Below are 72,089 nucleotides of genomic sequence, written 5' to 3'. Positions count from 1 at the left end.
TCAGACCATTTCTACACAGCAGCTGAGACCAGTAATCGAATCTGTCTGGATGATCAGGATATGACTGAACCTCCTCCACGTGTGTTACCTTCCTGTTGTTGTCAGACAGTTGGAGCTCTGTGTTCACTGTGTTTGTGTTGATTGTGAGTTGACAGGAATCTGGTGGAGAGAACAAACACAATCCAGCTGCAGTTATTGATCCATCATCTGTTAATTGATTGACACTTTGATGATGACTCCTGACATGATGAAGATGGTTGAATGTGTGCTGCTTTGTTTTCATGAATCCCATTAAAAACACACTTACACTTCCTCAGACCTGGTCTCAACCATCGTACTCCAGCAGGCTCCACCCTGAAAGGAGGAGGGGGGTCAGAGCAGCACAGTCAGCATGCACACATGGACATTACATGGCTCTCATACACACACTGTTACACACTGAGGATGGCTCAAAGCTCGGCTCCACTGTTTTATTCAAAGAAATCTACATTTATTTATCAGCACATTTAAAAACAGGTTGAGCCAAAGTGCTGCACATAGTAGAGATAGAATAGGAAACATACACAGTAATTCCTATGAAAGACTCGTCAGAATTAAAAGCTACAGAATACAAATGTGTTTCCAACCGGGTTTTAAAAATGTCGAGTGTTGGTGAAGACCTGATGTGAAGGGCAACTGTTCCAGAGTTTGGCTGCAGCGATCGATAAAGCTCACCTCTGTGTCTAGTTCTGGTCAGAAGCTACAGTACTTATCTGCAGACCTGAGGACTCTACTTGGATTATTTTTGTTAAAGAGAGATAAGATGGAGCTAATCCATTCACAGATTCAGAGGAAACCAGCGGATAAACAACAGCAGCACGTTTAAGCTTGATCAGCTGTTGAATGTATTTAATATTAATTTCTAGTATCAACTGATGTTTGTTGGAGCCACAGCTGTAAAAGCTGCTGGTCATGATGTCGGTTTGGTTATCTGCTGAGAGGGAAACATGAAGATGAAACGAGGAGATGTCCTTACTGAATCATCAGAGCTGAACAGGTGATGGAGAAACAGGTTTACCTTTTAGGTGACATGAATGAGTTGAAGGGAAGTTATGAACTGTTTCTGAGAGACAAATAACACCAGGATCCTTTCTGTGTAGCTGACAGCTGGTAACTGTGCAGATCTAGCAAAGGTTACCTGGGGGCAGGTAGGGCATTAACAGGGAAAGGGGGGCACAAAGAAATACTTTCTTATTCTCATTTAAAATGTCTAGCTTTTAATAATTATCTGAATCTTACAACCAAAGTTTTTATCTGATATAAAATGTATAGAAATCTTACATATACAAACAACACACTGTTCATCACTGTCACAACAGCGTTTTCATTCAAAGGCTTTATGGCTTTTCCAATAATACCTGGTGGGCTGATTTTTTTGTCCCAGTCAAACCAGAAAGCTTTAATGAGCAGCTGGATTTGTCTCGCCTTAACTGGCTGGACACAGAGGAGCTTGATGGAGCTGCATTTTCACCTGCTGGACATCACTACCTGACAAGTTTAACTGTCTTCAGAACATTGCAGAGGCCTTATTGACAGTTTTTAGTTCTACATATCTGTGTGAGCAGATTTTCTCTCACGTGAAGAGTGTCCTCAGGTAGCCGTTTGAATGCTCGACACTGAGACCTGTGTCTCTGAGTGGGAGACCAGAGATCACATTAACATGTGTATATCTGTATTAACAAACATGCCATATTGGCCCAGTTTATTTTTCTTATCATTGTAGATAGCATTTGCATTTTCTGTTGTACGGTTCATTTGCTGTTATGGATAAAAAGTGTCTTTTTTTTGCTGTGGATGATTAGCAGCAAAACATATTTTGTCCAACAACAATCACTCTCAGTTTAACTCTAGGCTTTATTTGAAGTATTGTCAGGGCTACAGTTACTGTGGAACAGCTCTGTGAGGCCGTAGCAGTGTTAACTGCTCTGATTAGCGTAGTTTGCAGCTATTACTAATTTTATGTGAATTAGCAGTATCTGCTAATGCTAACAACGTTTACCCTTCTTCTTTAACTATGTGAATAGCTAACGCTTATAACCTTTTCCCTTGCATTATGTGAGGATTTAATGCTAAGGCATTAACTTAGCCAATGCTAATAATGATACTTGCTCATATTGCTTTATCACCAAATGTAGTTAATGCTGATACTCTTTTCCATTGTGTTACAATGATGGGTGAGGAGTTGACGATAAGTAGGCTGCCATTAGCGGCAAATTCTCATTAGGGATGAATAAATACTGTTTTCCCTTTCCTTATAACAAAGTGAGCAGCTAGTGCCAAGTAGGCTGTTACTAGCAGCTAATGCTAATTTGATGTGAATTAGCATTATATTAATGAGGAGTTAAAGCTAAGCAGACTTCCATTAGTCGCTAATGCTAATTCTTAGGCGAATAGGCATTGGCAGCAAATGCTAATTTGATGTGAATTAGAATTATCTGCTAATGCTAAAAATGTTTTCCCTTCCTTTTTAACAATATCAGTAGCTAATGCTAACACTCTTTTCCCTTGCAATATAACGATGTGAGGAGTTAATGCTAAGTAGGCTGCCAAGAGCGGCTAATTCTAATTAGGGGTGAATGCTTGTTAATAGCTAATGCTAATACTGTTTTCCCTTTCCTTATAACAATGTGAGCAGCTAGTGCCAAGTAGGCTAATGTTAGCAGCTAATGCTAATACCCTTTTCTCCTGTGTTATAATGATGTGAGGAGCTAATTCTAAGTAGGCTGCCCTTATTAGCTAATGCTAATTTGATGTAAATAAGCATCAGTAGCTAACGCTAATACCCTTTTCTCTTGCGTTATAATGATGTGAGAAGTTAATCATAAATAGGCTGCCAGTATTGACTAACACTAATTTTAGGTGAATAAGCATTATCCGCTAATGCTAAAAATGTTTTCCCTTCCTTTTTAACAATATCAGTAGCTAATGCTAGCACTCTTTTCCCTTACATTATAACGATGTGAGGAGTTAATGCTAAGTAGGCTGCCAAGAGCGGCTAATTCTCTTTTTTTTTTTTTCTTTCCTTTTTTTGTGTCCCGTTTGGATCTTTAGCCATCAGAATTGTTGTCTTAAGGCCAAGAAAGATGCCAAGCGGATTTATTTTACCAAGTGGATCATCATGGCCTTGTCATATTGGTCCATTTGATTGACCTTTATTATAATTATGAATTTATTTTATTTTCAGTTGCTACAAATGGAACAGACATGACTGGGGGATAGGACAGGGAGAAAGAATGAAAGAAAGAGAGGGAGAGAAAGAAAACCAAAGGGGAGAAGAGACGGTGAGAAGGGGGGGAAGAAAGAAAAAAACAAAAAAGAAAAACAAAAAAAACACCTGGATCACCTGTATGGAGAAAAAAAACAGAAGAGAAAGCAAACAACAAAGAGCAACATAATAAAAAAAACAGCACCATCACAATAAACTAGCTAGCAGTAGATAACAGTAGATACTAAATAATAAACGCTATTGTGCAGCACGCAAGATCGACAGCGCACAATGTGCTTTGAGGCAGCAGCCAAGAAAGGTGTAGTCCGCGTCTGTGAACACCCGTGTGTACACCTGTGTGCATACCTGTGTGGATCAGCATGCTTGTATTCCAAAGGTTTCTCCATGTAACGATCTGCTCTGTCCTGGTCGTTGTGTCCTTGGGCAAGACACTTTACCCTACTTGCCTACTGGTGTTGGCCAGAGGGGCCGATGGCGCGATATGGCAGCCTCGCTTCTGTCAGTCTGCCCCAGGGCAGCTGTGGCTACAACTGTAGCTGCCTCCACCAGTGTATGAATGTGAGAGTGAATGAATAGTGGTATTGTAAAGCGCTTTGGGTGTCTTGAAAAGCGCTATATAAATCCAATCCATTATTATTAATGCTAAATAGGCTGCCAATATTGGCTAATGCTAATTTTATGTGAATAAGCACTGGCAGCTAATGCTAATACCATATTTTCTTGCTTTATAACAATGTGAGCAGCTAATGCTAAGTAGGCTGCTGTTATTAGATAATGCTAATTTGACGTGAATTAGCATTATCTGCTAATGCTAACAATGTTTTTCCTTACTTTTTAACAATATGAACAATATAATGCTAATTTGAGGTGAATAAGCATTAGTAGCTAATGCTAATACCCTTTTCTCTTGTGTTATAACGATGGGAGAAGTTAATGAAGTTAAATAGCGGGTAGCAGCTAATGCTAATAGTGTTTTCCATTGCTTTCTACAAAGTGAGCAGTTTAGCTAAGTAGGCCACTTTGCTCTGCTCAGGATTTATGTGACCATGATGTATTCTGACTAGGGCTGCCACAAACGATTATTTTGATAGTTGACTAGTCACCAAGTATTTTTGCTATTAGTCGACTAATCAGGTCATGCGTCCATTGGACATAAAATGTACAGCTTTTTACACCAGCATGCATCTGTTCTTATATAACTATCATTAGCTTACAGCTTTAGGTATCTAAGGTATGTGCTAACTAAAAAATAAAGACAAGATGATAGTTTATTAAAATTTAATTTAACTTGCATATTGTTTTGGTGGAGTTTAATAAACGTAGCTGTCTGCTCCTTGCTATCTAAAATATAACAGGACAGCGGTGTATATTCTCGAGCATCTCACACTTCTGTTAATCAGTTGTCTGCTTGACGTTTATTTAGCTGTGTAAAAATTATAACTTTAATCTCAGCCAAACCGATTTACTCGGGAATAAATAAAATACTGAAAAAAGCCAAACAATAACATTTTTAAGTTATCTAAGTGACTTACATATCATGTTTAACCTCAGTAGCGAAAGACAGCGGTGGGTATAATAAGAGTAATAAGATTAATAAGAGTAATATTAAAACTAACTAGCTGCCGCCATTGTTGAAAACTGAGCAGGGACGTGCTATGAACTCTGGGATAGATTGGGCCACAAAGCGACCCATCCTTCAAATCTGTGGAAATGAAGAACGAGTCTTTGAATATGGAAAGTCTTCGTTGTGTCGCTGTAACGTAATCATCCTACAAATGCGGGCACAGGAGGATGCGGTTCCTGAATTTGGACACAGGTATGATACCGGACCAGTGTTGCCAACTCCTCAATAAGGAAAATCGCTACTGGCTGTCCTAAAAGTCGCTAGAAGTCGCTGAATGACGTCATCCAGAATGCATTTCGTCCAAAACTCAAACGCGGCAATGGCGGACGAGTGCGGCTAAAAACTTTTAAATATTACTCTTTCTGGGTCACAAAATAAACTTTTAAGTTATTTTCAAGCGAGAATGTAGCTGTGTAAGCTTCAAATATCTGCTCGATTTATAAAGATATATGTTTCCAAATGTGCTACGACGTTTTCGGAAAAGTCGGTTACCCACCAGCTCCATAGCAGACCGGGAGGTAGAGTATCAGCGAGAACAGCAGACTCCCGGCACATCGTTTTCAACCCCCCCGGGGTCTTTATGCTACTAAGGTTAAACATGATATACGAGTAACTTACACCGTAACCTTCCACGTGACCTGACATGCACCTCCTGACAAACTTAACTACGCGTTGGGTGGAGACACAGTGACTTGAAGGCATGGAAGGTTGCGGTGTTGGGTTCAGATTTCCTGCAGAAGTTTCATCAAGCTTCACTCAGGGCTCTGCCTAAACCTGACCACTCAGAAGTCCTGCTCACCGCTGACATCATTAAATAAATAAATGGTGGAGTATGCACACAGCTCTGTGAGCTCTTCAGCCACTGGACTCTCCCCCTTTGAATCTTCACTCTGTTATTAACCTCCACTCTGCCCCACAGCTGAAGGTGAGCGCTCAGTTCCCTCCATGCACCATCGTCTTCATCGTTACCTCCCTCTCTGAAGCTCCACCCAAGAGACTCTGTTAAAGACATGAGAACAAATGGCCGACTGATTGCCATCAGACCCCTGCACTATCATAACGCTCAGGTCAGAGTATCTGATCATCTGGTAGGAATATACCATTGCCCTCTGAGTGTGAGTCTGAAGAAACCTGCTCCCAGTTTCATTGGTCTGTTTGAGATAAATATCATGATTAATCCTGTCTGCTGGCTTAAAGTAGCCTCAGAACATCAGAGTTCATCATGTGTTTCACGTTTCCCAGCTGAAACCAAGAGCTGCTGACTTCATTTGCTGTAATGTTTTTGTCAATGTGTTTGTCTGTGCCATTGACTGTACAAAAGATGGACGACGTGGCACCGCCTCCTACCATTGTGCAAAAATGAAGCCAAAATACCCCGCTTGTGGAGGCTGCCATCTTGCAAGTATCTTGTCAAAAGGGTCATAAAGGCAGGAAGTTTACTAAGCAAGAAAACAGAACCTTCACATAGGATGTCTCATAATAAAACACTACAGCCTCCCCCACCAACAAACTGGCTGGGGAGATGGTCAGAAACAAAGGAATGTCTTTGATCATACAGTTTGAACTAAGACTTACAAATTTAAGTAACACAAATACAACATTTAATAATTTGACTCCAACAGACACCCATTGTCGTACAGGGTGTTTGTTATGGACAAACTTTCATTTGGTGCATAAGCACAGACAACAGTCAGGGCCCCTTCCCTGACCCAAAGGCACAGAGCCCCGCCTCTCTACAGGAGACTGGTTCCAGAGCCCAAACCTTGCATAAAGGTATGTCCATATCTAGCTGGTACCTGTCAACCCTGTTAGGTGCGGCTGTGTGCAGACAGGAAAAGGACCCAAGGTGCAGACTCCAGAGACAGATGTAAACTCAAAAACCGTTTTAATGTTAAACTCAAATATAACATAACTGGAAACGATCAAAAAAATAAACTAATACCGGAGGACTGACAGAACACACAGCTTGGTAAACGGTAGATCGCGACACAAACACAGAGAAACACTGGGCTAAAATACACAGAGGGAGCAATCAGGAAATGAGTAACAGGAGGGAAACACAGCTGGGGCAAATCAGGCCTAACGAGACAAGAGGAAGCAAAACCAGACACCTTAACATCAGACATGGACTTTCAAAGTAAAACAGGAAACACATAACACAGACTGAACAAAGACACAGACTCATATGCAGGCACTACAAAGGGAACAGAGACGTGGGAACAGGGCAGACACAAACACTGACTGAACACAGGGACATAGGAACTTAGGATACACATAGACGCGAACTAGACAAGGGGATGCAGGTGATAGGGGAGACAGAGCAACTAAAGAAGACAGAGACCTAAGCCATAAGACAGAACTTAAAGAAACCAAAAACTAGACAGTATAAATAATATCGTAAACTCAAAAACCCTGGGTCGACAACCCAGGCATCCTAACAGTACCCCCCCCTTAAGGGCTGGCTTCCAGACAGCCCAAACCAAAACATCAAAATCAAAAAAACAAAAACAACCCAACCAGGGTGGGCGGCGGGGGAAACAGGATGGAGGGCTCGAAACAAATGAAACACATTGGCCAGAAACAAAAAAAAGTGCAAACACTGGAGCCCGGAAAGCAACAGAACAAAAAACAGGCTCATGACAGACGCAGGCAGCCAGGAAAAACAGTTCACAAAAAGTTCAGGGGGCCGGCCCGGAGGCTGACAGCACAATAGTCCAAACCCGGGCAGTTCAGGGGGGCGGCCTGGAGGCTGACGGCCCAAGAGCCCAGAAAACAGTTCAGGAGGCCGGCCAGGCGGGAGGCACCGGTGGCGACGGAGCAGATCAGGAGGCCGGCCGGGCGGGAGGCACCGACGGCGACGTAGTTCAGGAGGCCGGCCGGGCGGGAGGCACCGACGGCGACGTAGTTCAGGGGGCCGTCCGTGACAGCAATGACGTCCAGTCATCGGCCGGAGAGGACGTGCAGGACGAGCAGGCCGAACGGGACGAGCAGGACGTGCAGGACGAGCAGGCCGGACGGGACGAGCAGGACGTGCAGGACGAGCAGGCCGGACAGGACGAGCAGGAACAGACAGCATGGAAACCTCAGGAGCAGACGAAGCTGAACACTCGGAGGCCGGACCAGGCGGAGCTGCAGAGGCCGGACCAGGCGGAGCTGCAGAGGCCGGACCAGGCGGAGCTGCAGAGGCCGGACCAGGCGGAGCTGCAGAGGCCGGACCAGGCGGAGCAGCAGAGGCCGGACCAGGCGGTGGAGCCGGTGGTGGCTGAACGGCCCCCTCGGACCCTCCAGCGGAGACAGGAGGCTGAAGCGGTTCCTCGGACCCTCCAGCGGAGACAGGTGGCTGAACGGGCTCCTCGGGCCCTCCAGCGGAGACAGGTGGCTGAACGGGCCCCTCGGGCCCTCCAGCGGAGACAGGTGGCTGAACGGGCCCCTCGGGCCCTCCAGCGGAGACAGGTGGCTGAACGGGCCCCTCGGGCCCTCCAGTGGAAACAGGTGGCTGAACGGGCCCCTCGGACCCTCCAGCGGAAACAGGTGGCTGAACGGGCCCCTCGGATCCTCCAGCGGAAACAGGTGGCTGAACGGGCCCCTCGGATCCTCCAGCGGAGACAGGAGGCTGAACGGGCCCCTCGGATCCTCCAGCGGAGACAGGAGGCTGAACGGGCCCCTCGGATCCTCCAGCGGAAACAGGTGGCTGAACGGGCCCCTCGGATCCTCCAGCGGGAACAGACGGCTGAAGCAGTCCCTCGGACCCTCCAGCGGAGGCAGATTGCTGGACGGATGACAGAGGAGAGGAGTGACGATGGCGTCGCTTCCTTCTAGATGAGGGAACTGAAACTGGCGGAGATACGGAGACCTCCTCCTCATCCGACCACATGGCCGCCAGGAAAAAGGCAGGCGAATGGGCAGGCGAACAAGGTCCTGGCTGGTGTGAGGAAGGAGAGGCAGTCTGAGGTAGCGACGAGGCAGGTGGTGAGTGTGTGTTGTCCTGGGGCGGCGGTGAAGAAGTGGAAGTGAAGGTAGAGAGAGCAAGCTCGCCAGCCCTGACTTGCTCCCTACAGGCAGCTATGGAGCTGCCCAGCACAGTGTCCATAGAAAACTGAGTAAGCAGAGGGTTGCTCCGAATGATGGCATCCACAGCACTTAGCCCAACTGCCATGGTCCTCAAATCATTGGCCTGAGCAATGCGGTCAAGGAGCCTCATCATCCGCTCCATCTCAGCATCGAATCCAAAAACTAAAGAGTCTGCAGGGTCCATGTTCTGGTCGCGATCTTCTGTTAGGTGCGGCTGTGTGCAGACAGGAAAAGGACCCAAGGTGCAGACTCCAGAGACAGATGTAAACTCAAAAACCGTTTTAATGTTAAACTCAAATATAACATAACTGGAAACGATCAAAAAAAATAAACTAATACCGGAGGACTGACAGAACACACAGCTTGGTAAACGGTAGATCGCGACACAAACACAGAGAAACACTGGGCTAAAATACACAGAGGGAGCAATCAGGAAATGAGTAACAGGAGGGAAACACAGCTGGGGCAAATCAGGCCTAACGAGACAAGAGGAAGCAAAACCAGACACCTTAACATCAGACATGGACTTTCAAAGTAAAACAGGAAACACATAACACAGACTGAACAAAGACACAGACTCATATGCAGGCACTACAAAGGGAACAGAGACGTGGGAACAGGGCAGACACAAACACTGACTGAACACGGGGACATAGGAACTTAGGATACACATAGACGCGAACTAGACAAGGGGATGCAGGTGATAGGGGAGACAGAGCAACTAAAGAAGACAGAGACCTAAGCCATAAGACAGAACTTAAAGAAACCAAAAACTAGACAGTATAAATAATATCGTAAACTCAAAAACCCTGGGTCGACGACCCAGGCATCCTAACAAACCCCATGCACTAGCTCAGGCTCCATCACCAGAGAGGTGACATTCGATGTCTCCATCACCAGCCTTGGTAGCAGGGGATCAGTCTGCCTGGGTTTCTACCCTTGGCTTTCACTTGACACACAATGCACCCAACTCTTACAGCACCTTCTGCAGGTGCTGGGCACACAGGACGGTTTCCTTTCTTCATGCTGTGCCTGACCTCCAAACAGTGAAAAGTCAGTTGATTCATCCAAGCAGGATTCTTCTCTAAGTGCAAAGAGCTACCCACGAAACTGAAACTGTAGCAGTGTATGCAAAGCAGACATGCTGCAGTTATTGAATTTAATTCAAACCCGTGAAATGAAATGCTTTGCTCAGATTATGTTTTTTCTCACAAATGACTTATGTATAAAAATAATGGTGTTCATTTTACATTTTTACATTTCTGAATAATCATTATAACCATTGTTCTTCTAGCCCATTCCAGCCTTGTACTGATCTACAGTCTTGTCCCTTGTCCCTGTCTTTTTGGCCTTGCCCACTGTGGTGAAAAGGTTAGAATGGAAGAAATTGATTCTCTGTCTGTGCTTTAAACAAGTTGAGATCAGGAATATCTGTAAATGACTGATTATAAACTGTGTGTCAAATCATATCATAACAAAACTCTGTTCCACCCAAGGCAACAGCTGAAGTTCAGTGTGAAGTTCGCCATGAAACTGGATATAGACTAAACCTACATATTCACAATATCAGCAGACTTCAATTATGTTTCCCTCTTATTACAAATCCTGTCTGCCGAGACATTCTGATACTAAAGTTACAGAGGCTCTAAAGCCACGTTCACACTGCAGGTCATAAAGCTCAATTCCGATTTTTTGATCAAATCCAATTTTTTTGTCTGCTTGTTCACACTACAAATAAAATGCGACAGCAAACGCGCTCTAGTGTGATCACTCAAAGTGGCCGCATGCACAAAAGAAGACATCACACACAACACGTTCTGTTTAGACCCAGAGCAAACAGTATTGTTTGACTGATGGCCCTTAGTATAAAGACTTCAGACTTTACGTTTCCCAATTTTTGCTTTAAGTTATTTTGTTATTTACATAATAATGTAAATAACCTAATAATCCTTATTGCTGTTTTAGAGAAGCGGTGCTTCAAAGGATAGACTAACATCTACACTGGATGGCCAGGAAGCATTCACGATGTCTTCTCCGGCGCTGATAATTGGCGTCTGTCTTGTGTCAGTGACGTAAAAGACGGATTTAATGCGACATGACCGTTCGAACAGCAGTCGCTTTCTAAAACATCAGATATGTATCGGATTCAGTACCACATACAAGAGTGACCCAGATCGGATTTGAAAATATCGGATTTGTGCCGTTCACACTGTCATACCATGATCGGATATGGGTCAACAAAATCGGATTTGATGCGCTTTCGCCTGCAGTGTGAACTTAGAGACTGATTTGATTGAGCCGACTGGAATGTGCTGCTGGAAACAGGGGAGAACAGTATGGACACTGACAGACAGGTTGACCTGTCAGACTGTTTTACTGAGTACATGAACTTCTGTAGAGACGCAGTCATACCTACAAAGACTGTATGCTTTTTGCACAACCAGAAATTGTGACCCTAAACACAACTGAGACCACAGAGTGTTCTTGTTATGTTTCTTTTTCTTTTATTGCGCTTGCACAATGTTTTCGGTTTGGCACCAATGTTCCTTTGGACTGTTCAGTTTTCCACCTGACTTCACTCTCCTGTCACTAGCTCCTGGCATCACTGAAAAGGGAGAGACCTGATGACCACAAATAAGCTGCAGCTGCTCATCAGCCTCCCTGGTACTGCCCCTCGACTCTGCTGCACCACACCTCTCCCTGCAGTGGGCCATTTGGAGACCCAAAAGTACAATGTGCAATGCTAAAATCTTTTTTTTTTACAAAATACAAATGTAATGGTTTTTACAAACAAGACGTTAATACTACACTTACTGGCCACTTCATTAGGACCCCCTTTTTCCTTCAAGTGCCTTAATTCTTTGCATTATAGTTTTAACAAGAAAACATTCCTCAGAGAATTTCACCATATTGACATAATAGTATTACATAATTGCTGGAGACTTGTCACCTCCACATCCATGATGCAAATATCTAATTCCACCACATTCAAAGGGTGCTCTATTGGATCAAGACTTGGATGCCATTTGAATACAGTGAACTTATTTTCATGTTTTAAGAATCAGTTTGCGATTATTTAAGATTCTAGATTTGGCAATCCACACCAACAAGGTATTTTCACACAGAGAACTGCTGCTCACTGGATAGCTTCTCTTTTTTTGGACCATTCATAGTAACCCTAAAGGAGACTGTGGTAAAATCCAAGTATATCAGCACAACCATGCCCTGATCAGAGTCATTTAAATGTTCTTTCTTACAAGGGATACACATGCAAGTGATATGAAACTGCAATAATTTTAGAAGCTGCATTACAAAATTAATGTAAAAACTAGACTTAAAGGGGGAAAAAAGAAACAAAAAAATAAAAATAGTAATAATAATTTAAAAAAAAAAACTAGACTTATATCTAACACTGTAAGTTTTTTACGGCTTTGTTTCCTTAATGCCATAGCTTTAATGATCTATGGTAACTGTGTCCCCATTAAAAATGAAAAAGTGTAGACATGTCATTTGCACATAATATTTTAAAAGACAGTAAGATAGAACTGTAACTTCATAATACAGTTTTTTTTAAATGAATTTGACCTTCTCTATACATCACATTGAAGTGTTCTTTCTTGTCATGAAGCCATGACTTGACATCACATGTTGCACTTCCAGCTTCTCAACACACTCTTTACATGTCAGTACGTATATAACTCTATCTGTTATAATAGTAAATGGCCTGTATTTGTAAAGCGCTTTTCTAGTCCCTAAGGACCCCAAAGCACTTTGCACATCCAGTCATCCACCCATCACACCCTGGTGATGGCAGCTACATTGCAGCCACAGCCACCCTGGGGGGCACTGACAGAGCCGAGGCTGCCGGACACTGGTGCCACCAATAGGCAACAGGTGAAGTGTCTTGCCCAAGGACACAACGACCGAGACTGTCCAAGCCGGGGCTCAAACCGGCAACCTTCCGATTACAAGGCGAACTCCCAATTCTTGAGCCACGATCGCCCCCATAATAGTGACCTGTAAATCCTTTGCAGCTCTCTTTTTAGCCAGTTGCCTAGATTTCATGCCTAATTGCAATGCAGGCTACAGTGTTGGCTGGATTTGGTGCAGGAAATCCTTTCTTAGTGTCCTTTGATATAAAATACCTGGATGTTAGGCAAGGATAAGGCACTCCATAATATGGCCCGCGCCCTGGAAAGTACAGGGTACTTAAGATGTAAGATGGAAAATATTGTTTGATTTTCTGGAAATTTACCATGAAATAACCCAGTACATAAAACTACTGTTGCTGTACTTAATTTTACTTACAGTGCAATTATTCTATTGTTTGGTGTACAAAAGCAACTACCTGTAATTACAGGTACCTGTGGTCTTACAGTGTAATTATTTTATTGCTTCCTTCAAAAACCTCAATTGTTACACAAAATTACATGGAATTTACAGGCTACTTTTGTCTTAGTTGTGGGTCCAACAGTGTAGTTGTTTCATTGTTTCACAGATCTTGCATAATACGCCTCGCATTCCAGAAAGTACGTTGTACTTGTTGAGCCTTAATGGTGGGTCTTACAGTGTGATTGTTTCATTGTCTCCTGCAAAAACCTGACTCGCTGCCTGCAGAATGTGCGTAAGAACTGTTGCCTTATTTGCAGGTCATGTTATAAAGTGTTACTGGAATCTGTATTAATGCATGCTGTATCCTCCTCTCTGCAGCTCTGCAGCTTTTTGTGAAAACAGTCTTTAAGGGCATTTGTAGTTCCATTTGCTATTATGACATTGATATCAGGTGTCAGGAGGCAAGTTAGGCTGATCCATAATCTGCCTCTCTGCTTATCTGCTGGGTGTTCTAAGATGAGAGTTTTATCAACATACTACTCTAGGCACGTTTATAAAGTGAGAACAGTGGCACCCTGCAAGAAATTCTTATGAACTCAGGCACATTTGATGTTTTTGTGTTTATATCTACACAGCCAGTAATCCTGCTCCGTATTCAAATAATAAATAATATTACTAAATAATATTATTGTTGCGCTGGGCATTTGTGTTTCTTGGGATAAGACTGAAAAAAAGCAAATAGGTTATGATGTGTTGTATGTATATGTATGTGTATATATATATATATATATATATATATATATATATATATATATATATATAAAGATGGTCATTGTGTTTGCAGTTTTCTGACGTGATGTACATTCTGTTTGAAATGTTACATTAAACCACCAATGATCCGTGCATCACTTATAGGAATCTATTTTGAAAGTAAAGTAGATATCATAGATATTTAGTATTAAACAAATCTTTTCTGCCCTAGTCCATGTGCTTGGGGTCTTGGCTTATGCACCTTCTCAAAGGTCACATTGACAGTACAAGCTTTTTCCTTCTCCTTGTGTTTGAAGTACCAATATTGACACTGATAAAACAGCAAAAGAAACCTCACAAGATAGCTTGATTGTTCTGTAAATGTCTGCTGAGATCAGATATGGACCTTTTCAGAGTTTATCTTCTGTGGACAGCATTAGAGGATATTTTCTGGGGCAGTGGTAATCCTGTGTTAAGGACAAAGAAGGGTTAAAATCTAAAATTACATAATCCAACACATATGGGATCCTTAACATGGCAGAAGAGTGTTTAAATAGATTTCCTGGCATGTCAATATTTATTTATAGTTTCTTTATCATTTTAAGGGGTAGAATATCACTTTGGTGGCTACTTTTGGACTGTGTGCAACCGATGTCCCAGTATCATACTTTGGGCTTTTGCCACCAAGTTAGTGTATGATGAAATGGCTTATATGAGCACAGGTTAGTTTTCTGATACTTCAGTGCAAAAAAGTATGCAGATGTAATTGTAGCAAATGTTTTATAGAAGACTGAAATCTATATATCTGCCAGAACAGCCTCATTAGATTCATCATTTGTCTGAAGTTTGGCTCCATCTAGTGTTTATGTCAGTCTAACAAGACATCTTAGTGTTAGAGACCTGCTGCAAACTCCAAATCAGCACACAGTAGACACATGTGTCTAATCAGGAGCTACTTAAGATCAGGTGTTCATCCCCACTTCTATTTCATTTGTGTTTGCTCTGTCAGTTAACCATTCAGGTCCTTGACAAGGTAAAATTGATAAATATATATTTTATTATATATTTTTTAAAATGTATCAAAGCAGGATTTTGAATGGTGCTAGTATCACAATGACTGATGAGCTTTTTCCATCTGCTGGTTTCAAGGTTCAGTCCTTTTGGTTTTCTGTTTCTGACTCATTTATTCTCTTAATTAGGCTTGGATAGAAAATGCTGTTTATCTTTGCAAATGTGTTCCATTTCATTGATCATCCCATGGTGGGTCCTAAATCTTACACTATAGCCCACTTTTTTTTTTTCTTTTCAAGAAATCAGCTGATGTATGAACACTACTGTCAAGCCAACTTAATGTATTTCTTGAACTGTTAACCTTCTGAACACTTAAACCTGATGCTGCTCCTTGCAGAAATGTTAAATTGACAATGGTGTACAGGTTTTTTGAGTTACAAACACACAGCTTCAAACTAAATGAAAATTTGGTGCCATAGTAAGGATTTGGGCTGTATCAAATCTGTCATAGATCCCACTGGGTTGAGAGATGATGGCTGAAGACCACAGCGCAGGTTTCTCTCTTTCCAAACCAGGTCATTTACTCTCTCCTTGTATGTGGTCATGTTTCTGTATGGCATATGCTGAATGAAGAATAATGACCTTCATTCCCTGTGTGTAATGTCTCTAAGATTTGTCTTACAGGTAGTAAATGTCTTTTCCTTTAAATTTTTTTTTTAAACTGTTCCTATTAATACAACATAGATTCATAACTGACACCCCTTCCATGTAGGTTGACTGAACATGGCAGCAGCGGTTAACACGCCTCCTCTGGCTCCTGAAGGGCCAAGTGGAGCGAACCCACACGTTCAAGTTAACGCTGACGTTGCAAACTCTGCACAGCAAGATCCAGGACTACACAGCACCAGCCAAGATCCTGGACCATCTCATCCTCAACACCCTGTCTTTCCTAGACCTCTCTTTTATGTTCATGCTCCACCGCTACCCCCATTCCTCCAATACCAGTGGCCCATGCCCTTGCCTTATAATCCCTTTCCAGGCTTCCTAGGCATGGGTAAGTTGAGAATTTTCATTAGTTTATAAATATGTTAAATTGGTGCTGTGCCTATGGACTCAAATTGTGGTCATAAATCATTTGTACTTGTAAATCAAATGCGTATTTGTGAACTGGGTTTTGTAACCTTGTAAACCAAAATATCTGCATTTTATGTTTGCGTATCTGTAGATGAGAGTGTGTGTGTGTGTGTGGGGGGGGGTCTGGTTGCACATGCAAAGCAAAAAAACTACGTGTAAAACTCTGCGCTAAAGTCCCTTCACTTGCGTGCTAGTTTAAAGTTACAAGAACAAATCTTGTTCTTCATTTTGAACCTGGAGGATGTCTTTGTAAATATCCCATAGGGGTCATACAAGCCTTTCAGTAGCTGTTGAAAGGGTAAAGTTTTGTTATATCAGTGGCTAGAAATACCATTTGTACTTTAGGATTAGTCTAACACAAAGTCAGGGCTGACCCGGGACCACTGCTGTGAGTCAGTGTGCGCAGCATGAAGGTCCTTTCACAGCGGATGCAGCATGTCCTGCTAATGCTAAACAAGCGCCAAGTATCCAGAATTTGTTTATCGCTAATTCATAACGAAGAAAGCTTTGTAACTATCCCCACTAGTGAAGACTCTTTTTCCACAAAACTGAAAATGCTGGGTTGGCATGTAAAAGGTAGTGGTGTGCGGATCGATACTGAAACATCGATTCTTCTGATACCAGTAATTTGTTCTAGAATCGATTCTCATATTAAAATATCGATATTTTAGTACTTTGGGATAAATTTGCAGTTTTTCATTAACAGGAACACAGTGGAAAGAAACGATCATTCGGATCGTCCAAATTGGAAGGAACTACTTCCTTTTCTGCCTTTCATAGTCATATGCAAAATACGGCTGTAGAAATGTGTCGCAGCCCCTGGCCTTAGTGGCCAAGTATAGTATATTATTCTTATTACTGAATCGAGTTTGAATGAGTCGCTCACCAAAATGAATCGGGTTTGAGTCACTGAGTCAGTTGCCCAGAGAGTGCAAAAAATGTACATTTTCACTCAAACTTAATGTTTCTCTTTTCATGTAAATCCTACTGCTAAGATGAGTGATTGAAAAACAACTATTTTTATAGAGCAAAAAAAATTTAAGATTTCTAAAGGGAACATTTATTTTACTTTTATTTTATTAGTATTTTCCACAAATGTGTCATATTAATATATATATATATATATATATATATATATATATATATATATATATATATATATATATATATATATATATATATATATATATATATATATATATATATTTATATTTCTTTCATCTAAATGTCCACTGAGCTGTGAGCCAGGGGGCGGTATTGAACGATTGGGTCATGATTGGCACATCACTACCTGGCGTGCGCACTCACAACAATGGCTGAGCGTAAACGGAGTCATATGTGGACGTATTTTACCTCCACAAACAGCCAAGACACGGTTTGCGATACATGTGGCAAGACAGTGAGGTGTTGTGACAACACCACTAACCTCGTCAAACACCTCACGGTAAATCATATCACAGAATGATTATGTTGAGGAGGAGCGGGACAGGTGCTACTAGAGACAGACTTCTCTCGCGGAGTCCTTTAGTCCTGCAGGCAGGCAACATGCTCAAATAGCGCACAAGTTCAGATTTTTTTTTTCTATATGATAATTCTGCATTATTAAGCAATAAGAACAAGTAGTCTGATGTCCTGTAATCATTATGAAGCTATATTATTACAATTTCATAATACAATTACATATTGTATCATGAAATACCATGAAACATTAAGTTTTTGTACAGTGTATCGGATCAGTATCATCGATACCACCCTGAATTTTACTTGGGATCGGAAAGGAAATCGGTGGTATCGCACATTAGTAGTAAAAGGGCATTTATTCTTGCAGGACCTGAAGCTCAGTAAAGCACCTCTCCAACAGCCAAACCCATCTGTTCTCTGATTGGCTTGTTAAATTTGGTCAATGTCATGTCAATCGCAATCAGCTGAAAGGAATCTGGTCAAGTTTTGTATGTGTAAGCTGAGTAACAAACAGCCAGGGAATCTGAGCGCAGAGTTTTACATGTATTTTTCTTTTTGCTTTGTGTGTGCAACTAGACCTTAACGAAAAAATTTAACTTATGTAAATATTTTTACACACACAAATATTCTCATCTACAGATGCACAAACATAAAATTTTCAGATATTTTGGTTTACAAGGTTACAAAACTCAGTTCACAAATGCGCATTTGATTTAAAAGTACAAATTATTTATGACCACAATTGGAGCCCATACTGTACCCCTTGCCCGCTCTACATGTATGCATGCAAGATTCAGTCTTTCTAACATGTGTGAAATGGCTCTGCAGCTCCTATCATCACATACAGAGCAGTAACATGTTTATATCTTGTAGAGTAATTAAACTGTAAGGTGGTACTGTCTGTATATTATTCCAAAATGATCACCTTCACTCATTTTTTCTTTTTCTTTTTAAGGATATGGTATGGTCATGCCCCCACTTCCCCCGCCCTCTTACCTGGAGTCTCCAGCTTACATTGTACCACACCCTCAGGTACAACCAGTCGACTATAGACGCCTGCTTCATCCCCAAGTCCACAGTCATGCTCCTTGTGGATCGTTTCAAAATTTAAACCAGACTCGCAGAATTCGCCTGCCTCATACTACCCCTGTTAGAGAAACTGTGAATTCTGAGGTCCAGACGGAACCCATACACAGAGGTGGAGGTGGCTATGATGAGGGGTGCCCAATTCTCAGCTCAGACTCTGGACGTGCAACTGCCTCAAATTCTCCTTCATCCTTAAGCTCTGGTTCCCAAAAACAAGGCTCAGCTGAGGTCGAGACCTATATGTTGGCCAGTACTGAGGCAAAAGAACAGGTCAAAGGGGCTGGCACAAACAGAGTCATACAGGACTGTCACATGGTGCATCCTACAGGGATGACTGTTCAGTCATCTAGAAGGGCAACTCAAGAAATGCAGGGATGTAAGGATGGTGCTGTTCAGGAGTCCTCTCTTATCCCTCCTTGCAGAAATGCACATTGCAACATGTGGTCAGTGAGTTCTCAGGATAGCATGGGGCCAGTATGTAGCTTTTCTCAAAAAGAGGATGAAGTCAAAGAGAGGCGCGTCTCTGTTCCTGACATTCTAAGCTGGGGAGGTGATGCATCACAGAAAACGATGACAATGGCAGCTGAGACACTCCTTCAAAATAATCTTGAGGTTCCATGTTATGAAAATGAAGTGGAGCATGAAAAGGCTTTTTATCAAAGTCCAAGTAAGCCAAAGAATTATGCAGTGGTGGTTAGCAGTGCTGATGATGTCGATACCGAAGTTATTTCAAGTTCTAAGGACAGTGAAATGATCTTTAAGATCCTCAAACTTCCTTCTCTTTTAGAACCCTTTTCACTGTCAACAAGAGATGCAGATTCTGTGGAACTACTTGTTAGACCTTGCCTGTCTAATGGAGATGAAATTCTGCAGGCACTAAATGCACTCCGCGAGGGGACAGAAAATGGCAGTGAGACGCATGAAGAGTCTACAGAGACCACTCCAAAGCACACATTTTTAAGTAGATGTCAGATGAATAGAAATATTAATGAATCAGTTTGGTCTGTAGAGTCTCTAGCTCCTTTCATTCCTACTAAGGAGTGGCTACAGCAGAATGGTGTATTTGAACCTGAAGTCATTGTAGAGATGGAGAGGGCTGACAATGGTAAATGGTTAACCAAAAAAGATGACCTAATTGGTACATTTGCTAAAGAAAGAAGGCAATCTTCAAGATTTTCTTCTCCGGACTCTGTTCTGGTGTCAGAAAGTGTTCTTACTTTTAGTACCCCAGCTAAGAAGCAAAGTCCTCCAACGACCCCAGACATGGTGTGTGAAACTGAAGTCTCTGAAACAAAAGGAACTGAAGAAAACCAAAGCACAGTTCCTTCAGAAAAGTATCCTTTAACTTCACTTACTACCCCGCAGGGTACAATTTTAACTGCCTCCAGTGATGAAGAGATGAATGACCATGGGTCTTCAAATCCTGAGGCTAACCAAAGCCCAAACCAGGGAACTCTTATATATGAGCAAGAGGAGAAAAGCTCAGTTGAGAGAAAGGAAACCTGCCCCATTAACTCTGCAGCAGAGGACAAAGTCTCATCCACTTCCCAAATGACTCTCCAAAATGACACACAAATGGAGGTGGCGACTGGCGCACAAAAAGTAGATGGTCAAATGAGAAATGTGGAACTGGGCGTGCCAACAACTGACCAGAAGACGGCTCAAGTGACACCATCAAAGGGAAATTTAGTAGACTGTGCAATCCAGTGTACTGAACTACAGGGTCTAAAGTGTTTATGTGAGGAGTTAAAGGGAGGCGTGGGATCAAACAGAAAACCTCATAAATATCCAGGTGGTCTGATTTATTTAGTTTTTTAATTGTTTTTTCCTTTCATGCGGGTATAGTGCTCTAATTGTAATTTATCTCCATAGACTGGAAAAAGGCAAATGATGGAAAAGCTGAAGTATTCTGCAATCAGAAAAATTCAAAGAGGAATGGTCAGTGGCGAAACAGAGGTCCAGGTAATGAGATGCAAGCGTCACATTAAAATAATCATGGGTCATCTGAAGGCCTGCCCAAAAAAAGACTCGCTGTATCTTTGCTGTCACATTTTTCTAGTGCAAACTTGTTCAGTCCTACAGTGACTTGCGTAGCTTCATGCCCATGGTGAGCAAGTTTGCTGCACACGTGCAAGGCTAACTTTATTCTCAGATGGCCTTAGCTTCAAGTCTTTGATTTATATATTTGACGGCCAGATGAGACTCCTTAATTTGGGAATGCACTGTTGTATACTGTACCTAGAACTGACGCACTGTACTTTAATAACCTGATGAAAAATTGCAGCCGAATGCATCTGGGCCATTGAATGAAAGAGTGGCCATGTAAGACCAGTCATTCGTATTAAGTTAGAGACAACACTACTTCTTTGTTGACAGAAAAGCATAACGGCCAGCAGGAAGACTGCAATGGATACGGAAGCAGACCTGGGAAGTTGAAAGGTGAGTCACTAAATGATCCTGGCTTGTCATTGGATGGAAAATTGTGCTCACATGGGGCAGATCTGATTTTAAAATTGAGTACCAATTGGTCATTTTGGTTTGTTTAGCTGATCAAGTAACATTATCAATAATTATGCAGTAACTCCACAACTCAAACTGAGGTAAATATGTGTATAAAATAACGTTTCACTACAGTTCTATATCACAAGATCATTAACTGGATATCCTTAATGGTGGGCTGATGGCATCTGATCTTGGAAGCTAACAAAGGTTGGACCTGGTTAGTAGACCAGGTCGGGAAGTTGATGGTTTGATCCCCAGATCCTCTGGTCTGCATGTCCAAGTATCCTCGGCATGGTTGTGAATGTTGGAAAGTATTTAGGCATAGATAAAAGTACTTTATGAAATTGTGAAGGTTAAGTCTTTAGAAAAAGAAAGGGGTGCTTGAATGAAAACAAAGCATCTTTGCATAAGAAAAGAAGTAGAAAAGTGTTTTGTGTCAGTTTACCACAATTTCACATCTTACTGAAGTTTGCATTGGTTATTCCTCCTTCAGGTGGGAGTGGAAGGTACCCACGGTACTGACAGTGACCACACTTCACCACAAGTCAACACTTGGTTTTTGTTTTTAATTTAAATTGAGTCATTAAAAAGTTTCTTACTTTTCAATAAAAGCCTTGTATTAAACATGATTTAAGTGTTTTGTTTTTTGTTTTACGCCATCTTGCTTGTCAGACATTACTTTGGATGCACAGGTTTCTGACTGGTATAGCAAACTTAACCAGTTCTTCAGGTAAATGACAATGGTTACTTAACAACATTCACCCCAAGTCGGTGATAATTTCACAGCGGTGAAATTGGGTGCTTAGAAAGGTGAGAACTCCCCCCCCCCCCCCCCCCCCCCCTCCAGAATTGGAATTCACACTTGATGCAATCATTAAATGTTAGGGTTAATTGGAAATTACTTTTAACACCAATTTATTAACTGGCACTATAAACTTAACCAAAACCTAGTTACCCTCATTTACTTTCACAAATTTTCCCACTTCTCAGTGGGGCCAAGCAAGGATGTCCTCCTCTTTGCTTCGTTCATGGAGCCGCTAGCAACAGTAAGAGGAAAATATATAAAGTATTTAAACAGTCACTACAGAAAACAAAACTATAGACCTTTGTATAAAGATCTCCTTTATACAGTGTTTTATTCAAGATCCATCATATCTATAGTTGTTTAATACGTTAAATCTTAATCCAGTTAAATCGCAATCATTCATTGGCTTGTGGAATTAAAAGGTATGATAAAGTCATCTGGATCAGAACCAAAAGAGAGCGTCCCCCCCCCCCAACTAGAACCACAGCAGCCTCTAGAGAAGCCTTTGACAACATCACCAGTCCTACAGAGGATTTGAGAAAGAAATGCGGTGTCTATCTTAGTTTCCAAGTGTTCTGGCAGTAAACTAAAATCTATGAATTAGACAGTCCAAAAATTACTTTGTGGAGTTGCTCTGGAGCTGATATGGTGTCAAGGTTAAAGACTGACCCAAATCTTTTGATAATTTGATCACCAAATTCAAAAGTGTTTAAGGGCATGAACCCTGATCTGGCTGTTCATAGACATTTTACGTCGAAACAAGGTTACAGGAGTGTAGCAGACTTTTAAGTAGATTTTTTTGATACTCTTTAAAGACACCTTGCACTCCTCTGGTTCTTGGTCACCCCTGGTTAAGCCTCCATAACCCAAACACAGACTTGAGCAAAAACAGTAACCTTGGCTGGATTATCTGGTGTCATCACCATTGTTTGAAATCAGCCTCCCCTTCTGTTAACTTGGACTCTCCCTCCATGTCTTTAGATCTTCCTCTGGGCCTTTCTTAATAATTTTCTTTGTTTATTTGGATGACATCCTGATTTTCTCAAAGTCTATCCATGAAAATTTGTCCCATGTCAGGCAACTCCTACACCCTTTTTTTTTTTCTTTTCTTCTTCTGTCCCATTTGGTTCTTTAGCCATCAGAATTGTCTGAAGACCAACAAGGATACCCAATGGATTTACTTTGCCAAATGGATCATCACGGTCTTGCCATATTGGTCCATTTGATCAACCTTTGTTGTTATTGTTTATTTTATTTTCAGTTGTTACAGATGGGACAGACATGACTGAGGGATAGGAAACATAGAAAGACAGATGAAGGTAAAGAAAAACAGGAGTGAAGAGGGACAGTGAGAAAGGAAACTTAAAAAGAGAGGGAAAAAATCTCCTGGATCAGCTGTTGAGAGAAAAAGAGAAAACCAGCAAAACAAACAAAGCAACATACTAAACACGACACCATCACGTTAATCTAGCTAAGTGTAAACAGCAGTAAATACTAAACATTCAATGTTGTTGTGCAGCAAGGAGGACCGACAGCGCACAATGTGCTTGGAAATAGCAGCCAATAAAGGTGTAGTTTATGTCTATGAACAGTGAACACCTGTGTGCACCTGTGTGGATCAGCGCGCTTGTATTCAAAAGGTTTCCCCATGTAATGGTCTGCTAGAGGGTGTAGAGAGGCATAGCCCCGTCTCCCAGGGCATGAAGCAGGCATGGAGGAGATCCAGGCCCCAGACATCCAGAGGCCCCAGAGTGCGAGAGCCCAAGGAGGACCACCGGAGGGGCATCGTGCCACCCTCATGGGAAGAGCTGAGGAGAGCCCCAGATGAGGGGTCACCCAGTAGCCACGCAGCAGAAGCCAGAGGGGGCGCCCGCCGGCTCTGCCGGCAGCCAGCTGTGCCAGAGTGAACCGAGCTGCTGGCCCGGAGGCCCGAGGGCCCCTTTGCCCCGGAACAGGCCTGACCGAGCAACAGGCACCCGCCAAGTAGTCACCGGAAGTGAGGTGGTACATCCCCTACACCTTCTTGAGAACAAGCTCTATGGCAGGGGTAGGCAACCTTTCTGATGGCGAGTGCCATTTAAAATTTCCTCAGAAGTCAGTGTGCCATATGATTGCACTAGCAAAGGCTAGCGAGGCTACAAATACACACAGCCGCTCTATCACGTGACACGTACTGCTGCAACGTGCTACGGTTATGAGCCGAGGTACGCCATGTTGCAAGTTTTGTGAGGTGCTTTTTTGATATTTAATGGATCGGATTACATTTTTTTATTTTTCTCCGATATCCGATCCAGAAATTTACGTCAGTATCAGACCGATACTGATACGTAATATCGGATCGGTCCATCTTAAAATCAAAAGGGCTGTATCGCGACTGATTGCGCCCAGACGCCAAGAGACGGTACTTGGAAAAAATAGCGTGCATCGGTAATGTGGACCCGTGTGAAAAAAGGCAGTGGAGTGGAAACCCAGACGGCGGTAGTTGTCCTATCCCGATATCTTCATGTACCTTGTCTGTGGAGTCAGCGCATACACGGCGAATCATTTTCGAAATTATAAATTCCTGGAGGCGCACATCTAATTCACAAACTGTTGGGTACAAGATTTGGCCGTTTTTAAGCCTCCACGTTGTATGTTGACCATATGACCAAGATACAGCCAGAGGTTGCCAGCTGTGCGTTGCCATGTAAATAGTTTGCATTTCATGTGTATGCACTTGCTAAGTACATGTGAATAGATCTTGAATAAAAAAAGATAAACATACTTTTCTTTTCTGTTTCATATTTCATATGCTGGTTTGCCTGCAATAATGCCAAATAATAAGCTACTCTGTCAACATGACGTGGTTCTGCAGCATCGCACATTAGGATGTTTTATCTAATGATCTATGACCTCAGTGCATTCAAAATAACACTAAAACCCTATTAAGCGAGATATGAATTTATTTAGAACTCACCGGAAAGAAAATGCTGCGAGCAAACCAACAAAAAAATGGGGATGGCAGAGAACTCGATATCTGCTCGTAGGACCGCTGCGATCCAAGCCTGACGTTTAGTAATATCGGATACATGAGATCCCTCCCGTTGCCTCCAGGAGGGGAAACAATGAAAAGAGAGCCCATTTTCCAGCTTCTTGCCTTCCCTATCGTGTGATCTAACGTTGCAACCGACAACACAGCATGTACGAACCATAGCTGACGCTTCCGTGTGCTTTGTTTGGCCTACTGTCATGGCGGGAGGGGGCGCGACACCACGCTCCAAAGCCCTATTGTAAGACCAGGAAAGATGCCTTTCCTGGTCCCCGTATTGAGGAGTCTTTAGATATTCTTACAGGCGCATGTTGGTCTTCCACATTGGATTTGGCTAGTGGTTACAACCAGGTTCCAGTTGCTGAGGTAGATCATCCAAAAACTGTTTTTTGTCTCTTTGAATGGACACGCATGCCTTTTGGCCTTAGTGATGCTCCTGATGCAGCAGACCTGTCTGTGTCAGTCACTGCTCCTATATCTGGATGACATTGTGGTCTTCTCTTCTACAGTTGAGCATGTGGTGGAAGATTTCTTTTCTGATATATTGATCACATATTTTAACCATATCACTTTAGTAATTGTAGACTCATATTGTCACCAGTTGTATGTAGAATAGCACCACAAATTGGTCTTATACTCTATCACTCACATACACATAAACAGTCGGGCCATTGTAAGTTCATGGGAGATGTTAAGCAGGTAGTGGGACTCCTTCTGCTTATCAGGGATGTAAATTTCTAGGTGACAGCTAAGCAGAAAACAAGGTCATAGTTCTCTGTCTCTGAAGAGAAGGTTTCCAGGATGAGCTGAGCTGAAGGTATAGACTCACGTGATGTGTTGTGGAATTTTCTTTGTTTGAAAGTGTCTGTGTGTGTATAGAAGATGTGAGGGAGGCGGCCATCATCAGAGAGCACCCTGGAGTTTGGCTACAGTGTTTCTCTCCACGTTGCAATGTGTTTATTAAATTCACTTCACTTTGCTCACGAGGTGTGTGTGCCGGTTATTTTAAAACATCCATGATAAGCAGCACATGGAAAGGTTGGAGGTAGTGCTGGGGAGGCTGCATAAAGAGGGTCTCAAGGTAAAGCAGGCCAAGTGTGCCTTCTTCCAGCAGGAGGTGTGTTACCTAGGACATGTATTTCATGCATCAGTAGTCATGCTATTTAAACCAGTGAAGTATTGATCTGGGGGACCCCAGCACCCCTGCACAGGAAGTGTGGATCAGCTCTCTGTCTAACTAATCTGAATCTTTGATCATGTGGGTCTTACCAATAGCCAATACAGGGCTTAGATGGAGTTGATGGGTGAAGGGATTCACCCAGTACTAACTGCCTCAAAGCCCCCAGGTGTCCACCCTGCCTTCCCTGGTATATATAACTATATATATATATATATATATATTTATATAAAAAAAACAACAACACAGGAACTTTCATTAGACTTGCAGGCCTGGTCCTACCAGCCACACTCGTTAACAGCAGGTCCCCAACTAGTAGGTCAGTGCTCTTGAACTATAACTGGGCTTAGCTTAGCGGCTTGCTAAACTAAGCTCCAAGGGTCTGTTACTTTTAAAGGCTGGGGTAATGTGTAAGAGCTATTTGTACTAATGTAGATTAATACTCAGATTTCTACCTTTCCTTTTTCACAAAGGGCGAAAAAGGGAATGTCCACAATTGAGACTTTTTAATTGCATGTTTTATTAAATGAATTTAGCAGGAGCAAAGGAAAGCAGAATCAAATAATGATAAAAAGAGAATCAAATCACTTATGTTTATTCAATTAACCTACTCTGATCTAATGCTCGCTTTGTTCTGATCTTTGTGAGGAGAAAGGTTGGAGAGAGAACACCAAGCCTGAGGATGTGCTTATCTAGTGCTCCATGCTTAGTGGAAATCCTCTTGATTTTATAATCTAACAACACAAAAGTAAGCATAGAAAAACCGGAGCAATACAAAACCAATTTAAAAGTTGGGGCAGTGGTACATCCCTCTCATATCTCTGTTGGGTTATCCAACTGTGAATTTCTGAGATCCAATCTTCTGTACTGCTCATCCCACAGAAGACAAAGGGAAGAACAACTTATCTCTTCTGCACAACACTTTTATACCCGGTCATCCTTTCTCCTCCCTTTCTTACTGTATGTTGCATCTTATGAGATGACATCTGGTCTCACCCACGGTGACATCCAATCACCATTGTTAACATTTAATCACCCAACGTCCAGCCACACCTTATCATCCTCTCTCTAACGTTAACACATACTTGATTTAACACAGTTAAAGTTTGAAATCTTTAACTTTAAAATCAATTTATTACATTTTCTTATTTTCTGTGTTATTCTTAACATAGAAAGCTGCACTACATATGAACACTCAGTCACATATGAATATGCTTCATGTTACATTAATTATGCAATCTTACTTAATTTATCGTTAGCTCATTCTCACATGAACATTCATTTAAACATAACTGCTTTTAATTCACATATATAGGAAAACATTTTCTCTTCAAACGCTGTTTGTCAATCACAAAATAATGCAATTTCTTTTAATAAGACATGCCGTTCATAGCCAGACGTTCTTTTGCTGCTCAGTGCTTCTCACTTACTCACTCCTCCCATCCTTCTTGTCCACACACACACACAGTTACAACACTTAATACCCTTTCTCTTTTTCAGAATTATGTATAATGATGGGCTGGCAACACAGACACACACAGAGACTAATCTGTCTGTTGAAACCGGATCACATCTATGCATACAAAATCCACAAATTAGAAACGTTTTCATTACTCAACTCATTAATGGTAAATGGACTGGTTCTTATATAACGCTTTTCTACACGCTTCATACAACTAATTCATTCACCCAATCACACAAGCACTTCTTCTAAGCTCTTAAGTGCTCTATCTAACATTCATATGCATTCACACTCCGATGGATGCATCAGAAAACAACAAGGGGTTAGTATCTTGCCCAAGGATATTTGGCATGCAAACTGGAACCTGGGATCGAACCACCAACCTTCTGGTTAGTGGCTGACCTGCTCTGCCACCTGAGTTACAGCCACCCCGGATTTATCAGACTTATATTTTAATTCATGTCTTTGATTAAGAATAAAGATGATTTATTTAAGATAACAAAACCACATGTAGATAGACTATTCTTATGCACTCCGTATAATTTTTAATATAAATGTCAAGTCCTGAATGTTGTCCTTTTACGCTGTCTCAGATGTAATGAGAGGTAAGCCAGGGGACTGCCTCTCTCGACAGAACACATCTTCCACTATTGTTTCTTACACATCATAACAATACATAAAAAATGTTGAGAACAATGAAGATCATTTGATCATTTGGTTATTTCAGATGGTTTCTGAAAGTTAAAGGGCCTGTTGATTAGACAAAAAAATCCATAGTAGAAAATGACAATAACAGTCAATACTGAATTATTAAATCTGTGGAAAGCTGGAATATAAATCAAGAAAGTTTCCTTAAGCTTCTACACTATCATCAGGCTTTACTTCAATGCATATTATGTAGGCTAATGGAAAACTAAAATTACTTTATGCTTGTATAAATATCAAAAACCTGTTAACTTAAACATTTTAAAGGTCAGCACCCAGCTGGCAAATCTCATCCAGCAGAAAGTCGATGTCCTCTTGTTGAGTGGCAGGATTGGAAAACACACACCTGAAGAAATTGACTTTGGTTCCCAACGGTTGATAGCCAATCAGAACAGAGCCCTTTTCCATCATCCTGCCTTTGATCCGAGGAGCAACCTGCAGAGAAATATATTAAAGATCATCATTGGTAGTATGAACACATGAAGAAACTGAGACAGAAGAGGTCCCAGATGCAGACTAAAAAGACAAATCGTTATCAAAATAACACAGGAAGTAACATGACACAAATATCTAACACAAAGACGACAACCGCCTAATCATAACAGTCACTAATAATAATAGCCTTACTTTTAAAAGGTACCAAAGCTAAATCAGAAACCTAAGGATAAAAATAAGAAAATAATCAAAGAAATAAACCAAGAAATATCTACTACAACAATAACACAAAGCTTAACCAGAACTTAACCACTGTAATGATGTGCACTGACCTGATGGAGTCTTCTATCTCTGTCAGGTCCAGGTGGCAAGCTTCTCAGACTGGGAGGGATGTACCAGAAACACACATTACTGTGCTCTGGCTGTTTGAAGGAGGAAAGGGGACAGACCATGTTTGTTCATTTCAAAAGATGAGAAACCAAAGAGCTAAATAAAGTAAAGAGAAAAAGAGAAGAAAAAAAACAAAAACAAATAATATCTAACTAGTTAGATACTAGTTAAACTAGTTAAAGGTAAAACAAACAAACCAAAACATGTATGTCCTACAACAGTTCCTGGTTACATGTAAGTTAGACCTGGTTCAGGTTCAGATGGGTTGTCACTTTGCTTATTACTGCCGCATTACAGAGCACTGTGGAATTCTGTCCATGTCACACATTTGTCTCTAAACAATCTGTGCTGCTGCGTGCTAGGTGTGCTTAATTTTTATGTTTTGTTGTTATCACCGTTCAGCTAACCAGCCAACAATTTGTCACTGCTGAAATATTTCTTGCACAATTTTCTTTAAATTCTTTTTAATTTTAGTTTGATACATTTCTTTATTTACCGTACAAAATTAAAGCACACTGCACTAGTTTTCATAAGGTAATTAGCAAAAGCAATATTAAAGAGCTGTTTCTGGTTGGTCAATTATCCATCCACCCATCCGGTGGTAATGTTTGCAGTTACATGTTTACGGCACACTGAGCAGCAGTTTGTTGACAGGTTTAAATGTCTGTATTTTGTTATAATTGCTAGAATCCCAATGCACACACTCACACTTGCTGTTATGAGTCTTTTTTGTTTGTTTTTTCTTTTTAACACATCTTGAACATTAAGCAATACAGTGGTCCCCCGTTTATCGCGGGAGTTACGTTCTAAAAATAACCCGCGATAGGTGAAATCAACTTTATTTTATGTTTTTTCTTTTTTTTTCTTTTTTTTTACAATTATTATAGATGTTTTAAGGCTGTAAAAGTCCTCACTACAAACTTTATAAACTTTTCTCAGACAAGCATGAACGTTTTCACACTTTTGTTTTCATGTTTAAACACTCTCACAGTCCAAACCTTCGTAGAAAAATAAGTCCAGTATTATAGAGTGAAGCCAAAGGCACCCGCGGCTGCCTTTGACGGTGCAAAACGTTTCATCGACATTGTTGTGTTTGTTGTGGAGAAAACCTACAAATTTACAGCACTTCAGTCACACTGCTAGCGATCGAAGATTTATGTAAATTTGACAAGCTGAACGCATTCTGTACTGTACAAGATACACGGCACAAGATTGATTGACAATCTATAGCCAATCAGGACGCAGAACATGATGCGCTGTAAAAAACAAACAAACAAACAAACAAAAACTAGAAAAAGCTGCATTTCCTGCGAAAATGCAGTGTGAATGCCGTGTAGTGGAATCTGAAAAAAGCCGAAGGAGAACTATCTGCTCAAAACACTGTGTAGAAGCTGAACTCTGCTGAAAACTCCTTTATTTGAAAGACTACACTGAAGAGTGTCAAGAAAGCAGGGAAGATGTGCAGCCAGAGCCAGAGGTAGGATTTCAACCTGCGCTATATGGTCTTAAGGCGGCTGCTCATCTCACTGAGCCAAATTGGTTCTCAGGTGACTAAAAAGAGATGAAACTGAAAATTGTCCTGAAAAAGAGGTGAAGATGCTAAAAATTCTATTGAAAAGGGCAGAAGAGGTTGAGATTTGTGCTGATAACAGGTGAAAAAGCTGAAAATTCCACTGAAAAGAGGTGAAATTTTTGAACTTTCTGATGAAAATAGATGAAGAAACAAAATTGTGCAGAAAAGAGGTAAAGAAACTGAAAATTCTGCTGAAAAGAGCAGAAGAGGCTGTTTTGTGCTGAAAACAGGTGAAAAAGCTGAACATTCTGCTGAAAATAGATGAAGAAACTGAAAATTCCGCTGAAAACAGACCAACAAGGTAAAAAATTCTGCTGAAAAGACGTGAATCAGCAGAATTTCTGCTGAAAAGAGGTAAAGAAGCTGAAGTTTGTGCTAAAAACAGCTGAAGAAGCTAGAATTTGTGCTGAAAAGTAGTGAAAAAGTGAAAATTCTGCTAAAAAGAAGTGATAAAGCTGAAATTTGAGTGGAGAAGAGTGTAAACGGTTGAACTGTTAACTGAAATTTTTTTTGTCATAAGCGGGAATCGAACCCGGGCCTCCTGCTCCGAGAACGGCTGCTCATCTCACTGAGCTAAAACATGGCTCAGCCTGGCAAGCAAAACTGGTGATCACACTGATAATGTGGTCCTATTCAGCAAAACAACTGATAAAACAGAATTATGTGCTGAAATGAGATTTAGAAGCTGAAGTGCTCGCTGAAGATGGCTGTATGTGAAAGGGTACACTATGCAGTGTCAATAAAGCAGAGTACATGCAAGTACGGAAGATGTGCAGCAAATGTCACATGTTCGATTCGAACCTGTGCCACTAGATCTTACAGCGGTTGCTCTTCCCATTGAGCCAAACCAGCTCTGGTCTCAAACAAAGATATGATGAGAGAAAAAATGTTCACTGTAAAGAAGAAGCTAAATGGTGCTGAAAAGAGGTAAAAAAAATGCTGAACGTTCAGAAAAAAAAAGATAAGAAACCTGAAAATTGTGCTGAAAAGAGGTGAAAAAGCTGAAATTCTTCTGAAAGAGCAGAAGAGGCTGAAAGTTTTCAGCTACTCATTGAGCCAAACTGGTTCTCACGTAGGGCTGTGTGATATGACCAAAATCTCATATCCCGATATAAGAATTCTATCGTCCGATAACGATATAAATCACATAAATGTAACATTTTCTGTAGATTCTGTGAATCTCGGGAAGCTCGTCTTGCGGGAAGTGTTTCCAGCTGTGTGTCATGTAGCTGGATTAACCGATGCATGAAACGATACATTTTTAGACATAAGTTGTAACAGCCGCCGTTTTCTTTGTGAGTATTTATTACACGGCGTGCTGCGGGGAACAGCCTGTTCTAACGTTTGAGTCTAAGGTTTATTTTTTAGCACCTGGCGGCTCTTTTTTACTTCTCATCCGTAAATAATCTGCTCTTTCACGTGATTCTGTTTATTTTGAAAAGTCTCAACAGGATCTTGAGCTTTATTGTGAAAGGTTTATGTGGAACATAAACAAGCGGACACGCGATGCTGTTACCGTCGTTGTTGCTAACCACAACACATAAAAACAGGCGCTTGTCCGTCCGTAGTGTGGTTATATAAAATATAAGAGAAAGAGAGAACTTTAAGAAATGAATATAGCCACTACAGTGACCATCAAAACGATGAAAAAATATTGCCGTAAACAGTTTATTTTGCGACACCACGAAACAAACGATTCTGCTGAAAAGAAGCTAAAATTTGTGTTAAAAAGGCTGAAGAAGATGGATTGTGCTGAAAAGTAGTGAAAAACTGAAAATTCTGCAAAAAAAGGTGATAAAGCTGAAATTTGCATGCAAAAGAGTTTAAACAGTTGAAGTGTAAAGCAGAGTGCATTCAAGCAGAGCAGAAGTGTGCTAACAGCCACAAGTAGGATTCAAACCTGCACCAACAGATCTCACAGCAGCTGCTCATCTCACTGAGCCAAAGCAGTTCTTGTCCCAACAAAAGATATGACGAGAGAAAAAATATGCAGGGGGCCCAAGAAGCTGAATTGTTGTGAAAAGAGGTGAAGAAGCAGAACTGTATGCTAGAAACAAGTTAAAGAGCTAAAATTGTGCTTAAAAGAGGTGAAAAAGCTAAAATTCTTCTGAAAGAGCAGAAGAGGCTGAAATTTTTCAGCTACTCATTGAGCCAAACTGGTTCTCACGTAACTGAAAAAAGGTGAAAAAGCTGAAAATTCTGATAAAAACAGCAGAAGAGGCTGAGATTTGTGCTCAATTTCAGTCCACCAATCAGAGGTGCTGCTTCTGTCTGCTTCATCAGGCTGTGTACTTGTAATTACAGGACTGTGATAGTGTATTAATTTATAGTGAAAAAAAATGTTGAACAAGGTGGAATTGAACCCATGACCTTTGGGCTGCAGACCCGTGTCATTACCAATTGCGCCACCTGGAATGGGAATGGGGGCCTAGAAAACAGAGTCATGAGCAGTCAGAATTAGATCGCGGTGAGAGGTGAAAAACGCAGTTTTTTGGTGTTACAAAACGTCGTGTAACTCAAAAAGTAGGTGGTATAGAAGCATAATTGTACGCGGATCTCTGAGTTTTCTCGCGTCCCTCCTTTTATCCGTGGGGTGAGGAACCGCGACACAAGAACCACAACACAAGGAGGTGTGGCATCGTCCTCAGAGCAGGGACCGGCTGGCCGTGACCCTCCGCCTTCTCTGGCCGCCCAGCGAGGTTGTCCTCCATCAGTGTAATGGCTGCCTCCAAGCTTGCTGGCTGGTGGCATCAAACCCACCATGCTGTCCCCTTGGAGAGCCCCGCCACAAACTTTTCCAGGACCATCTGGTACCTGTTGTGTGGGATCTCTGATCTCTGAGTGATGTGAAATTAATCTTTCACCTGTAGACATGGAGTGGTTTGGCAACCATGATACTGTGCAAACACAACATTAGGATTATTTTAAATTTGATGTTGAATTCGCGATCATTCCAGCATTTTTGGTATGATGTGTTCTGGACAGGAAAAGTATTTTGCTAAAGTAACAGTAGATACTGTTATAAAGTGGAGGTTTAGTCCAACCTTCTTTGTCACCTCTAATATAATATCTGAACTCAACTTACATAAAAGAAACATTCATCATTTTAAATGGCCATGTACCACGTACACCCAGTCTCCAACATAAGGTCATGTTGCAGTGCAAACTGAACAGAAAATTGGTTTGGCATATAGTACTATCAAAGAATCAATATTTCTGGAAAAATATCTGTGAAGAGCACACTCACTTTGTTTTTGAAGACTAGTTCAAATTCTGTCCTTTTCTGCAGCTGATCATAGAGATACTCAGCATTCTCCAGACATTTGTTGACTTGAGATCCAAAGCCGTCTGAGCCCTCACATATTAAATAGTGGACATAGTGAGAGAGACAAATAGTTATTGTTAAAAGGGCATAAAGACATCTCATAACCTGGTTTTGTTTAGGGAGGGAATTGAAACCATTTGCAAAAAACAAATTACTACAAAAAATAATTCACGATATTCTATTGTATTTCAATAATTTTACTCTTGTTTACTAAATGTTTGATATGCTTAAAGGTTATGTTAGAGAGGTTATGTTACTGACACTATCGCACACACACCCACACCAACATTGCGGTTTTAGTTGTACTTTAAAATATACCTTTGCCTTCCACATCAGCCAGAGTTTAAACACATCAACGTGTCGGCCACACTGGATGCTTTTATCTCCAGTGTCATAGCTCACATCGTATGGTTTGTCCGTCTGAAAAAGGTACTGGGCCCCCAACTTATTACACTCCTGTAAGAGACCCTGAAGATGAAAGAGGCAGAAATCATTCATACAAACTAAAGCGGAAACTACACAGATGGGCCACTACATCCTGACTACCTGCCTGCCTACCAGAAGCTTGCTAAGGTCTCAGCTCTGAGCTATGTTTCCTATAAATTGCATTTGCATACAGTTAGACTGCATTCATCACATTTTTTGTTTGAATAGGCAACTGGCATTAGCCTGCACTAGGCCTTTGTCTGGTTTACAGGGCGATCGTGGCTCAAGAGTTGGAAGTTTGCCTTGTAATCGGAAGATTGCCGGTTTGAGCCCCGGCTTGGACAGTGTCGGTCGTTGTGTCCTTGGGCAAGACACTTCACCTGTTGCTTACTGGTGGTGGTCAGAGGGCCCGGTGGCGCCAGTGTCCTGCAGCCTCTCCTCTGTCAGTGCGCCCCAGGGTGGCTGTGGCTACAATGTAGCTGCCATCACCAGTGTGTGGATGACTGGATGTGTAAAGTGCTTTGGAGTCCTTAGGGACTAGTAAAGCGCTACACAAATACAGGCCATTTACCATTTTTAGCACTAGTGGCAGCTTTGTCTTGGAAACTAGTCATTTGTCCAGGAGGCTAGTAACACTAATTATCACTGGATACCTGTTTTTCAGAGGTGTTATTGCTTGCTTGAATTTACTTATTCATTTCTTTAGATGGCCATGAAATCAAAATATATTGGTACATTTCCTGGCCTTTGCTCAGTGATTTAGAATCTTGACTACCAATTTGAGGTGTGATATATTGTTATTACTGTTAAATATTTAAGGTTATTGTATTTGTGTAAATAAAAAAAGTACAGTTTGTGATAGCTTTTGTTTGCATTTTCTATTTAGAGTTTAGGGTATGTGTATGTTTGTAAACACAGTTTAATTATTAAATAAACTGTAATTTGGGGAGCTGACCATTATTAGCTACCTGTTGCTACTTCAATCATGAAACTGATCAGTGATCAGCTGATCTGCTTTTCTCTCTTGCTTGGTTATTGCCCACTTTGCGCCAGAAAGAGGAAACCAGCGGAGGTCGCGCTAAACAACAGCCAAGAGCCAATGTGGGCAGGTAAGTGACGGAAGTGACGGGCAAGGTAAGCGACTCATGTTGTAACTGACGTCAGACGCCGGAGATTTTGGCGGAAAATTAAAGCGAATGGTAGTTTAGAATTGAACAAATTCCTTTAAGTTTCAGTTTTACCAAATACACTTATCAATTGTCTTATAACTAACAACATTTGTCTAAATCATCTCCAACACCCTGGAGTTTAGAGGCTCTCCAAGATTACATTGATCAGTGCTTCCAGGATCTCGTAATGAAGAAGGCGCAGAGTGCATCTTCCCTGGCCAAATCTGAGATGCCGTCGTCGAAAAGATGTCACCCGGCAGATTCCCCCGGCACAACATCCCCAACCGGCAAAGATATTGCCGACATACTGGAGTCAATCGACCAACGATTGTCCAGTTTCGATGCGAGGCTGTCCTTGGTGGAGATTCTTCACCGAGAATTTAAATCCTTGCGAGAATCCCTGGAGTTCAGCCAGCAGCAGGTGGAAACGCTCGCTGCTGAAAATGCAACGCTAAGGGAGTCGGTGAAATGTCTCACAGACAATGTTACTCAGCCAAATAGAGAAAATAAAAAAATAAAAGAAACAGTTATTGATCTACAAGCTCGTAGCATGCGTGATAATCTGGTATTTTCTGGTATTCCAGAAGCTGCTGGAGAAGACTCGGAGACTACAGTAAAAAGCTTAATCAAAACCCACCTGAAGCTGCCAGAGGACACCGTAAAGAATATTGTATTTGATGGAGTGCATTGCATCGGCCCCATGCGGTCAGCGGCCGGGAGACCACGTCCTATTGTGGCCAAATTCAGCCACTTCAAACAAAAGGAACAGGTGAAAAGTCGCGGCAGGGAATTAAAAAGAACGGACTTCAGCGTAAACGACCAGTTCCCCAAAGAGATCCTGTGTATTAACTTCACACCAGATAAGAATCCGCTACACTCTTCTCCTATCCACTCACACAAACTTGCATTAACATCTGTTTAACTTACCAATATCAAATTGCATCTTAAGTGTGATATCATAGCAGAATTTTTTTCTTCTCGTTTTTTCCCCCTCTTGTTTTTATGCTGCTCACCCTTGTCCTTGGTTTCTTTCTTAATTTCTTTCACTGCTTCGATCACCTGCTTCCACACTTCCACACACATCCACAAACAACATCCTTTATTTTGACACATACGCACAGCACGATCATGCACAATCATGCGCTCAACAGCAGCACATTTACATCAGTCAGACAGCGCACACAGTCGTATAGGATACACACACTTAAGCCAAGCCTACTCATATTAGTAAATATGCACACACATAGTCAGACTCAGGGAGCATCTCGCCACACATTCTTTCTCTCTCTTCTTCTCTTTATTTACGAACAAGTGATGTATTCTCTCCACCTGTCTAAGCGACACACCCCTAGTTATACACAGACATCTATGGGCGCGCTAAGGTATGTTACATGGAAACTAAATGGAGCTGGCTCCAGAGAAAAGAGGTTAAAAATATTTAAAAAACTACAGGCAGATGTTGTCCTTTTACAAGAGACCCACAGACCTCTTAGAGGTTTAAAAGAACTTAAAACACTTGAGTTTCCTAACATGTTCTCAGCTTGTTATAATTCTAGACAAAGGGGAGTAGCAATTTTAATACATAAAAATATTAATTTCACAGTACTCGATACAGTTATAGATCCAGAGGGCAGATTCTTAATCATTAAACTATCTATACGTGATAAAAAGCTATGTATTGCAAGTGTATATGGTCCAAATGTTGATGATCCCTCATTCTTTCACGGTTTTTTCAGAGCACTCTCTGAACACTTAGATGCCACACTGGTTCTTGGAGGCGACCTCAGCCTTGGACTAAATGAAGAAATGGATAGGCTCAACACAACAGGAACTCAGCGTAATTGGCAGTCCGCAAATATAATCAAAGGAGTATATGAGTGACTTTGGCCTTTGCGATGCATGGTGCTCCCTTCACCCCAACAGTAAGGAATACAGGGAGTGCAGAATTATTAGGCAAGTTGTATTTTTGAGGAATAATTTTATTATTGAACAACAACCATGTTCTCAATGAACCCAAAAAACTCATTAATATCAAAGCTGAATGTTTTTGGAAGTAGTTTTTAGTTTGTTTTTAGTTTTAGCTATTTTAGGGGGATATCTGTGTGTGCAGGTGACTATTACTGTGCAGAATTATTAGGCAACTTAACAAAAAACAAATATATACCCATTTCAATTATTTATTTTTACCAGTGAAACCAATATAACATCTCCACATTCACAAATATACATTTCTGACATTCAAAAACAAAACAAAAACAAATCAGCGACCAATATAGCCACCTTTCTTTGCAAGGACACTCAAAAGCCTGCCATCCATGGATCCTGTCAGTGTTTTGATCTGTTCACCATCAACATTGCGTGCAGCAGCAACCACAGCCTCCCAGACACTGTTCAGAGAGGTGTACTGTTTTCCCTCCTTGTAAATCTCACATTTGATGATGGACCACAGGTTCTCAATGGGGTTCAGATCAGGTGAACAAGGAGGCCATGTCATTAGTTTTTCTTCTTTTATACCCTTTCTTGCCAGCCACGCTGTGGAGTACTTGGACGCGTGTGATGGAGCATTGTCCTGCATGAACATCATGTTTTTCTTGAAGGATGCAGACTTCTTCCTGTACCACTGCTTGAAGAAGGTGTCTTCCAGAAACTGGCAGTAGGACTGGGAGTTGAGCTTGACTCCATCCTCAACCCGAAAAGGCCCCACAAGCTCATCTTTGATGATACCAGCCCAAACCAGTACTCCACCTCCACCTTGCTGGCGTCTGAGTCGGACTGGAGCTCTCTGCCCTTTACCAATCCAGCCACGGGCCCATCCATCTGGCCCATCAAGACTCACTCTCATTTCATCAGTCCATAAAACCTTAGAAAAACCAGTCTTGAGATATTTCTTGGCCCAGTCTTGACGTTTCAGCTTGTGTGTCTTGTTCAGTGGTGGTCGTCTTTCAGCCTTTCTTACCTTGGCCATGTCTCTGAGTATTGCACACCTTGTGCTTTTGGGCACTCCAGTGATGTTGCAGCTCTGAAATATGGCCAAACTGGTTGCAAGTGGCATCTTGGCAGCTGCACGCTTGACTTTTCTCAGTTCATGGGCAGTTATTTTGCGCCTTGGTTTTTCCACACGCTTCTTGCGACCCTGTTGACTATTTTGAATGAAACGCTTGATTGTTCGATGATCACGCTTCAGAAGCTTTGCAATTTTGAGACTGCTGCATCCCTCTGCAAGATATCTCACTATTTTTGACTTTTCTGAGCCTGTCAAGTCCTTCTGTTGACCCATTTTGCCAAAAGAAAGGACGTTGCCTAATAATTATGCACACCTGATATAGGGTGTTGATGTCATTAGACCACACCCCTTCTCATTACAGAGATGCACATCACCTAATATGCTTAATTGGTAGTAGGCTTTCGAGCCTATACAGCTTGGAGCAAGACAACATGCATGAAGAGGATGATGTGGACAAAATACTCATTTGCCTAATAATTCTGCACTCTCTGTACAAATGTACTATTTATAAGGTTAGGAAAAACTGCAGTTAGCTGTGCATTAAGTGCTCTCTTGGATAAAAAAAAAAAAATTTCTCCCACTGAAAATGCAACTTCCAGATGAACAGAATCAACTTTTTAGTAATTTCCTGTATGATTGAGCATGGATGAAGAGATTGCAAGTTGATTGCACACAGTCACAATGATTTTGGTCTTGCCCAAACATCCTCAACCATTGTTTTCCTTAGTGTACTGCCCAAGTTTTTGGGCCCACACCCTCGTGAAGTCTGACAGTTTGTTTAGAAACATGCATAAAAAGCCTGCTGGAAGTCATTTTGTGGGACTCTGGCAGTGTATTTCTGTTCCTCCTTATACACAAAGGAAGAGATATTGGTCCTGAAGCTGAGTTTATGCTCTAGTGTAGCTCTGTTTTACTGTGAACCTGAGCTGCACCTGTTATCAAATGTACCTACATCTACTGAAACAATTTTTCAGTCTACAAGTGGCCAGATTTTTGACCTGCCTGGAGGACCAGGGAATTCGCCATGTTATTCAAAGTTTAGGAATATACTCGGCATTCTAGGTGGGCAGGGTTAGAAATCTAATAGGCCCCTGTAGGCTCAAAGATATTAACAGCAGAGCGGTTCTTTGTTCTTGAGTCACAATCCAATATATTATAGCCCATGTCATGTACACTTGTTATAAGACAATTAACAAGACAAGTATAGTGTTGCAGCAAAAACTCAAAGTTTTGAACCTCCTCAAATTTTAAGGTTAGGGAAAAATCGTCAAAAGCTCAAAAACGGAAAGTGGACACCTAATTTTACATAACCATGCACATAAATCATGTGTGTGTACTTAATCTGATGCATAATTTATTTTGAAACAGTTTTCAAATAGTTTCAAAAATTATTTACAATATGCTACTTACTACAGTAGTTAACAAAAAACTAAAAATTGTATAAAACACCACAAACATACCTATTTCTTAATGTTCTAACAACATTTTATAGCAATTAATCAAACTGTCTCAGAAAAACTGAAGCCCACACATCTGCTTCATTAAAGTGGTAAACAGAGGAAAATACAGACTGACAATAGCAGTCTTGACTCCAGATTAAAGCAAATCTCTTACTCTTTTCTTGACCAGTATGGCAGAGCACTGCAGAGGGACACCCATCATCTTGTGTGGATTCCATGTCACTGAACATGCTCTGAAAATGAAACAAAAAACAAACACAAAAGAAAACAAAAATATGCGGCACATAGTTGTGGTAGATATAAAACTCACAAGGGTAGTAATTTTTAGTATTATACTGCAATGTGTATGGTTCATATCATATTCATATTTTTATTTTTCCTCTCCGTCATGTCTGTTCCCATGTACTATGCAGCAGGTGGAGGTGTGCATTCTTGATCAGGACTTAGTGGCCCAACCAACCTGAGCTGTATTCCAAGCAGGTTAAACTAACAACTGGTTTTCTGTTCCAGAAAAATGGTTAACTTAACCAGTAAATGAGGTAACGTAAAGCAGTTTCAGTGAATCTACCCAGGTACCAGTAACTCAGGACCAGAACTACCCGAACGTATCAGACTCCATAATGGATCAGCAAACTGGGTCTGTGTCTGGGTCCACTTGCACAACAGGACAGATCTAAAACCGATTCTGGATGAGGCTAAGCTGACTCTAATTCAACTCTGTCATTTCATTCCATCATCCAATCCAGATCTGTTCTGGATCCATTTAGAATGGCTTATTTGTCCCATACCCATGGTATGTGAGCTCCACTGATGATGGCTTTCTTTGTGTATTCGCACATGTGCTCTGCATGGACAAACTCAGTGAACTAATTCAATGAGTTGACTGAGTTCTGATCAGGTCTTCTGGAACAGAAATCTCAGAGTTGCCGATCTATGAGTTAATCAACTTAGAGTTTGTGTTTGTGTTGTGAATGTCTCTTGGAATAGGCCTCTACTCAAGGTTGTTGTTACTGTAATTTGATGTTGTTTTTGTTTGTTTGTTGTTGTTTTTTCTTCTGAGATCTTTTCCCCACAGCTGCAACTGCCCAAAAATAATTGACTAGTTCTCTTCAATTACAAACTGTGTGTAAACCATCTTGGTGCCAAAACCATCTTGGTACTTGTGAGACTTAACCATAGGTGTGCGCATCAGAGCAGATGCCACTGGATAAAACAGAAAAATATATAGGAATTTTTCTTGGCCTGGTCTTTTTATAGCATATAGCTCCCTTGAAAATATGCTACTGTAGATCAAAAACTGAAGAAAACAATGAATCAACATATGGACATTACCTGTGCAAAGATCAATGCTGCTGCGGTGAAGCAATCTGGTATTCAATAGCAAAAATTAGGCTTTCTTGTCAGAGGTCATTTTTTGGGGGAAAAGAAAACAAGTGGCCAAAAATACTATACACAACGGTAGACTGGTGTGTAATAAGCAAACAAAAAAGGCAGAATAGTGGGTCGACCTTACAATAGAGAGAGAAAATAAAGATTTTTTGTAAACTGGTATCGAAGTACACTTCCTGCACAGAGATTCTGACGTTTCTATGGATACCACACATGTCTATATTTAAATAACAGATTTGGTGGTACAGCCAATTAAACCAGATGTTCTCCCTTTCACCCCTGGCCCCGGGAGGCATTGGAAAAGATGTGTTTGCTTGTGGATACATGTGAAAAACATATGAAGAAGATCTTGCAATAGGATGTAAATTGTCACAAGCTTGTTGAATCTGCTAATATCTTTTTTTTTATTTTGAAGTTTGACATTAGATACACAACATTACCTTTACCAGTAAATTTCTTTTCTCAGTTTGTGCAATGCACACACACTGAGTTTACCTTCAATTAAATTTTGGGAGGGCCTCAAAGAGAGGCTCAGTGATAAACACAGATGGCTTTTCCATCTGGCAGGACATTTAATAAAGGAGGGGTTTCATTGTGTGTTAGATAATAAAAAAAATGATGCACTTCAAACGTTCTGTACTAACACGATGCAATATAACATAAATGCTTCCTGTGGTCAAGCTGGATGGTGGGTATGTTATTTTCTTTTCAGTTCAACTAATCATTATGTTCAGTGTCATTTGAAACCTTGCTTTGCTTTATTGTTGAGCTGGCTCTCAAATTGCTTGTTGGCTCTTAATAGTGCTGTTCCAGTGGAAATATGCTGTGTGAACTGACTGGGAATATTTGGATAGTTACCGTTCAATGCCCTCCAATTTCATTCTGTGTCTGTCTGACATCAGCAGGCCTCCACCCCAAGCTGCCTGGAGGGACAGAATCAAAGAATACAGGCACTTTAGATAGACCATCTATGTTTCTACAAATGTGTTTCTAGAATTTATTACACACCCCTTAAAAATTGACTATTTAGATTTGGGAGCAGGAAGAGTAAATTACAGGACTGTGGACTACCAAATATTAGGTCCTTGTTAGTAAATGATCAACATATTGATTCAGTCTTCCTTACAAAATTGGTTATGGCAAGATGAATATGAGTCAAATGTGACTCTAAGTCGCATTTGGATGCTTTATCAGATAAATGTTGTTGTGAATTGGGGCTATGTAAATAAAATTTAATTAAACTGTCTCAAAAAGTACTTTAAATGTTATAAGTAGCAGTAATTTCAAAACTTGCACAACATCAAATTTATTTGCATGATGCTAGTGGTGTGCACACAACACTCGGCAATCTGTACTTCCTGATTTTAGATTTCAGATTCTCTTTTCTCAAACACACAAAACGGAAAATAAAACTGGTGCATGAAAGACTCAACTCAAATGTAATAATATACAATTATGCACAAAGAGAGACTGGTTTGAGTGTATATTGTATTACTCCTGAAGTAGGTGCATAAATTATTTACATAGTCCAAACATGATACTGAAAACAAAAAGCAAGTATGCGCACTGTAATCCATTTGATTTTAGGAAAACATTTTGGTGTAGGTCAAAGGTTACACTGTAAATAATGTCCTCTGTGTGAAAGCAGGGAGAGGTGTAGAGAGCACTTACATCAACGTGCATCCAGAGTGTGTGTGTGTCGCAGATGTCTGCAATGGCATTAAGGGGATCAAAGGCTCCATACACAGTAGTTCCTGCTGTGGCGTTCACATAGAAAGGAACCAAACCCTAGAGAGAGGCAGGGATTTGTACTGACAAGGATTGTTTTTACTGATGTATTTTTTAAAAAACCTTTCATTCATACCTTTTCTTTAGCTGTGGCAATGGAAGTCTCAAGTGCTGCAGGAATAATTTTCCCTCTTAAACAAAAAGTGTATACATGTTCAGTAAATAGAAATGTGCTATTCCCTTTCATTAATCTATAACACATGAAAATCAAATCAATTTATGCCAAATATATGCAATATATTGTAATATAGTGGATCAGAATCAGAGGAAATTATGTAATATAATGTATGACACACATCACTATAAAAATATTTTTATTGTCTTTTGTTTTTTAATATCTATGAAACATAATATCAAATATCTTCTCCTATTGGAACAATTTTAGCAAAACATATAAATGAATACAGACAAACTGGGACAGGTGAGCAAACATGTTTGATTAGGCCGGGTTAATGTCAGGTGTGGTTAGCATGCACCTTACTCACCTTTCATCACATTTCACCACAACCACATTCTCAGTGCCTATGCCCAGCACAGCTGCAGATTTCTTTATTGAATAATGACTCTGAATAGAAGGAGAGACAGCCTTTCATCTGTATTTGTCTCACTTCAATATCAAGAAAAAGACTTAACCCCTTGATTCAACTGAAAGAAGTGCTCATAGTGATTCCATTAAGGCATTTGCAGGTGCTCGTTTATATTTATTATTCTGTAATTGTGTTTCACTCGTGCTGCACACAAGCCATTTTAGGATATTGCACTGACAAAAACAGCCAACCATAAACAGCACAGTGCAAAGGTTTTGAGCCAGTGCCACCCTTCTTTTTCATTGGCCTAGTTATGTATTTTCACTTTGCTTCCAAAGAACCAAACTTTCCTGAAATTCTTAAAAGAGCTCATCTTGAGCAGCTCAGCTTTCTGAGAGTTTTTCAAAGTTTTAGCTAGTGCATCACACCACTTGATGCTGGCATATGTACCATTCAAGCCTAAACAGGGCACCTAGTTCAGCAGATGAACCAAGAAGCCACCTTCTTGACAGCCAGTCTGCATGTTTAACATAACAATAATCTCAAATGGTAACAGAATACTCTGGAAACACACAATGGGAAGACTATCAGTGATGAGCAGGCTTCCCAATAACCCTGATCTTATTTTTGAAGCAGTTTGGGATCATCTTGACAGAGAACAGAACAAAAGACGGAGAATATTAAAAGTAGACCTTTGAATGGATTTCTGAAGACTACTTAAAGACATCTGAAGAATGCCTTCCTGTTCAGGCTGTGCTGAAGAATAAAGGTACTCGTAAAAAATAGTGATATTCTTTTTTAGTTTTTAGAATTGTAGAAACTCTGGTTTTTCTTATATCATTTTACATATATATTTCCCTTTATGTTTGCACATGCTTCACTGAACCTATTTACAACTTTCCTAGCAAAATACAAAGAAATGGGGGGTGGGGTGGCTTGAAACTTGGATTGTAATTGGACTGAAGTACTGTAACTTCTTTTGGAGGTCTTATTAAACGCAAAAATGAACATCAGACATGTTAGACCAGAAACAATGCAAGAAGTCAAAATAATGCCACTTTCATGTGGAGCTGCAGGGCTTACGCCCATAGATTGAGAGAGTGTGCGAGTTATGATTACATGTTCTGACGTGAACATGGCCAGCCGAGGCAGAGCTCCCATCCCTCTGGTCTTCACCTCTGGGTAGAAGTGATACCTGGCCAAGAGGATGCTGTACAGATTGGATATCGTGCCTCCTATAGAAAATAGAATGCAAGTAGAAAGTTAGTCCATTGTATACCTTTCTTTAACTACTGATACTCTAAACTCAATTTACTCAATCTAAACTCAAAGTCAAATCAATTTTGTACTGATTTGTAAAGAGTGTAAATCATGGTGTGCATGCATTTTGACAAAATCCATGGCAGTAAAAATTCTCCTTAGTGCATAAAATGACCATAATATATAAAAAAAAATAGCTTTATCATTCATAGAGGTCAAAGGTTCAGGTTTTTTCTTTAATTAGTCAGTTATCCATATCTAAAGGTGTTTACTTTTAACTACTTGAAGCAGATTTTTGTCATATCTTTTTTTTACCTGGACAGAAGAGTCCGTCACCCTCATCATCAGCCCACCCCACAATGCTTCGCATTTTTTTCAGCAGAGCCTCCTCAATGAGGAGGAAAACAGGCGAAACTTCATATGTGAACCTGGTAAAGAAATGTACATTCTAGAATTACATAGAAATGTAATTCTATTACAAATAAAGCCTGTAAAACAAGCAGCATCTCCCAGCCAGTTTTAGATAGTTGCACATTCTCATATAAAACTCTATGAACTCCGCTAACTGGTTTACAGCCTGTGGTTTTCTGAACAAAAGAGATTCATGCACATGATAATATTTAATCATTCTATGTCTATGTCTTAATAAATAATAATTGAAGAAAGAAGTGTTTTACTGGTGATTCCTCAAGGTGGATACATGAATACAACAGCACCCTGACTGCCATTAGGTATCAGAAAGAAATCCTTGGATTGTCAGAGCCTACGCTGGTGCAGTGGGTCCTGGGTTCCTCATGGTGCACAACAATGCCTCATATGCCTTCTGTGGCAAGAGTATGCATTTTCAAAGTGTTCATCCATTTTTTTGGACTATACATACATTAATATGTAAGTTTACACCAGGGGTCGGCAACCCTAGGCACGCATGCCACAGCTGGCACGCGAAGGGTTAACTGATGGCACGACCATAGCTGGACTGGCCATCGGGCATACCGGGCATTTGCTCGGTGGCCCGGTGACTTTTTTTTTTCTTTGTAATGGTATAAACAATGAAAGGTGGTGGATTGGCCAGATGCTGGTCAGTGTGTAAAAATAACTCAGTTGTTTGGTGGTGGCTATGGCGGTGCTTCCTCAGATTCAGTAACATTAGCAAGTGGTGGAGGCCAGCAGGTGGATGAGAGAAAGGGGAGGCAGGAGGAGAGCCCCGAGGCAGCTGCAGGTCCGAGTGTCAGGTGAACTGAACTTCAGGTAAGAAGTTATGACCTGCAGTCTATCTGGGTCAGATATAAACCAAGTTTAGGTGGAGTTTGTTTTCGTTGTGCTGACTTTTTACAGTCAGTTACAATAACTCGTGCTGCGTGCTAGCTAGCATGATGGAGTTTCTATACAGCTGGGTGGGTGCTATGATGTTACTGATAGTGAAATTTATTTTATTCATAAGGTTAGTTAGTAGAGTTGCCAACCGTCCCGTAAAAAGATGGAATCGTCTCGTATTGAGCGAAAATATTACGCGTTTGGTGTTGAGCTGAAAAAGAACAGTTTGTCCCGAACTTCAGCTAGAATGGAAAAAGACACAAAGCTGGAGTTACTCTGTGTTTACGCTGCACAGCTGCCTCTTCTTCTCTCATTCTCTCTCCCTCTCTCTCCTGTTGCTACTTTAATCATGAAACTGATCAATGATCAGCTGATCGGCTTTTCTCTCTTGTTTATTTATCGCCCACTTTGCTCCAGAAAGAGGAAACCAGCGGATGTCGCGCTAAACAACAGCAGCACGTTTAAGCTTGATCAGCTGTTGTTAGAATTTATTTAATATTACTTTCTAGTATCAGCTGATGTCTGCTGGAGCCACAGCTGTAAAGCTGCTGGTCATGATGTCGGTTTGGATATGTGGTGAGAGGGAAACATGAAGATGAAACCAGGAGATGTCCTTACTGAATCATCAGAGCTGAACAGGTGATGGAGAAACAGGTTTACCTTTTAGGTGACATGAATGAGTTGAAGGGAAGTTATGAACTGTTTCTGAGAGACAAATAACACCAGGATCCTTTTCTAAGCAGCTGACAGCTGGTAACTGTGCAGGGGCGGGTCTAGCAAAGTTTTGCCAGGGGGCCAGGTAGGGCATTAACAGGAAAAGGGGGGCACAAAGAAACACTTTCTTATTCTCATTTAAAATGTCTCGCTTTTATTAAATAATTATCTGAAGCTTACAACCAAAGTTTTTATCTGACGTAAAATGTATAGAAATCATACATATAACATTGAAGCATGCAGCTGGAATCCATAGCTGTGCGTGTTCATGGAGCTGCATTTTCACCTGCTGGACATCACTACCTGACAAAGTTAACTGTCTTCAGAACATTGCAGAGGCCTTATTGACAGTGTTTGGCTCTACATGTCTGTGTGAGCAGATTTTCTCTCACATGAGTCCTCAGGTCGCTGTCTGAATGCTGGACACTCGGAGACCTGTGTCTCTGAGTGGGAGACCAGAGATCACATTAACATGTGTGTCTCTGTATTAACAACCATGCCATATTGGCCCAGTTTATTTTTCTTAATTATTGTTGTGAGGAGACCGTAAATAGCATTTGCATTTTCTGTTGTACAGTTCATTTGCTGTTATGGATAAAAAGTCTTTTTTTGTTTCAAAATAGCTGATAACTATTCGCTGATAGCTGCCAACATCTGTGCACAAATATAATTCTATAAAGTTTTTCTATATAGTTTGTAACTGTTAATATAGAGCGTTCTAAAATTGATTGCTAATGCAATCATATGGCACACTGACTTCTGAAGAAATTCTAAATGGCACTCGTCATCAGAAAGGTTGCCTACCCCTGGTTTACACACACTCATCGGCATCGGTGTAATGGTAATTTCAATTATTTCTTTAAACAGTTCTTTTTCCTGGTTGAAATGATTGTCCATATTTATTTAATGAATTAAAAATTCAAATCACAGAGGAGGGGCCTGAAAGCTGGAGGCTCTGGCTCCTATCCGGTTGTTCAGTCTGACGTCACTAGCCGTGTCTGGGCCTAAACTCCGCTGCAGGTCCATATATCAAACGATCACTATGGCATTACTGAGAGTTGAAAAACTGTCTAAAGTCTTTCATCTTTAATAAAATGATCAGCGTTCTGCTCTACCAGGTGTAACAATTGAGTTTAACATTCAGGCATCCATGAAAACGGAATTTATGACATTTAACGGAGTTAGAAGTTAGCAGGGAGTTAGCTCGCTAGCTTCCATCTAAATACAATATAGCATGTCCTGACTGCGGGGCTTTGGAAACAAATTAAAACGTACAGCTCTGTTATCACTTCCAGCATAAATGAAGACAGAAAACTAAACAGCAGTGACGTTTGTAGGGTTACTGAAGTTGAGCTACCTGGTATATAATGATGTGCTACGTGACCGCTAGCGACACAGCTATGTTAGCATAATATAAACAAGCTAACTTTTTTTCCACTGGATAAAAGTTAACGTGAGTGTTCTCGGTGGTCAGGAACAAATGTAATCGCATAGCAGGATGCTGTAAAAGGACCAAACTTCAGCCAGGAGAACAACTGAGATAATCCATCCACAATACGAGGTTAGTCATTCATATACTGCTGCATGGGCTGGGCTGTAGTTACATCCTAAGGTTTTAAAAACTGAGCTTAAATAAATGATTAGCGGTAATAAAAGCCGAGGGAGGTCAACAGTGATCACTGACTGTTTTAGGAGCTTTTTGAGATCAAATAGAAGAAAATACATAACATTAAACATGTTAACAACACAAAAGCCATATTAAACGCAGACTACTTTAGACCCGGAAGTAGGATTCGTCGCACTATGAGGTCTTTAAGATAAGAAGGGTCTTGATTATTCAAGAGCAGGAGGACCTTGCAGTTGCAGCAAGATTTCAATCCATTACAGCTTAGTGTGTCACCAATAGTGTTCTTGGTGAGCGTGGTTCCAGCTGCCTTCAGATCATTAACAAGCAAAGTTCAAAGGTAATTTTATATTTCCTCCATTTCCACCTTCTCACCAAGCTTTTCACTGATGGTCTTATAACAAATTCCAGCCTTGTGCAGGTTTATAAGCTTGTCACTGATGTTCCTTCACAATTTTTTAGAATTGCCCAGGTTGGAATGGAACAAACTGATTTTATAGACAGCTTTCTACATTTAACAAGTTCCAAATCCAAATCCAATTTATTTATATAGCACATTTAAAAACTTTAAAAAGTTTTCCCAAAGCGTTGTACAAGAACAAAGCAATAGATAAACCCACTCACACTAAAACACTCGCACAACACACCTTAGTTCTATCCGGTCGTTAAGTGATGACGCGACGAATCCTACTTCCGGGCCTAAAGTAGTCTGCGTTTAATATGGCTTTTGTGTTGTTAACATGTTTAATGTTTTGTATTTTCTTCTATTTAATCTCCAAAAGCCCCTAAAAGATAAGATAAGATAACCTTTATTAGTCCCACACGTGGGAAATTTGTTTTGTCACAGCAGGAAGTGGACAGTGCAAAAGTTATGAGGCAAAAATTAGAATACAATAAGAATAAATACAGTACACAACTGTACAGAATAGAATAAAATAAAATACTATATACAGTAGAATAAAATAAAATAAATATACAATAAGATAAAAATAGAATACAAATACTATATACAACTGAGTAAAAATACAACGATGACTGAAAGGATTATTGCACTTAGTATTATTCTTAGTATTATTAGTAAAACAGTCAGTGATCACTGTTGACCTCCCTCGGCTTTTATTACCGCTAATCATTTATTTAGGCTCAGTTTTTAAAACCTTAGGATGTAACTACAGCCCAGCCCATGCAGCAGTATATGAATGACTAACTTCGTATTGTGGATGGATTATCTCAGTTGTTCTCCTGGCTGAAGTTTGGTCCTTTTACAGCATCCTGCTATGCGATTACATTTGTTCCTGACCACCTAGAACACTCACGTTAACTTTTATCGAGTGGAAAAAAGTTAGCTTGTTTATATTATGCTAACATAGCTGTGTCGCTAGCGGTCACGTAGCACATCATTATATACCAGCTAGCCCAACTTCAGTAACCCTACAAACGTCACTGCTGTTTAGTTTTCTGTCTTCATTTATGCTGGAAGTGATAACAGAGCTGTACGTTTGAATTTGTTTCCAAAACCCTGCAGTCAGGACATGCTATATTGTATTTAGATGGAAGCTAGCGAGCTAACTTCCTGCTAACTTCTAACTCCGTTAAATGTCATAAATTCCGTTTTCATGGATGCCTGGATGTTAAACTCAATTGTTACACCTGGTAGAGCAGAACGCTGATCCTTTTATTAAAGATGAAAGACTTTAGACAGTTTTTCAACTCTCAGTAATGCCATAGTGATCGTTTGATATATAGACCTGCAGCGGAGTTTAGGCCCCGACACGGCTAGTGACGTCAGACTTAACGACCGGATAGAAAATCTGTCCATTAGGCAGCCAAGAAGCCTAAAGGATTTTCTGAGATGTATTCTACTGTGCTTCCCAACAAGGGTTTCTCCACCAAGTACTAAGTCATGTTTTGATTGGAGATCAAATACTTATTTCCCTCAATATTTTTTCTCAATGACATGCAAATCAATGTATAACTTTTGTATAATGTGACTTTTTTGAGATCTTACATGTTCGTGTTGGCTGTTGAGGTCAACCACTCGCCAGCCACACCAATCACATCCAAACCTGAAGAGAGCTGATTGAAAAAACGTGGATGACCTGAAAAACATAAGTAAAGAAGAATTAGTGTATATATAGTTTTATAGTGTGGGTTTTTTCTGTTTGGGGTTTATATATGTGTTTTTATGCTTATGAGTGCATGTGTGTGTGTGTTATAAAATAATACATAATACTTTACTACTAAGGTTTGACATTTCTTGTGTGCATTTATACATCTCCAATAAAATAAAGACAACAAAGAATGTGATTAAAGATGTACAGTAACAGAAATGTCCTTCATTATTCCCTGTAACAGGGAAGCCTTGTTCCACCAGCAGTTCCGGTTAAAAGGGTTTTTTCCTTCCCACTGTCACCAAAGGACGTGCTCAGAGGGGTCACATGATTGTTGAGGTTTTCCCTGTATTCTTTTAGGCTCTTCACCTTACAGTATAACGCACCTTGAGGCAAGTGTTGTTGTGATTTGGGGCTATATAAATAAAACTGAATGAAACTGAATGTATTTGATGTCTGACTATTGTCTAAAGAATATTTAATCAATTTCTTTCTAACAACCCACATTCTGTTAACCAATACTTTTTATACCTATAGTGGTGCTCTTAAGGCATCAGATTGTTTGTTTGGAAACACTGGCATAAAAAGAGTAACTTTGGTGCATGCATCATTTTACAGTATTTCGGCAGCTGTGCTTGGGTGTGCGCGTGCGTGCATGTGTGCTTGATTGCATTGGGTTTGGAGTGGCTGACTTGCCAGCATGCCACGAAGGTGCCTCTGACTTTTAAATGTTTGGCTCTTGGTGAGTGGGTTGGGTAAAGTAAATTCAGTTTCCCGATGAATAATGCAGTGGCAATTTTTTAGACAGCATAGATAAAATGCATAAGGTTGATTAGAGTGGTGTAGTGGTGTCCTCGGGATTCCCATATGCTTGTTTGCCATTCACCTAGGGACCATTTTTGATCCAAGGGTTACAGACACAATTTTCTTTTACTGGATCTTCTCCACTCATGTCTCCTTGCAAGTCTCTTCAGTTAAAACATATCATCTCCATTAGAAGAAAAATTGAACCTGGATTTCAAATTTAGGATTGACGACTTTGTTGTTGACAAACGTGCCCCCCTGGCTCGTTACCCACATCTGGTCAGAATTTCGAGGCAGTGGGAATATATTTTCTTAGAAAACTTGTGACATGCTCAATAATTACTTTATCTGCTGTATACGAAAAACACGGGAGAACTTGGACCAGGAATGCTTCGCTAATAAAGAGAGTTTCAATCAAGCAAAAACATTTTCAGTCTAGTCTGGTGAGATCTTAAAAACTCAATGTCACTATCATACACAGGACTGCAGATAACGGTGCTGATTGGAAGAGGAAATCTCATGGTGAAATTTTCCTTAGCCATAGAAGCAGCATCAGTGGTGAATATTATTAAGTATTTTATTACTCCTTCTGTTTACACTGATAAAGTGATGGCAGCTGAAATATTAAAGGTAAGGGCAGTGTTGGAAAATAAAGTTTTTTTTATAAATGTTTTTTCTTTTAGCTTGTGGTTAATTTATAATGCTGCTATGCCACAAACTACTCCATAAGACACTGAAAAACAAATTGTTCCTTGCATTTTCCACAAATGACAGAGAACAAGGTCAGAAAGTACAAGTAATATATTTTCCAACGCACTTCCTGCCATCAAATGTTTTAGAAAAAGTTCTTTGTACTAATCAGTGGGGAAAGCAAATATTTGCAGCCAAGGTTCATTAGGAAAATGTAGACTGCATAAAGAAGTTAGGTTTTGAGTCACAATGTAGAACCATGACTTGGTTCTACATTCGCTGGAGCACTTGGACAAAACTAGGCTTATTCACTGCTGTTTAGTGTGCTAAAAACCAATTATATTTTTCAAAATAAATACATAAACAATTAAGTATTAATAACAAGGACCTGCAAAAGCATGTTACGTTTTGGTGTTGTCGGTGTGTTGTTTTTGGCGTGACTGTTATGTGTTTCCTGTTTTACTTTGAAAGTCTGTGTTATCTTAGTGTTTTCAGTTTACGTTTCCCTGTCTCGTCAGTTCTAATTTGCCCCAGCTGTGTTTCCCTCCTGTTGTCCATTTTCCTGATTGCTCCCTCTATGTATTTAAACCCTGTGTTTCAGTGTGTCATGGTCGTGATCTACCCCGTGTTGTAAATAGTTTGGTGTTTTGTTGTAAATAAATAGTTTGTTGTAAATAGCTGTAAATAGATTTGTCGATACTTTCGTTTTGGGATTTTGGTGGTGAGCGTTAGTGGGGTTTTTTTGTGTGTTTTTTTTTCTTTATTTTTACTTTTTTTCGTGTTGCACTCCGGTTGCCTAGGCCGGGGTGTAACAAGCACTTCAGCAGATTGCATGGCACACTGAGCACATCTGAATCTCAAGTGATCCAGGTAACGTAATTTGCATAGAGACAAATCCTCCATTGTTGAGTGGAACAGAACTTCTTTGTTTTTTAAGTTGCAAAAGAAACACACATCTGTAGGTAAGAACTCAGACCTGACACGATAAACATATTTTAGTACTTCCCATACCTGTACTAACACCATATTTGAGGGTGTCTCTACAGTCCACTAGTAACTGCTCCAGAGTTTCTGGTTGTACTGGCAGGTCAAGACTGAAGCCCTCCAGTCCCTCCTTTAGCTGATGAGGATGATGGAAGTCCAGCACCTACATGGTAGATACTATTTTTTACATTTTAAAATCATACACATTTTAAATCCTACACATACATAAAAACATTTTCAATCATGTCAGTTTCGCTGGGATTTTAATATGGGGACTCATTCCTCTATCATTTTATTAAGAATTACATTTTTTGCCAGTAGGTAGAAGTGAAAAAACAGGATTAACAGCATACATGTGCTTTACATATATTACAAATAGACAAAGTGATTTGAAGTTAGGGTTAGGGTTCAAGTCCAATGAATAGCTTGAAATGGTACAAAGGTAAGTGATGAACTGCCAGAGGTTTAAAAAAAGGTAAGGTTACCCAAAACCAAAAAAGAATGTACATTTCAGAATTATACAAAAAGGCCTTTTTCAGTGAACACCACATGAGTCAACAATTTAAAGCTGTTCTGCAGTAGTGGAGGTTGATTAAGCCTTGAAAGCTGGTTCTACTAATTCCTACAGGTTTGTTGTAGTGTGTAGTGTAGTTGTAGTGTGTTGCTACAAAAATGGTGAGAAAAAGGCAATTAAGTAATGTTGATCCAGTGCTTGTTACTGGGAAAACAGTGTACAGTTCTAGTTGGGAAGATCCCCACAGAAATGCATATAGGTTAATTATGCAGTCTGTGATGCTGTTGACATATTCACCATTTGGATCACAGAGCGTGTCCCAGTCAGGAGTTATGCAGAGCCTTGCTGGCTTCCTGACTCCACCTCCTCACAGACTTTGTGACAACAGGAGTGTGCAAAACAGAAAGTCCATGTTTTACAGTCAAACACACTGCTGGAAAGTTGTCACAGTGGACTCCAGACTGGCAATACACTACTAAGAAGAATATTAGGACACTAATGGTTTACACTAAGGCTGAACGATTTATCGTTTTCTGATCAAAATTGCGATTTCAGACAAAGTGATCGCCAAAGCTGCGTTTTTTTGTAGCACTCCTAACTGACCCAGGATCTGTAGTTTTTTTATGTTTTTTTTTTTTAAACACACACATGTCATCTCTCTACCATCCTGCCAAGCTCACCAATCAGAAGTGGCATGCTACTGGACAGGTCACGCTAACCAATCAAAACTAGCCGGCCCCTTACGCTTTGAAATCTGGACATGTGATGATGGCTTCAGCCGAACCAGAAGCGCAGTTAGGAGATTTCTACGGTGGCCCTGAGAGGCCAAATGGACTGCAACTTAAGAAAACACCAGCAATAAGAAAAACGCTGCAAAAGCACACAGAACACAATGGAAATAGGAAAAACGACAACGGAAATAGGAATAGGAAAAAACAGATTTCCAAAAGCACAAGGGAAGTGTTTCTGGGAGACAATAACCCGGCGGACCAGTTGCAGGAACCCAAAACATGGTAGGTGTGCTTTATAATGATTCCTATAATACTGATGACAGATTTTTAGGCTAATAGTTAGGCTAACACACTTACCTCTCATCTTTTCTTTCCTCACAAAACCGATAGATCCTCCACTTCTCTTAAGTGTCTCCCATCGCAATTCTTAGCATATTTTGGTCATCAGTATTATATGAATCATGATAAAACACACCTATCATGTTTTGGGTTCCTGGAACAGGTCCATCAGGTTATTATCTCCCAGAAACACTTCCCTTGTGCTTTTGGAAATCAGTTTTTTCTTATTTCTGTTGTAATTTTTCCCATTTCCATTGTGTTCTGTGTGCTTTTTCAGCGTTTTTCTTATTGCTGGTGTTTTTTTTTTAAGTTGCAGTCCGTTTGGCCTCTCAAAAACCAGCATGTTGGTCATTTGGGAGTATTGCGGGTTTGAGGCTGCAGATGTGCACCAGAAACGGGTACTGTGCAACACCTGTTGCATTAAAGTTGCAACATGTAGCGGAAACATAACCAACTTATACTGACACTTGAAAAATCACCACAGGCATTTGCATGAGGAGTGCATGACAAAAAAGTCTGCTGAAAAGTCTAGTGAAAGTGGCGCTCAGGTTCATTGTACCAAACAGTCTATAATTACTGCATCTTTTGACAGCTGAACTCTGTTTGATGAGAGCAGCAAAAGATATCAGGCCATAACAAATGCCATAACATATTACATTGTCAGGGACATGGTGTTTGTTAACACGGTCACTAAATACAGATTTAAAAACCTCCTTTGCATGTTGGACAGAAGATATATGATACCCTCCCGCATCTACTTCAGCCAGGTTGCCATCCCACAGCTATATGCAGAGTGTAAAGAAAAAGTAGTAACAGAGCTGAAAAATGTAGAGTAAGAATGCACATGCATGTTTCTTGTTAATAAATACATTTGAAAGCACTTCTTACCTTTAGTTTTCATCCTTACATCATATTAATAGCTTTTAATGCTCTGATGGTATGATGTCATCTTCTGTGATGTTTGTAAATCTTACTGTACATTGTGAATTTTGTGCTGAAGCTTAATTTGAAGAATATCATGAATTGAATTGAAATCATAATTAGATCATTTCTAAAACTGTTCGGCCCTAGTTTACATATTAGTCTATCAAGGGAAAGATCACGAGTTGTATTCCAGGAGAAGACACAATCCCTTTAGGGTTGCACCAGGAAGAGTATTTGACAAAAGAAACAAAAAAAAGTTTGGCAAATTAATCATGTGCCTGATCTGGCAAGCACTTGTGAATAGGGGTACTGCTGTATTCTGAATCACGTACAGAGAAAGCTACTTTGAAGTACAACTGTTTAAAGTAATAATAGAAACAGTACCTTAGAGCTCCTCTGATTAGACTTGCAGATAAAACCCAACAAGATGCCAACCAGTTCCTGCAGAAATCCTCTGGTCATCTCCTCACCGCCTGAAGCTGGGAGCAGGTCTGCGCACAGACACACACACACACACACACACACACACACACACACACACACACACACACACACACACACACACACACACACACACACACACACACACAATCCTTTCATAAATGTCAGGTGCCTAAAATACTATTTGTTACTTGTAAGATGAAGCATGCACCAAAGCCAGTGTTTCCAATCAAACAATTTGATGCCTTAGCACCACTATAGGTATGAAAAGTCTTGGTTAATGGAATGTGGTCATTAGAAAAAGAAATTGATTAAATATTCTATAGAAAATAGTCAGACATCAATTAAATTCAGTTTAATTCAATTTTATTTATATAATTCCCAATCACAACAACAGTCCATCTTTGTGGACAAGTTGTGGGAAGCCCCCAGTATATTAGGCCTATCCCAGCATAACTAAGTGCTGGCTCAGGGCCGCCTGAAAAAGGAAAGTTTTTAATCCTAATCTTAAAGTAGAGAGGGTGTCTGTCTCACGAATCCAAATTAGGAACTGATTCCACAGAAGTGGGGCTTGAAAGCCGGAGGATCTGCCTCCCATTACACTTTTAAATATCCTAGGAACAACAAGTAAACCAGCTGTCTAAAAAGCAAGTGCTCTATTAGGGCGATATGGGGTTTGATTATTCAATACCTTGTAAAGTTAATATGGAAATAATATATGCTTCCTCCTTCTAGTCCCTGTCAGTACTCTTGCTGAAGCAGTTTGGTTAAATTGAAGACTTTTTTCAGGGAGTTACTAGGACATGCTGATAATGAATTACAATCTTCCAGCTTAGACATAATAAATGCACAAAATATTTTTTTAGCATCACTCTGAGACAAGATGGCAGCTCTGGAGGCCAGGATCACTGAATTGGAGACCCAGCTGCGTGCCCTTGAAATATCTGTAGCTAGACAGGCCCTGTAGCCGGTGCAGTCGAAGGTAGTGTAGACTGTTACAGCACATGAGTTAATAACTGAACAACAAATCATAAACAAAAAGCTGTAGTTTAAGTATAAATGTTGTTTTCAATAAATTACATGCTCAGAAAATATTTTGTCTCACTCCCATTTCTTCTTGTTGCATGTTGAAGCGCTATACTTGTAACCAACCGATTGTATAGGAATTTCTTTCACTTATGTATTAATCATGTTATTGTAATGCCTTGGTGCCACTGGATTTTAACATGTCTGACACTCATACGTAAGACAAATGGTAGGGGGTGTAGTAAGGATGTTGGGGGAAACAGGAACTCCAGAGGACCAGTCTTTTGTCTCTTTGAGGACTCTGGTAGGTAGCAAGGGAGTGTGAACCTTAAGGTGTGAAACAGCTGTGTACTGCCTTTTGTTCCTGAAGAAGGTATTTAACTGAGAGCCACGCTGGGCTCAGTGAGACTCTGCTGACCGTCTGTCCCGCGGTCATGCAGGGACTTCATCAAGCTTGGTTGTCTGTTCTTTGTGTGTTTGGATCAAAGAATGTTAGCTACCGCTCACCGCTCGTCTGCAGGCTTTATTTAAATGGAAAAATTTCCACAATTATATAGTATTTATTTTATTGTCATTGTCAAGAACAATGAAATTGCGTTTGGGGCTTCCATACAACCCAACACATGCAAAATATGATTTTTATTGGTATTTGGGAGCCATATTCATGCAGACAGGAGCCGGACTTTATTTTGATGGGCACACCATGTGGCCAATACAAATATAGATGGGATCATACCATTATGTAAAAGAAAGGGGGGCAGACATTTTGAAGACAGCTACACAGAGAGACGGGGGAGTCAGATTTAAATGGAAGCGTGTTGGGAAAAAGTAAAGAAACGAATTTCAATGACGTTGGAGACTGCAAACCTAAGTGCAGAATTTATCAAATTAGGAGCTGGCTAAAGTGATACCCATTTTTATCTTCAGCCATTTTCCACCGTGGAGGACAAAAGGCTTCAGGTTTCAGACTGAGCCATGGCTCATTGTCTGAGTGTCTAAATGAGTCTCACAGGCCTGAATGTGTGTTTGAAGCCGTTTATAATTGTTAACTTGTTTGATCTGCTGCTCACCACAAATAAGCACCAACAGAAACTTTGGACTTTTGACTGTATTTTTACAAGTTTTACAGCTTTTCCTAATGATAAAAACCTCCCTTATGGCCGTTCATAAAACACTAAGTAACTAAGCCATAAACAATGAAATGGCAGAAAGGTTTCACTTACTATTATAGAAATTTGTGTGTGTGTTGATTTCTCCCTAAGACGGCAAACTGAAACACTCCAAGTTGGTGACTTTTGGAGATTTATTTCCCTGGATGATTGAGAATGCATCAAGATGAAACACAAAAGGAAGTTCACAGCTTTTAGCAGCTCCACCACCCCCTCATCCACACACCCCCACTCCCCTCCCTCCAGAATTCCCAGCTAACAACCTAATATACATATGAATGACTAGCCAATTTAGCTTCCACTTGGCTGAAGCTAAAGCTTAGCTAAAAGCCATTTGGCTGCTCTCCGGGTTTTAAAGGTAGAAAAAGCCAAATGGCAGTCCGTGGTGATGTAAGTGCTAAAGTAGTAAGTGGGTTCTTTAACATTTTAAGAGAGCCAGTTGAGTAGTAATAGATTAAATGCCATGTTGAGGATGTCATTTTCAGTATCTACATAGATGTACTAAATCACTGAATCCACTACATCAGTACAATATAAGTTTGAGAAATTAGACAGAAACTCTGTATAAGGACCAGGTGAATGATAAATAAAAACTTCACAGAACACACAGATCACAGCGAATGTCCATGTGGGGTTTTGAGAGAAATATCACACTGTCAACTTCACACAGATACACAAATGTAGGCCGTGTTCCTGTCCCAGTGTAAACCTGGGGTATCTGGGCCTCCTGAAGTAAAGCAGAACTTAATCATTTGTGTGTAAATGATCACTATTTATTATAGTTGTGGTCAAACATGTTGTCACATATCTGTGTATTTGTGCGTGGATTTGAGCATGCATATGCGAGTCCTCAAAAATTACACACAAATCACAGTACAGATTGATAAATCTTTGTTTATGTTCATATTGTATGAATTCATAACACTTTTGAGGTAAATTTCTCTCCATATGTCTGGGTCTTTATGATTGATTAATAAAGTTGTTTACACTTTTCCTCCTCTGCCTGCACTTCGAGGATTCTAACAGTTAGTATGACTTGGGGTGTTGATTCATGTCAAATAATATAATCCTTCTGCTGTAACCAGGTTTCTGTAATGCAGAATAAATCAATATATTGATGAATTATTAAATCATATTCTACTTTCTTTGTTATTTCTTTAATGTTGAAATAAACGTTTGATGATATTTGGTTTGTTTTTAAGTGGTCAAACACAGTCTTTATAGGAATGGGGTTTTGGGAGTATAACAGGAGGAGAGAAGCTGCAGAGAGGCGTGTAAGACTGCAACTCTGCCTTCTGGTCTCAACCATGGACAATTATTTTGCAGGGGATTTAATAAATTTGGCCAGATTTGTGTAATAGGACATTATCTAAACATTTTTATTAAATGGGCTACACCACTGTGAGATGTAACTGTTATGATATTTTGATACCACGGTTAGCATTTACAGAAGATTGTTTTATACAGGAAAACTGTTACTCAATAAGGCCCATATACTAGTTGTTTTTCTCTTTCTCTCTGACCCAAGAATTAATGTGTAGGACTCACAGGCTGGTACCAGAAGGTCGAAAACACCACAGAGATGAGACCACTTCTTTACTCCCATCCTCCCTTTTTCTTTATCTCCTGGAAAAGGCTCGTTAAAGGCTAGGTGGTTCGTTTCAGAATTCACTAATGAAAGAACTCTGTATTTTATGTCTAGGAGTGTATTTTGCTGGGATGATCATAAATTGTAGCTGAACTGATAAACTACACACAGGATACTTCTTGGCTCACAAGGCAGGAAGACGTTTCCTTATTTGGTCTGTACCGGTTTGAACTGGGAAAGCTGACACACGAACCTTTTTTTCCTCTATATAAGCTGTTATGTACTAAATAAACCTTTGAGTCGATTGGGAAGGCAACCTAAAGCAGTCTCTGTTTTCTTGTTCTCCCAAGCTGCTCCCGAGCTCGTACTAACACGCTGAATGGCATACCTGAGTGTTACTTTAAATAATTAGGAATCTTAGAAGGAAAGGACAGAACTCTGCTTATCGCTCACGCCACGGAGGAAACCCGGGACGGCAATTTCCTTCAGTAACAGAAAGAGTAAATGAGACTGTACAGCAGAGAGAGCCAACACCAAGTGACAGCACCACCCATCATTTATTTATTAAAATGTTGCTAACTGGAATCTTCACTTGCTCTTCCTGTGATGATAAAGACCAGACCTGTACGAATCTGTGTTCTCACCATTGCTGTAGATGCCACTGAAGTCAGCTGGTGCCAGTTTTCTTTCACTAAATTCTGAGCTCCGCTTTGGTTTGTCCGTGCTAGCTGTTTCACCAAAGTCCCTGTCTGAAATCACAATATGGAAGATGATCCCTGGAGGGCTTTCGTTTTTCCATTCCCTCCACAAAGCTTCAACTTTAAAATAAGTAAAGATTGTACATATAACTGACTGAAACTGTGTGTGTGTGTGTGTGTGTGTGTGTGTGTGTGTGTGTGTGTGTGTAGATATAGATATATATATATATTTATTAGGGGTGCAACAATACTCGTATCGATATTGAACCGTTCGATACAGTGCTTTCGGTTCGGTACATATATGTATCGAACAATACAAAATTTTGTGTTGAGCGCTCAGTGGATCTGCGTTCGACTACTCCGCCTAGGCTGCACCGTTGAGCGCAGATCCACTGAGCGCAGCGCAAGCTAGCAAGACAGAAGCTAAGCTCGTTGCAACATGGCTACTGCCTCAACGCTACCCGAAACTGAACCTCCCCCACCCTCATTCAGATCTGGCGTTTGGAACTATGTTGGTGTTCATGTGAAGTATGACCCTGAAGGTAAGCGCGTCATGGACAAAAGTAAAACAGTATGTTGGATGTGCCACGCAATGCTCAATTGGTGGGAACTAGTGCGTTAGCGCAGTTAGCTCGTTAACGTGTTGACGCCGTCCAGCCCCACACACGGGGCAATCCGCGGTAACTCGTTAACGGAGATTTGCCACGTTATGGCGTTAATGTCATTTTAACGAGATTAACGCTGACAGCACTAGTGGGAACACAACGAATATGACTGCACATTTACGCCGACATCATCCTGGTGCAAAGACAAGTGGAAGCAGACAAAAACAACAAGCACGCATGTTACAAACTTTACCCGAGTCATTTAGACAGCCGTTAGCACCTGATTCTCCTTGTGGGGACCTGATATGTTTAATATGCTGCTGAGAATATAGCCCAGAAGATAGTATAGCTTTTATTTTAGAAAGAGCCATTTCTCTGTAATAAACTCTCTTTTCCAAAGATGAGTGATTTCTCGATCTTAGATTTATTATTTTGTTGTTTCAGCAACATTAAATTTAAAAACTGTACTTCTGAGTTAAAATATATATTTATAATTTTAATAAATGGCATGAACTTTTTTTTGTATTGAAAGAATATCAAACCGTGACACCAAAGTATCGAACCGAACTGAACCATGAATTTTGTGTATTGTTGCACCCCTAATACATATATATATATATACATATATATATATATACACACACACACACATATATATATATATAGAGAGAGAGAGAGAGAGAGAGAGAGATGTATATATGTATATGTATGTATATGACAGCTACACATGGTATTTTCACTAAAAATACTTTCTGAACAGAGTGTATATCTCTGCAGCTAACATGACAAACTCTTCAAGTGAAACTGCATATTTCAAAAACAAAAATCTTAAAGTCCAACATATCTAATAAACATGTATTTGGAAAGCAATGTCTCTTACCTGACAGCTTTAGGAAATTCATATCCGTACAAATCAGAGTCAACTGCTGAAATATGTTTCAAAGTAACTTGGTTGCATCCCACTATAAATTAAAAAGCAGTCAGATGAGACATCCTCAGAAACATATTTCCAGCTTCACTTTTTCTTAGCGAGAATATAAACTGGATAAACAAACAATACGGTTACTTAGTTCTAAGTTCATACAACCTAAGACATACAAACACTGTGCTAGTCAGTGTACTGCATTTAAAGGACTGCAGGCAAAATAAGGTGTGGCCCACACAATGCTACTATGAGTGTGAGTAAATAGTTTCAAACAAGCACACCTGCGTGTGGTTTTGATTATAAAACATAAAAAGGCTTGGATAAATATTTGCTTGAAACTTGAATGAGCAGATTTTTAGTAGTTGTGATGCACATTTGATTATCATTAGGTGTATGCAATTTCTGATTCACATTTAACCAAGCCACGGGTGTTGCATCAGGAAGAGTATCTGGCATAAAATCTTTGCTATATTAAACATGAATTATCTAGAATGACATGTCCATAGCAGATAGTTCAGGGCATGGGTTAACAATGGCTACCCTCCAGTGCTGCTGGCCAAAAATGTCCTGGAGGAAACTGTGCTACTGCTCGCCAAAATAAAACAAAGAAGGGAAAGGTGGTTCAGAAGCAGTGAGACATGGACTTTGGAGGTGAGACTAGGGATTTTAAAAGTGGAGACTATGAGAGCTGGTTGATATGAAGGAGAGAAGGAAGGTAGATATAATGTATGTGGATGAAGCCAGGTTGAAGAGAAGTAAGGCCAGGAGCACCGGAGGTAGATTCACTGTGCACTCAGGTGATTAATGTACTGGCTCTTGTAAACCCTTTTCTCTTCACAAAGCACTTTATACAATCTGCCCAAGCACTTTTTAAAAATGTTTTTTTCTAAGTAAGTGCTATCTAGCCAACATTTACACACGTTCGTAGTCCTATAGAGGTGGAATGTGAAGTAAAGAGGAGCCTGCAGATTGTTGTAGTCTTTACCTTACAAAATAAAGACTCTCGAGGCAACTGCGGTAGTGATATGGCGAAATAGAAATAAAATTGAACTGAACTAAACTGAACTGAATTGCAGAATGGTGGTACGAGGGAATGTCTCTAAGCTACTAAAATGGTAGTCTATAGGATGACTGCAAAGTGATGCTGGTAGACGATGTCACATATTAGTCATCTGTTACCATCTATAGTTTTCTCTGAGCCCCTACGCAATCAGAGCAGTAGAGGCATGTTTAGCCGGTGATTTCAGCGCTAGTCTCACAGGTAATGTAAGCAAGCCACTTTCCTCTGCCCTTTCTGATGTTTTCAGTTCCTCCTGACTGGTCAGCAAGCCACTCTCCTCTGCCCTATTTGGTGATGTCAGCAAGCCTCCTCCTCTCTGCCCTGGTTAGAGATGTAAGCCATCAACTCTCCTCTGTCGTAGCTTGTGATGTCAGTAATTTACTCTCCTCTGCCCTGGCTGGTGATTTCGGTTCTGGCCTGGCTGATGAGTTCAGCAAGCAAATTTTCCTTTACCCTGATGTCAGGAAACCACTCTCCTCTGCCCTGGCTGGTGATGTCGTCAAGCCTCCTCTCCTCTACACTGGCTGGTGATGTTGCTGACATCACCAGCCAGTGATGGGGGCTACTTTACCAGGGGGCTTGTGCTGCATGCTTAGGCCATCTTCAGTACACCAGGACCTGGGCTGCTGGCTGAGGCAATCTACACCACACCAGAGCCTTTACTGCACGCTGGATGAGGCCATCCACATTTAACCAGGGCCTGTGCTGCTGGATGAGGTCATCTAAAGCTAACCACTGTCTGTGCTCCTGGTTGAGGTTATCTACATTACACCAGGGACTTTCCTGCTTGCTGAGGCCATTTTAATTACACCAGGACCTGGGCTTCCAGCAAATAGTAAACAGAGCCTCACCAGGGTCTGTGCTGCTGGGTGAGGCCATCTTCACGACACCAGGGTCTGTCCTGCTGACGGAGGCCACCAACGTTACACCAGGGCCCATGCTGCCGGATGAGGCCATGTACATTTCACCAAGGCCTGTGCTTCTGACTAAGCCATCTAAAGCACACCAGGGCCTGTCCTTTCTCTGAAGCCATCTATACCACACAAAGGGCTGTGTTACCTGCTGAGCCCATCTACATTAATGTCAGCTTGTGTCATTAGTCAGATTATTCAAACGAGCTTGCAAAGAAAAGCGTCTGGACTTCTTTAAGTTATTGAAGACCACCTCTCATCCGAGAAGCTTCTTCAGTTCAAATGGCGTTTTCCCATCTGCTGCCTCACCTGCACCGGAGTATTCGCCTCAGAGAGTGGGTGTCTCTCACCGGGCTTCGGCCGCTCCCTCTCTCGCCGCTCCGCTCCTCGCTCACCCACCGCCCGCCTCATTCATCCCACTTTCCACGTCGCCAGGGCGCCGCAAATCTGCCTCCCATCTCGCCTCGATGGAGGCTCCGTCGCTCGCCGCGCCTGCTACTACATGTGAACACACCGTAACGGTGTGTTCACATGTAACGGTGTGTTCACATGTAACGGTGTGTTCACACCGAACGCGATAGAGGCAGGCAGAGCGTCAGGCTTACATGTAAAGTCAATGGAAAGGCACGCTGACCCGCGATTGCGGCTCCCGCGAAAATTCGGAAGCAGATTTGCGTCGCGAAAACGCCTGAAACGCGCGTGAGTGTAGCGCGTTTCAGGCGTTTGACTCGCGAAAAAAACCACGCGCGTGAGTTTATGTGTTGCATTTTGTGCATACGCGCGTTTCGCGTCCACCGCTCGAGTTGGAAAAATCTGAACTCCAGCGTCAAATCGCGCCGCGACAACCAATCAGGAGCCTGGTGACGTGGCTGTTACCTAGTTCAAAGGGGCAGATCCAGCCAAAGCCCTTTATTCTTCAATAGAAGGAAGGCTAATCAATGCCGTAGCAAACAACCCGGAGCCGTACGACACCAGCTGCTTTCTGGACCGAGACAGGAATATAAAGGACGAGCTTGGAGGAAGATATGTGAAGAGATCGGGCAACCTGGTAAGTTCATTCATTTTTCTTAAGTTTTCTCTAAAGTTTTTACTGACCCGGGGAAGCCGCACAAAAGCTAGCAAGCCACCGCTATTTTCCCACTGACGTACAAATACCGTTCTGCTTTTAGGCATGTTGTCATTTAAGAATATATTTTATTGTTTATTAATAAACAGCACACAGTGGTCCCGCTGTTCATCCGTCACTGCCTCTTTTTTTTTTTTTTCTTTTTTTTTGCACCGGACAGCATTGCATTCTGCAGCCTGATTGACAAATCTCCTGCGCTTGTCAATTTTATCATGTTTGGTTTTGATAACCATCACGTCCAATAGAAAAAAACAGCACAAAAACACCCATAACTATGAGCCTCATTCGGAAATACACACCTGCACCGCGACACGCAAAAGTTTGGGCAACCTTGTTAATAGACATCATTTTCCTGTATAAATCGTTGGTTGTTACAATAAAAAAGGTCAGTTAAATATCATACAGGAGACACACACAGTGATATTTGAGAAGTGAAAAGAAGTTTACTGGATTTACAGAAAGTGTGCAATAATTGTTTAAACAAAATCAAGCAGGTGCATAAATTTGGGCACCACAAAAAAGAAATGAAATGAATATTTAGTGTATATCAATGTGTGTGTCTCCTATATGATATATGGGGTGCCTTTGTCTGGACGTGCTTCCCATCCAGAGCTGCACAGCACAGAGGGAAGTTCCAGCGCTCCTGGAATCCCTCTGTGATGGACCGCCAGTCTCCAGGTGAAGGCGCAGCCATGAAGTCGTCCACTAGACAGTCCCAGATGGCCGTCGCTGCCTGGGGGGTGATCTGACACACCGACTCTGTAACTGAACGCTTGGTGCTGAAGGAGTCCGCGGTGACAAGGAACCTGGACAAAATTGTTCAAAATCAGTATTATGTGTACTGCAGTTACAAAATACATTATTCAAATTCCAAAATACTTTTGTGATGTCAGATTTAAATTACAAAACATGAATCTTACACAAAACATTTTGTAATTATAAGGATAATTACAAAATGTATATTAGATAATATCTAAAACAGTTGTGTTTTACTTTAACTTTAACATATCATAATTTGATTGGTAGCAACTTTCACAACTACAGTGAGCCAATCACTCACAATTTCTAAACATGTCAATCAGGTAGGAATGAAGTGAGACATTAATAGAAATAAAGAGTCGTGTGTTGACATGTAGCCCTTTCCTTGCTTAAATCATTAATATTTTTGAAAAATTAATCTGTGATAAGACAGCTTATCAAGATAGAACCATGTAACTAGAGATGAACCAAACTGTTCACAGTTTTATCTAACTCTGTTTTAATAAAGGCTGGTGACCCCTGCTATAGAGTCTGACAGCTGCAGGGATTATATACAAATATTCAACTATCCCAGAATCAAACCAGGTCTAAATAAAAAGGAGTGAGTATCACTACAAAGGTTAACTCAGTGGTCCTAATGCTACAGTTTGATATCAGCAAACACCGAGCGCATACATTGATGTGACACCACAGCCATGCTATCATAGCTAGCCGGTCGTCACGGCAAAGCTACGAGAGCGTCTCTCAGCATGGGCCCGAAAAAAGTTCTGTCAGCCGAGGAAGGAGACGATATTAAGAAGTCGCTGGAGTTTATGACAGAGGAGATTTCTACTGTCAAACTGCAGCAGAAAGCCATCCTGGACCTGGTCGAGGAAGTTAAGGCTCTCCGCATCCAGAACGCCGAGAAGGATCGGCGGCTGGCGTACCTGGAGAACAGAGTGGCGGATTTGGAGCAGTACACCCGGATGAACGATGTTATCATCACGGGGCTTCGCATCAAACCCCGGTCATACGCCCGGGCGGTCGCCACTGACAATGTAGGAGGGCCAGGAGAGGAAGATGTCAACTCCACGGAGCATCAAGTGGTTACCTTTCTACGGTCCAAAGGTGTGGAAGTGGATTATAACAACATTGAGGCTTGCCACCCTCTACCCCGAAAAAATGACAGTGACAAACCAGCCATCATTGTGAGATTTGCAAACAGAAAACAGAAAACAGCACTGTTAAAACAAGGAAGGAAACTGAAAGGATCCGATGTCTTCATGAACGAACATCTGATAAAAAGAAATGCGGACATTGCCAGGAAAGCACGTTACTTGAAGAAACAGGGAAAAATTCAAAATACATGGACCACCAACTGCAAAGTATTCATTAAACTCAATGGAACACCGGAACAAGCCAAAGTGTTGGTCATCAGAAATATGGAAGAGCTGGACAAATACTGAGGTCAACTTACTCTGGAGGTATGAATACACATGTGACGTGACACACAACACAACACATGGCACAGTCCAAAAGAACTTCATCTGCATCCGGCAACAATATCAACATAACTCATTGGAATTCTCTTTATGATAATCTGGAACTGAGAACATTTCGATACACAGACCATAATGTTCTAGACTTAGAAAAGGATATAGACCCGGAAAATAATTTCTTCTACAACATCAGCTGTAACTGCTGCTACTTCACTGATGAACAGTTTAAGCACACCATCAACACGGAAAATAAATTATCAATAATCCATTTTAATAGCAGAAGTCTGTATGCCAACTTCAACAATATAAAGGAATATCTAAATGAGTTGACAAATCCATTTGGAATTATTGCCATTTCTGAAACATGGATCAATGCGGAGAAAGGAATGGACTTTGGACTGGAGGGATATGAAGTGAATTTTGTAAATAGAAGGAACAAGAGTGGAGGGGGAGTAGCTGTGTATGTGGATAAAAACCTAAACTACAAGGTGGTAGAAAGTATGACAACTGTAATTGATAATTTACTAGAATGTATAACAATTGAAATTTATAAGGAAAAAGAAAAAAATGTAATAATTAGCTGTATATATAGAACACCTGGCTCTAGTATTCAAGTATTTAATGACTTCATAGAGGAAATATTCTCTAAAACAAATCAAAAAGTTATGTTTATCTGTGGTGATTTTAATATTGACCTGTTGAATCCAAAAAAACATAAAATGACCGACGAATTCCTAAACACTATCTACAGTTTGAGTTTACATCCTAAAATAACCAGGCCTAGCAGAATTACACCACATTGTGCCACCTTACTTGACAATATTTTCACTAACAATATGGAAAACAACATTGTGAGCGGAATATTAATTAATGACATCAGTGATCACCTACCAGTTTTTGCAGTTTATGACACTAATTATAAGAAAAATCAGCATGAAGAACAACTGAGATACAGACGTGTAAGGACAGAAGAAACTATGAATGCATTTAAGAACGATCTATTAAATCAGGACTGGGACAATGTGTACAAAGAAGCTGATATTGATATTGCATATGGCATATTTTTAAGAATATTCATGGAGTTGTACGATAAAAACTGTCCAACAATAAAATACAACAGAAAGCACAAATATTCAGATAGACCATGGCTCACTAAGGGTTTACAAAATGCATGTAAAAAGAAAAATACACTCTATAGGGAATACCTAAAACAAAGAACAAAAGAAGCTGAAAATAAATATAAAAAATACAAAAATAAGTTGACCAATATTATACGTGTATGTAGAAAGGAGTATTATAGTAAAATATTGAACAACAATAAACATAATATGAAAGGAATATGGGATATTTTAAACGGTATCATTAAAAATAATTCTGGACAACAAAGTTATCCACAATACTTTATCGATAATGGCAATATTATGGAAAACACTGCTGATAAGGTCAACAGCTTTAATCATTATTTTGTAAATATTGGACCAAAACTGGCAGAACAAATTCCTGAGTCACTGCCATCAGTAGAATGTAGTGAAAACCTGATTGATAGGAACCCTAACTCAATGTTCCTCACATCAGTGGAGGAAAAAGAAATAATTGACATTGTACACATGTGTAAATATAAAACATCCACTGATTGTAATGATATTGACATGAAAATCGTCAAGAAGGTCATTGAAGGACTTGTAGGACCTCTAACATATATTTGCAACTTATCATTTCAGACGGGAAAAGTGCCAAACAAAATGAAAATAGCTAAAGTTGTGCCGCTGTATAAAACCGGGGATAGACGCCACTTCACAAATTACAGGCCTGTTTCTTTACTACCACAATTCTCCAAAATCCTAGAAAACCTGTTTAATAAACGATTAGACAAATTCTTAGATAAATATAAATTACTCTCTGACAGTCAATATGGATTCAGATCAAAAAGATCAACATCTCTGGCATTAATCGAATCAATTGAGGAGATTACGAATGCTATAGATCAGAAACAGTATGCAGCTGGAGTATTTCTGGATCTCAAGAAAGCATTCGACACAATCAATCATGACATATTAATTAATAAACTGGAACGGTATGGGATTAGGGGGGTTGTACTGCAATGGGTGAAAAATTATTTAAGTGACCGGAAACAATTTGTGAAGCTGGGTGTCCATTCCTCATCATGCTTGGACATTGCTTGTGGTGTTCCACAAGGCTCTGTACTGGGTCCAAAATTATTTATTATTTATATAAATGATATTTGTAAGGCATCTGATATATTAAAATTAGTATTATTTGCAGATGACACAAATATTTTTTGTTCTGGGGGGAATCTAAAGGAGCTGCTGGATACAATTACTTCAGAAATGTGCAAAATTAAAAAATGGTTTAACAGGAACAAACTATCGCTAAATCTAAGTAAAACTAAAATTATCTTATTTGGGAATTCCCTTAGAAATGCACAAGTGCAGATTCATGTAGATGGTGTGGAAATTGAAAGAGTACTTGAACATAAGTTTCTTGGTGTGATTATAGATGATAAATTAAACTGGAAGTCTCATATAAATCATATACATAACAAAATTTCAAGAAGTGTCTCAATCTTGAGTAAAGTAAAACACATTCTGGACCACAAATCACTCCACATTATCTATTGTTCCCTGATTGCACCGTATTTGAATTACTGTGCAGAGGTTTGGGGCAATACTTACAAATGTTCGCTATCATCAATCTTTATATTACAAAAAAGGGCCATAAGGATAATCCATAAAACTGGTTACAGAGATCATACAAATCCACTATTCTTAAAATCAAAAATTCTAAAATTCACAGATCTGGTTCATTTTCTCACAGCACAAATTATATATAAAGCAATAAATAACCTGCTTCCTGACAATATTCTAAAAATGTTTTCTAAAAGGGAACGGGGATACAATTTGAGGGGGGAATTAAATTTAAAACATCCTCGTATCCGTACAACATTAAAAAGTTTTTGCATCTCTGTGTGTGGAGTGAAGCTGTGGAACAGACTAAGTAAAGATATGAAGCAATGTCCAAGCATGGCGCAGTTTAAATGTCACGATCCTGGGTCTTATGACCCAGTGTTTTGAGTTTTAGTTCATTTTGATGTTTTAGTTTATGTAAGCCCTTCAGGTTCCTAAGTTCATTTGTTATCATGCTTAAGTGTTTCTAGTTCTTATTATTTCCCCCTCGTGTTTCCAACTATGGTAAATCTCCCCTGCTTTTCATGTGTTTCATGTCTGTGTCTTACATTGTGAAGTTTGGGTTGTCATGTCTACGTCTCATTAAGTTTCCTGTTTTATTGTGAAGAGGTCTGGTGTTTCTGTGTTCATCGTGTTCAGTTTTACTCTTCCCCTGTGGCGTTGTTATGTTCATGTTGATCTACTGTGCCTTTCTGTTCCATGTTTCAGATCCCTATGTTCTGTCTCCCCCAGTCTGTTAAGTCCACATGTCTTGAGTTCCGTCAGTGTGTTTCCTGTTTTACTTTCACATTCTGTTCTATGTTAATGTTTCTAGTTTTGCTTCCCTTGCCTCGTCCTGCTTAATTACTCTCAGCTGTGCTCTCCTCCTGTGGCTCATTCCCCCTCGTTATCCCTCAGTGTATTTAAGCCCCATGTTTCTCTTTGTCAGTGTTGCGTCCTCCATCATAGCTGTGTGATTTTTCCCTGTGGCTCCTTGTGCTTTAGTTTTTCCCAGTTTAGTTTATTTTGTGTTGTTTTTCGTGTCCCACTCCACGCCAGCAATAAAGCTGTGTTTTTTGAGTTTAACTTTTGACTCTGTGAGTTTGCGTTTGGGTCCTACTCTTGCCTGCACACAGCCGTACTGTGACATTAAAAAGCGGTTTAAGGATATGGTTTTTACAGGGTACAGGGAAAAGGTAGAGATTTGATAGGGTGTTCTTGTCTTATGTATGTATGTATGTATGTGTGTGTGTGTGTGTGTGTGTAGTGTGTGTGTGTGTGTGTAGTGTATGTATGTAGTGTATGTATGTAGTGTATGTAGTGTATTGATACTAGATAGTGGAAAAGGGGTGGGATTAAATAAGCTTATGCTTCTTCCTGCTCCTTTTTGAACATGGACGTTATTTGGAGTTGTGGTTGCTCGTTTTCCTTTTGTTTGCTTTGTTCATTTGTCTCTTTTAATTCTATTTTTTTTTTTATACTTTTTCAACATGTTCAAAATAAAGATTCAATCAATCAATCGCAAACACTGATAACAGCATAAATCGAATTAAATTGGGGCTTGATGAGACCTTCTGAGTATCACTAGAAATATTATAAATAGTCGTCTCTGTACCACAGTTTGCTTTCAGTAAACACCGACAGCATTCACTGTTAGCATAGCACATCCATGTTAGCAGTGTATAAATGGATGGTTTAGCATATATTAGCA

General features: G+C 40.4%; 3 protein-coding genes across 5 annotated transcripts; 2 read left to right on the top strand and 1 right to left on the bottom strand.

Annotated features, from left to right (window-relative positions):
- Positions 1 to 14,987: 14,987 nt before the first annotated feature.
- On the top strand, positions 14,988 to 21,865 carry LOC146648748 (uncharacterized). Its single transcript, XM_085389473.1, has 6 exons — positions 14,988 to 15,075; positions 15,826 to 16,107; positions 18,604 to 20,526; positions 20,607 to 20,696; positions 21,111 to 21,173; positions 21,730 to 21,865. Exons 2-6 carry the CDS (start codon positions 15,837 to 15,839, stop codon positions 21,756 to 21,758), a joined length of 2,376 nt encoding a protein of 791 aa, XP_085245599.1. The 5' UTR covers positions 14,988 to 15,075; positions 15,826 to 15,836; the 3' UTR covers positions 21,759 to 21,865.
- Positions 21,866 to 26,768: 4,903 nt separating this feature from the next.
- gad3 (glutamate decarboxylase 3) lies at positions 26,769 to 64,778 on the bottom strand. Of its 3 annotated transcripts, none has more exons than XM_085388359.1 (17): positions 64,641 to 64,778; positions 62,316 to 62,397; positions 60,777 to 60,881; positions 56,293 to 56,399; positions 53,428 to 53,563; positions 50,820 to 50,910; positions 45,475 to 45,587; positions 45,019 to 45,134; positions 43,858 to 43,937; positions 43,449 to 43,503; positions 43,256 to 43,372; positions 42,443 to 42,507; positions 40,350 to 40,428; positions 34,455 to 34,604; positions 34,059 to 34,166; positions 29,181 to 29,270; positions 26,769 to 28,848 (listed from the first exon to the last, which is right to left on the bottom strand). In XM_085388359.1, the coding sequence occupies exons 2-17, from the start codon at positions 62,335 to 62,337 to the stop codon at positions 28,675 to 28,677; spliced, it is 1,608 nt and encodes a 535-aa protein (XP_085244485.1). In that variant the 5' UTR covers positions 62,338 to 62,397; positions 64,641 to 64,778; the 3' UTR covers positions 26,769 to 28,674. The 3 variants fall into 3 exon arrangements, 2 of the variants coding, with proteins under 2 accessions (XP_085244485.1, XP_085244486.1); XR_014908402.1 differs by having other exon boundaries at positions 28,811 to 28,848; positions 34,059 to 34,159; XM_085388360.1 differs by lacking the exons at positions 60,777 to 60,881; positions 62,316 to 62,397.
- A 479-nt stretch (positions 64,779 to 65,257) lies between these two features.
- LOC146648746 (uncharacterized) lies at positions 65,258 to 67,758 on the top strand. The gene is made up of 2 exons (XM_085388362.1): positions 65,258 to 65,379; positions 66,068 to 67,758. Exon 2 carries the CDS (start codon positions 66,966 to 66,968, stop codon positions 67,659 to 67,661), a length of 696 nt encoding a protein of 231 aa, XP_085244488.1. The 5' UTR covers positions 65,258 to 65,379; positions 66,068 to 66,965; the 3' UTR covers positions 67,662 to 67,758.
- The last annotated feature ends 4,331 nt before the right edge of the window (positions 67,759 to 72,089 follow it).

The sequence above is a fragment of the Rhamphochromis longiceps genome, linkage group LG18 (genome assembly GCF_057381845.1).
Source record: "Rhamphochromis longiceps isolate RC_006_pf linkage group LG18, R_longiceps_female_GT1.1, whole genome shotgun sequence".
Taxonomy (NCBI): domain Eukaryota; kingdom Metazoa; phylum Chordata; class Actinopteri; order Cichliformes; family Cichlidae; genus Rhamphochromis; species Rhamphochromis longiceps.
The sequence above is the reverse complement of the archived record's forward strand: the minus strand, read 5'-3'. Positions and strand labels throughout refer to the sequence as shown.

Coding starts and splice junctions, on each gene's coding strand:
- gad3 (XM_085388359.1), bottom strand. CDS start 62,337: ATGAATTTCCTAAAGCTGTCAG. Junction 43,938..45,018: donor CCATGTTCACGTCAGAACAT/GTAATCATAACT, acceptor CCTTCTATTCAG/AGTCATTATTCAATAAAGAA. Junction 40,429..42,442: donor AAATTGGAGGGCATTGAACG/GTAACTATCCAA, acceptor TTTCATTTTCAG/AGCATGTTCAGTGACATGGA.
- LOC146648746 (XM_085388362.1), top strand. CDS start 66,966: ATGGGCCCGAAAAAAGTTCTGTCAGCCGAGGAAGGAGACGATATTAAG.
- LOC146648748 (XM_085389473.1), top strand. CDS start 15,837: ATGGCAGCAGCGGTTAACACGCCTCCTCTGGCTCCTGAAGGGCCAAGT. Junction 20,527..20,606: donor AAAACCTCATAAATATCCAG/GTGGTCTGATTT, acceptor TTATCTCCATAG/ACTGGAAAAAGGCAAATGAT. Junction 20,697..21,110: donor GTGGCGAAACAGAGGTCCAG/GTAATGAGATGC, acceptor CTTTGTTGACAG/AAAAGCATAACGGCCAGCAG.